This window comes from Lygodium microphyllum, chromosome 5 (assembly GCF_053477565.2).
Source record: "Lygodium microphyllum isolate KBCC chromosome 5, Lygodium_microphyllum_v1.1.10, whole genome shotgun sequence".
NCBI lineage: Eukaryota > Viridiplantae > Streptophyta > Polypodiopsida > Schizaeales > Lygodiaceae > Lygodium > Lygodium microphyllum.
This window is the reverse complement of record NC_141139.1, coordinates 80,525,647-80,597,735: the sequence shown is the minus strand read 5'-3', so window position 1 is coordinate 80,597,735 and position 72,089 is coordinate 80,525,647. Positions and strand designations below refer to the sequence as shown.

Below are 72,089 nucleotides of genomic sequence, written 5' to 3'. Positions count from 1 at the left end.
TATGTTTCTTTAGGTAGCTTCCATTGTTCCTCCCTTAACGGTCAGCGTCTTAGGTGGACGGGCAGGTCCCCCTTGGTGTGTCTAGTCTTGGGGGGTCGAGGTATTTCAGGATCACTATTTGAGTTGACTTCAGATTCAGAATCAAACTCTCCGTCTTCGCTAGAAAAGGGGCTCTCTCTTGGTGGTCGTAGCTCAGAAGGTGAGTCTGTTGACAGTAATGGTGTGTCACTCGATGGAGCTAGGCATGCATGCTCGTAGTCGATTTGCACCTATATGCTCCAACCAAGTTCAATCATAGTCCTTGTGTTGGACTCCTTTCGCTACTCTAAGGGCACTCTGCTTACATGGTTTGGGGTCTACTCGTATCTATTCTATCATATGTCCCCCAGTGTCATATTCTCGGTTATCGATTTTCCTTTTGCTCTCATCACTGAAGGAACAACAATCCTCATATTCATCATTAGATCTGTCTTTGTCCGGTTGCTTATCATTCTCTAGGTTTTGACATATCTTCTTACTGGTTGAGGATTAAGGCCCAATTGTATCTCAAGTTTAAATCGTGCACTTTCGACCATTGCCATTCATGCTCGTCTAAGAGATCCTCAGGGCACGCGATATACTTGTTGATAAAGGACCCCATAGGATCCCCTAGTCTGTCTATCGCCCTTCAGCATGGTGGAGATGGCATCCAGGTCGATAGGAGTAGTCTTCCATGTGTCCATCTCCACTCTTGCGGCCTCCATTCGATTGCCTAGGAAGATAAGATCGTTGCCCCAAGCCTCTACGACCCTCACATTGTGCATCCAGGGTCGATCTAGCAGGATGTCATAGTCTACTCCCTTCATGACTATGAAGTCAACAAAAAATTGGATTCCTACAATCTTCACTAGCCAAAATTTCAACACTCCAAACGGTTTCACCTTCATTCCGTTAGCCAATATGACATTTAACCTAGTAGTCTCGATTGGTGGGTTACCCCAAGTTTGGAGTACTGCATGGCTTATCACACTCACTTATGCCCCCATGTCCACGATCCCGATGGTCCCCAGTGCTAAGACTGGCAGGATTGCATGCATTTCTGTGCCTTTCCAAAAGGCATTAACATGCAAGGATTTAGGTATGGAGTGCAGCGTTAGACTCAATATTTGAGTTTCTACATCGTGCTCAGACAATTTTGTGGTAATTGGATCATTTGGTTCTTCAACCCACTGTTTAAGCCCTAGCCATAGCGTTGGATGTTGCCTAAGCAGGTTGCCTAAGCTTAGAGTTACAAGGGCGGTCACCACTGCATTGAGGAGGTTTCTAGTCACTTGTCTCTCTAAGTCTGCAATTCTTGGCCAATGGCCGTGATTGGCTTGCTAGCTTAGAGCATTTAGACTCTATCTAGGTGGCCCAACTTGTGGTGCCATAGCCTCTTGATCTTGGTCGTAGGAGAGAGATTGGTGTGCTTATGCTTGAGAGATCATCGATCTCGTCTTCTAGTATGGGCTCAACATCCTTTAGGTGCTCCTGGGCCTCCTTCACCCACTCTTTCACCTTCTTGATGTCTTCGAGTTGGCGCTTCGGGTTGAGGTACTCCCTGACCTTAGCACTTCCCTTTTCAACCGTCCGTAGGGCCGACATTTCTTCCTCTGCGTCAATGACTTTCCTTCCAACCGGTAGCGTTGTGGCACTTTCCTTCCAACCGGCAGTGTTGTGGCACTTTCTGCTTTGAGGGTGACCTTAGTGTCTGTTCTTTTCTTCCTTCGTCTTCACATCTTCTTTCCAAGTGAGGTTGCGTCAAGGTTGCTAGGCCCTAGCAATGATATGTTGGCATGCTTCGTCTACGTGTGGGCCATGACATGCAACAGGATAGGTGTGGCCTTGACACTGATGAACAACCCTAATGGAACCGATGGCTTGTTTGAAGAACCAAAAGATGGCCTCTGCCTAAGGAAATTGACAAAGAGATGAGTGATTCCACACTCAGTGCACGTCAGGTCAGCCTTATCTCTATTTGCTTGCTCCCTCTCGGGGCAACGCAAAGAAATCTGTCGTGGGTGATCGCAAGTCCAACACACTATTGGCTCTTGGATTTTTGCTCCTAGGCCTCTGCCTCTCCCTCTTCTTATACTAGTCGGTAGTTCATAAGGATTGTGTTGCCTTCTTCATCGTACGACATGTATGGGTTTACATAAGGCTCGTCACTGCTAGGCTCATCCACATAGTGAATTGGAGCGTCACTCGGTGGTGGGTGGGTCATGTAGAGTCCAGGTGGTCTAGGGATACGTGTAGGATTTATTTCTATCCTAGGGATGGATGGATTGGCATTATTAGGTGTTTAGAGAGACAATGGGGCTCCCCTTCCAAAGAGGTTCAGTGGCATGTTCGCAAGGTAGGGTTGACTGTAAGGCTACGGGTATGGGAGCTTCTATGGTAATCGACAATGCATGGTGTCATGGTCGAACCTACCACAATTAGTGCAAGGTTATGACCTAGGGTCGTCCTGACACTCAACTGGCAAGTGGTTTCCACCACAATGCACACATTAGACATGTGGGTGTGTTGGTCCTCTCATCATCTTCTATAATTTGGCTATGTCCCAAATTCGTGCCCTTCCCTTTGTCCTGCGCGCTTGGGTCTGCTCTCTCACTTGGTGTTGAGGCCCTCTCGGAACTCCTAGCACTGGACTCTTCTCAATCCAAGCCTCTGGTGCCTCTTGCTCTCTCACTCGGTGTTGAGGCCCTCTTGGAACTCCTAGCACTGGACTCTTCTTGATCCAAGCCTATGGAGCCTCTTTCCTTGAGCTGGTCATCCACTCTAATAGCTTCTTCAAAGACCCTTGCCAGTGTGTCTCGTTGTAAGCTTAAGTTGTCAACCAAGGCTTTGTAGAGCTCTTCACTTTGTATTCCATTGATGAATAATGTGGATACCACTCTCTCGGTTGGTCTCTCGCCCATGGGGATTCTCTTGAAGAGGGTCCTCACATGGGTTACATAATCTCGAATATCCTCTTTCTCTCTCTGCTTGACGTTCATGAGTCACACTAGCAAGTTATCGGAGTACTTAGGTTTGAAAAATCTCTTAATGAAGAGATTTTTCAAGCTATTAAAATTGGCACGCTCTGTAGCATCCAAACTCGTGTACCAAGTCTGGCCATTGTCACCTAAGCACAGTTCAAAAGCTCGTGAGCATTGAGTAGGATCGGTTAGGTTGTTGGCCTTGTAGACCTACTCAAATTGTTTCGCAAAGCTGTACAAGTCGTCGTTTGCTTGGTATTTGTCCAGTTACTTCACCACCACAAGATTTTTTGATTGGCTCTTAGAGTCTTGGTTAACTTCTAACCCCGCTAGTAATGATGTTGTTAACGTTGTAGTGCTTTGCTCTGCTACCATGTTATCTAGTAGCTGCTTCGTTAGAAGCTCGCTCAGTTTGAGGTCCCCTTCTAGCGCTCTCTCGCTCTCTAATCAATTCTTGCCTGCTAAGGCTAGCTCTCTCTGGATCTCTCACATTTCCAAGCTTTGGCACAAGCTTCCTCTCTTCCTCGAGGTCTACTATGATGTCCTCTATAGGTCTATCGTGGTGTTCTTGCTGGGTTTGAGCATCTTATTTGTTCATTCACCAACTATTGCTTGTTGACTTCTAGAGTTTTTCATTGCACAGTTCTATCTAGCTCAATCAGGGTCAGTCAAGGTCTTACAATCAACCCACAACACCGGATACAATTCTCACGTTTTGTCCAAAAATCTCACCTCTGATGTTGCCACTGCCTACAAAAACTTCCAGAAATCAAGCTGAGGTGTAGGCCAAGGGCATCCTGTACCTAAATCTCGTAGAATGCCCCGATACGCTCCGATTGATCTGACGTAGACTTGTGACCTACAAGCTCACACACACACACACACACACACACACACACACACACACACACACACACACACACACACACACACACACACATACAACTAGGACTGTAAATGGGGTTTTCCTTGGTCACCCAGGACCTTAAACCTTTGCTAGCCAACACCTTAGCCTTCCCGATCACTCCATCTATGACTCTGAGACATCTAAGCACTCTTTTTTTCCTATTTTTCCCAATTATTGCCCTATTCAGGACTATTTTACAGCAGTGAACCTTAAGCTTCCCACTCTGATTTCTCCCTCCCATCCTACTCTAAATGTGACAAAAATCAAAAGCAAAGTACTGAGTTGATTTCTCCTACTCAACTAATAATCAAAAACCAAAAATACTTACTTGTAGCATGGATTAAAAAACCCAAAACCTCCTATCTATCTCAAGCTTCAGTTTGGGGATGAAACCCTTACTTCAATGCTCGATTTGAAGCGTGCAAGCGCTCAAGCTTGAATTCGATGGTCCCGATAACAAAACCAAAATGTAGAGGTCAACTGCCAAGACCCATGGACTGCTTATTATTCAAGCATTTCAAGCAAGCACTAATGGCTATCTCTCACATAGTTGATGCACTATCCCTCTCTATGAGTGTACTGAGTTTACCTTAATGCTCGATTGAGTTGCTTTCTCTCTCAAGCACTCCAATAGCTCCATGATTCATTATGTACACTCTAGCATCCTCAAGCCTCTTCCTTCAAGCTCCATCCTCCATAGCCACGTGCGAGATGAGAGAAGAGAAGAGAAGAAGAAGAAGAAGAAGAAGAGAGGAGATGGTGGAGGGCTTCACCTCCAAGATCTCTCACCCTCATGCACTCACTCCCTCACTCACTCACACTCCCTCTCTCAAGCACTCCAAAGCAAGCAAGGAAAGAGAAAAGAAGAAGAGAAGAAGAAGAATCCACTTTGCCACACACCAAAGAATGAGCTTTCATTCACTTTTTGAACTTTATATACAAAACCCTAAATCCCTTTTGGGCGGTCATCCCCTTATCCCCTTTTTTACATGGCCCTGCCTAGGCCCTTTTTCCCATTTGTGCTCCTCTCTTCCTAGCTTAGTCCTCTTGCCCATTCATGATTACAAATTGCACATGAGGGAGCCTGGCACTCTTTTACAGAAGTTTTGGTTGCACCTTTATATTTAAATCTACACCTTCTTGCTTTTGGCTTCCATGGTTGCGTCTTGGACTCCTGGTGGTTGTTCCCATGCTTTTAGATTTCCTCAGGGCCCACTCTTTTGTAGGGCACCTTTCCTTTTTTTTGCCTTGCGTATTTCCTCTTGATGCCTTGTTTTTCACTTCCTTCACTGTAAAAAATGGGCTCATCGGCTGTCTTGATAGCTTTCTTGTATTCTTCCTCCTTGTCCGAGAATGGCAGATCAATGGTGGCTAGCACATGCATCTAATCTCACTCATCCTTAGGGCTAGGGATATATTTCATCATCGGCCCATAAGATTTTCTAGCTTGAGCATCACCCTTTAGCATAATGGAGATGGCGTTTAGGTCGATTGGCATTGTCTTCCAATTGTTTCTCTACTCTTACTACTTCTATTTGGTTGCTCAAGAAGATCAGACTATTGCCCCAATCTTTTATAACTCGTGCATTTCACATCTAGAGCCGGCCCAACAAGATGTCGTAGTAAACTCCCTTCATTACAATGAAGTCAACTGAGAACCAGATTCCTACGATCTTCAATAGCAACCAATTCTTCAACACTTCGAATGGCCTAACTTTTGTTCCATTGGCCAATGTGGCATTGAACCTAGTATTCTTGACAGGTGGGTTACCCTAAGCCTGGAGGACTGCGTGGCTAAGTACACTAACTCCAGCTCTCGTGTCCACTATCCCTTTCCTCGTGGTGTCTCCTAGTCCTAAGATTGGCAAGATTGCATGCATTTCTTTGTCCTCCCAAAAGGCATTAACATGTAAGGATTTGGGCATTGAGTGCAACGTTAGGCTAGGTATTTGAGTCACTGCATCATGGTCATGTAGGTCAATTGCCTCTTGCTTGGTTGGTTCTTCCACCCACTGCTTCGATTCTTGCCACAGCGTTGGGAGCTGCCTAAGCAAGTCTCCTAAGCACAAAGTCACAGGGGTTGTCACTAGTGTCGTAAGAAGGTTGTCATATATGCTTGCTACCCTTCTAATTTTGTGTTTCTTGGCTAATGGCCCTAACTAGTTTGGTGGCCCATGTCACTTAAGCTTTGTCTATGTAGTACTACTCAAGGTGTAGGTGCGTCTCTTGACTTCAATTGCATAGGCAAAATAAACGCGCTCACACTAGAGAGCTCATCGATTTCATCTTCTAGGATGGGATCAACATCCTTTAAGTGCTATTGGACTTCTCTCACCCACCCCTTGACCTTCTCTATGGCTTGGCACTTTGGGTTGACTTTGGCACTCCCATTTTCCATAATCTTTGGAGCAGATGTTTCTGCTTCTATGCCTATGACCTTTTTCTTTATGGTTAGCATCATGGCTCTGTCTGTTTTAAGTGTGATCTTCTCTTCAGTTCTCTTTCTCCTTCGCCTATGACTTCTTTTTCTGATTGAGACTACATCTAAGTTACTAGGCCCAGGCAGTGATATGTTGGCATGCTTTGTCTGTGCTCCAAGTCATAACATGCAACAGGATAGGCGCACCCTCTCCATCAAGTGTTTCAACTCTAAACAACCCCAATGGTACTGATGGCATGATTGCCGAGCTAGAGGGTGGTTTTCTTCTAGGGCAATCGGTAAATAGGTGGGTGATTCTGCACTCTAGGCATCTAAGGTCAGGGTAACTTCTCAATTGGGGATTTCTCTTCAATCACTGACTATTTTTTCTCCAATATGTGTGACCTACTATGATCTTCTCCAATGTCAAGATTTTCTAGATGCCTTATATGACCAAATGGTATTGTTATTATCTTCTTCTTCTCTAGGATAAAAAACAATCCATGAATAGAGAATATTAGCGACATTTGGACTTGAAACTCATTCAGACCCTATGGTGCACATGAAGGTAGGATTGCCTCCCTACACATCGTAGGGTTTGGATATAGAACAACAAACTTTCTCAAAATTTGACATATTGAACCATAACCACCACATACTAATATAATTATTGATGTGATAGATAAAGAAATATAACAATCTTAAGTAGCAAACATGAGAAATATAAACTACATATGCAAATTCATTGCGTCACTCCTCCATCAAACAAATTCGTACCTAATATTAATATTAAGTTGCATGTGCACTGGAACCTCTCATAAATGGATATTAATTTCAAAAGTATCTATCTCCTAATATCTCTAGAAAGTGTCTACTATACTCTAGTTAATGCTACAAAAATAGTATGAAAATGTGAAAAAACTTTGAAACTAGGAGTAGTTCTAGAGTATAAAAGCTAAAAATAAAATTCATATAACTCACACTTCTATTTATGGAATGAACAATCTAATGTTACTTTGAAATCTTCAAAAGCTTATGTAGACCCTTCTTTAGGACCCTCCTTTAGATGTTGACCCTTTCCTAAAATATATAGTGAATATTAGACTTACATGTTTGATAAGATGACATTTTTTGTATTGAATGCTACAATGAAGATTTTCATGGCATCGTTAAAGGAACAAGTTAGTCTACTTCTATGAAAGAACAAAAACAACTTACTAGTTGAAAATTCCTCTATGTTGACAAATTTTTCTACTATAATTGTCCTTTATGCTAGGGTCATTTGAGGCTTTTACACGGACTCTTAATTCCTCTTCAATATCTACATTTTTAAAGGGTTCTCTATAACTAAATGGCATGGTGGTTATCTTCTTCTTCTTCTTCTTTAAGACCTTCATTTGTACTTAATGAGTAAAACCATCAAAGGATAGGGTAAATTAGTAAAATGTGGATCCAAAATTGACTTAAACCCTACAACACTCTAGGAGACAATCCAAAACTATAAGGTTGCCTCATAGTGCATCAAAGGATCCAAGTGCAAAGTTATACCATTTCTTTATATTTTACATATTTGAAGTCTTGCTACTATATATTGATCTAATTTGAATAGTGTATACTAAAAGATGTGACGCTCTTAAGTAGAAACATAAAAATTTGAACAATGCAAGGTTAGCATTGATTTTTCAAATACTTTGGTAAGCATTAACTATTTTTTAAAAATGACTTTTTTGAGATAGTAATAATTACTTAAAGAAAATATAGTTTTTTGAGAAAAAATTTGAGATGCAGAGCATGGTAGAAAGATGATAGCTCCGATGAAAAAAAAAAATGGGTATGGATTTTGATCATTTTAATGCCATAGATGAGTTTGATTGTCCTTAGTACAAATATGATCCCATTCCAAGCTCTAGAGTGAAAATGATGGCCCTTTTTATGGTGCACTCTAAGAAAGATTCTATGGTGCACACATGATCAACCTAACCTAGTCAAATTAGTCATGTGTGTGACATTGGATCCTATATTGAATGCACCATAAAAAGGGTTAAAATTTTCACTCTAGAGCTCAAAATGGGGTCGTGTTTCTACTCAAAAATATCAAAATGGGCCATTTGAGCTCATCTATGGCCTTAAAACCATCAAGATCCCCACTCCAATATTTTTTACTTTAAGGACTATTATATGTCTAGTAGTATTTGCCTTTCATCTCAAATTTTGACTCATTAAACCATCTTTTTCTCTAGGTACTTAATATTAGTATCTCTCTCTCCATTAAAATAAGGAAAAGTGAAAAGAAAAATAATAAAATAATCCTCTTCTCTCTCCACTTTTGCAATCTTATTTTACATTTTTCATATTATCCATAAAAGATTTGCTCATATTTCTTTTCACTCCTCATTCAATAGCCCTTTTTCAACTAAATTTTATATTCAAGTAGAGCTTAGATGGGAGTGTGGTGCTTGGTTTTCAATGTAAAATGATTAGGAGATATGGATAATTTATTTTTTGATCAAAAAAAGAAAGAAAAAAATTAAAGGTACTTTTAAGACTTTTTGGGGATTTTTTATATTCTCAATTTTGGTCAAGAAACAATCTATTGGTTGACTTTTCCATTTTTTAGAAATGTTTTTAGAGGTAAAGTTAAATTTTCTAAAATTTGAAAACATTGGACATCTTTGATTCTATTATTATCTCATAGCTCTATTGTGACCTCTTCTTTTGTGGCTATCCAACCTACCTTGACATAGTGAACTAGCCTAACATCTCTCACTCACAATCAATCTATATGTGTCTGTCCACTCTTTCTTCACACTCAACTATTCCATTTCCATTGATATCTATGTGTGTCCTTCCATTCTTATCTTCACACATTAAGCTTCTTGCTTTCCTTTGACACCTTTGTTTGTTTATCCATGCCTCTCTAATCTACCTCCACATACATCAAATCTTCATATGTCTATCTATGCCTTTCCAATTGTAATGTCCCCATTACTTAGTTTATTTTAGTAAACAATGTGCGTATACATTCCAAAAATTGATTTATGTTGAAAAAAAATGATAGAGATTTCACATTTGAAGATAATTGATGAGGTATTATATGCCAGTTCATGGAAGGAAGGCTTGGGAAACCCTTCGAAGACAAGCTTATTAAAACTATGTTTCTAGTATAGAATAATAAAAAGAACTAGCCTAGTGGATAGTCACTTGGCAGTTAAGTGCACTTGAGTGACGACACTGCCGGGATGGGTGACCTCTTGGGAAGCTTTTCCTACAACTAGTGGGAGCTTCTCACGCATAGCTAACGATGCTAACAAAGCCTTCGTAGCCCATTGCCAAGTATGCTAAGGCCAAGATGCCAAGGTCTATGCCTTGGTCACCGCCTTAGTCGTGAGCCTTGGAGTGACACCCATTTGACGATGCAATGCACAGTGCTCACCCATATATTCATAAATTTTTATTTTCACGCTACAAAAATGAAGCCCCCCCTGACATCGTCGATGATGTTATAAAAAATGCTAGAAGCAAGCGTTCTCTCTTTATCATCAACGATGTCATCCAAAACACTGAAAAGCAAGCGTTCTCTCTTTATCTCTCCCCCCCCCCCCACCCGGGATTACTATATAAATAGGGGTAGAGTGTCACGTCAGAAAGAACAACCCATGCAAAAGTCTCTTTGTTGTTGATGCAACAAAGCTCTGCTGCAATTAGCCAAGCCTCTCTCTCTCCATACCTACGCGAAAGCGCTGCTCAAATCCATCAAGCTTCTTCCGTGGCTCCTAAGAGACGTCGAGATGATGAGCGAGGTCATGCTCGGAGAGCTTCCCAATGCAAGGAAGTAGTCACTATTGAGGGAACTCAACATGAAGCTCAAGTGCAAGTAGAAGTTACATTCGAATCCATTCAACCTAAAGGACTGGTTATTCCACAACAAACCGATATTGCGGTCCTAACTCGTAATCACGATGGATGGCCGAACGGAGATAATTAGATTTACTATATAAGAAAACGATTACTTTTAAGCTATCTACAACTTTCTTTTTTTATTGCTTTTTTGCATCTTACGATAAAATGAGGGATAAGTTAGTAATGTTAGAAAAGCCCATAGGATATTGAATAGTAAAGTTCCTTGGATTATCAACTATCATGATAAGCTCATAACTCACGCTCTTTGAGACTTTATATTTATGAAAAGTATTTACAAAGATATATTGATCATACTATGATCTACCAACACACCATCTCATGGATCCTTTTCTCATGAAATGTGTTCGGGTCAATACTCTCATATCTTGGTGGATTCTCATGTAGATGGCAAACAACATAATATGGTGGCTCTTAGGGGTAGCCAAAACATCTAGTGACAAAATAAGGCCTTCTTGGCACTACAACAACTCTCTCGTGTGGTACTATTTGTAGCACTTTCCGATATACCCACAAGGTTTCAGGTATAGGCTCATCCCCAATGTCTAGTAACCTTAGCATAGGCACTGAACAAAAGGCATATCTTAACTATCCTTAGTTATTCAGCCCATCGAATCCTCCATAGGTCGTAATGAAGAAGATGTTATGCCCACAATATATCCCCATATGTGACCTATTCCTTGGCTAGAAATCTCTCATGTACCATGAGTGAGGATAAGGTTGCAATACAATTAGATCATTTCCATTCTCTCAATTATAGACTTGCAACATGAGAAATTATTCGACCCTAAGGCTACTACTTAACCTTACACTAAAAGCTCTTTTGAAACCTAGGCTCTAATATCACATGTGAGGTGCCTCCTCCAATAGACATGAAGGAGTCCTCTTAGTAGTCGACTGAAATTCATATCCATGCACATCACCATCCAGTCTCCCCATGGGAAACTTAGGAATTAGTTGAACATGGGAATCTCAGTTCTACTTCATAAGGGAAGCGTGGACAAGTCACCCCTAACAGCAATCTAATACCCACCTAAGAAAGACCACTTTGTAATCAATCAAAGGTAGGAGTGAGTTTAACATCGCACTTGGTTCAAAGAGAGTGAGAGACAAGGGAGAGTATAACTCGATCCCCCTACCCATAAGGTAAAATCTTAGCTCCAGCCCCCTAAAATGGTGTTAAACCTAGTAATTAATCCTACCGATATTGGGAGGGTCATGATTTAATCAACTCTATCTAGTGTTGGAAAGTTACCTGATTTATTGGGTCCACCGAGCCATAGATGTTTGATCGTCAAGATCGAAGCCTCCCACTTTTCTCGATTGGGTTTGCTTTATTTTTCTAATTAGTAAAGCATACCACCACGTTGTTTAAACATATAAAAATAACTTCCTTTTATTACTTCGCTAAATTGGGTTCGTTAACCTCAATCTTTAGCACATAACAGACAATTCGAAAATCAAATACTTTATTTCGTAATAACAAGTAGAACCATCACTCTACAAAGTGGTACAAAATTCGTCTTTCCACAGAAAGACATTGTTGATAGGACCTTTCAATCCCTCGGGATTGGGTTGTATGTGATCGCACTTCGTTTGCAATCAATAGGGAATTTACTAGCTCAAAGCCCCTCTAAGCCTCCTTGAGCCTCAGGAATCGTCCTACATAACAAGGGCACTTATCACTCAGCCCTTTGCCCTCTCAAGTGCTTGAGTAATCAAAAACCAAAAACACCTACCTCCCTCGGGAGCATAGGACCCCCACTTGCATGTGAGTTTTTCCACACTTCACAGAATAATAGGGAGCATTGCGTTGGGGACCCCAACGTCCTAAACCACCTCAATCCACAACTTGTCCGCTATGTAAGCACGAAATCATGAGAGACATAATTCATCATTCACAAATCCAAAAGCAACCATAACCATAAAACATTTTTAACACACTTGTCAATATATGCGATATATAGAATCTATCCCCCTCATCAATTCCTGTGTTCTTTTCTAAAAAGAAATTGATAATACTAACTTGTTTTTGTAAATTTAAATATGTTCTAACTAATCGTAATCTGTGTAATATACTGTGCCATGTTTGGTGGCTTGCTACATTTGAAGTTCCTCAGAAGACATTTGAGGTGCTACAGCTCATGCACAAGCATTCCAAACATGGATTAATCTCAATAAGTTTGCTCCCTTACTTTGAAAAAATGGTATTTGATGATAAAGATGAGAAAGAGTCCATTGATCTTGGACATAGCTTCTATGAAAATATGATACATAGTTGGGATAAAAATTTATCACATATTATATGATATATACTAAGTTAATATTTGGAAAATATATAAATTATGTAAATAACTTTGGATATCTTTATAAAAGGGTGAGCATGAATGAGAGAGAAGAGTATAGAAAGCCAACAAGAGCTATGGAGGTTTGAACAAGAGAGAGCAAGACCAACGTGTAGGAACTTCCAATAGTCATGATGTGTGACATGCCTTCCCTTTATTATTCTATCATAGAAAATAATAAGGAATAATGATGATAGTGACAGGAAATTGGACATTTACAATGTACAAGTGTATGGCCACTAAGTACAAGGTAAATTTAAGTGGCTAGGCATAGAGATAGCCTTTAACCCCCCACAAACTCCCACTTAAAGAGAAATGTGCATGGGGTACAATTGGATGAGCGAATACATCATCTCATTTCCTACGATGATCAACTTCTTAAGAAAGGCATAATGTTCCATTATGAGACTTTTAGTAAGCGAATCGATAGGATTCTCATATATAGAGAGCTTGACAAGCTCTATGTGCTTATCCTCAATTACCTCTTTAATGAAGTGATAACACATCTCAATATGCTTGGTCTTTGCATGAAAGACCAGATTGGGATTGCATGCTAACTATATGATACTCATAGAATTTGAATGCAAGTTAGGAGTCATGGAAGCAATACCAAGGTCTCCAACTAGATGGCCCAAAGGGTCTCCTTGCAAGCCTTAATGACTACAATGTACTCAACCTTGGTAGCAGACAAGGTATTGCATTTTTGTAAGCCTTAGTGGGCTACAATGTACTCAACCTTAATAGTAGACAAGATAGTGCATTTTTGCACCCTAGGCATCCAAGAAACACAACCTCCAACAAAGATGAAGACATAGCCATGACTTCCTACTATATGCATGTTCTACATAATCTGAGTCAGTGTAATCTACGACTCTAGTACCTTGGCTACTATAGTAAAGACATAAATCTATGGTTCCCTTAATGTATCTTATGATTCTCTTCACAATGTCCCAATGTTGCTAGCTAGGTGTCGCCATATAAAACGAGCCACAAGCCCCACTGCAAATGCTATGTCAAGTCTAGTGGCTATCATGGCATACATTAAGCTACCTACTTTGGATGTATATAATATTGAGGGGAATATGTGTCAAGCCAAAACCACAAGGGTTTAGAAGAATCGACAATATAGAAGGGAGAATCAAGACAATAAAAAGTACTATGTATATTACTTTGTAAAGACTTTGTACGGTAGGCAAGTAGAAGTAGTAAGGAAGAAACCTTATATGAAAACCTTGAGTACAATCATATCTTGAACTTTCTTGCAACTTGATTTTGCTTTAACTTTTACATACGAACGTAGAGTAGTCACTAAGATACTCAAATTGAAAACAAGCATGATCTCCAAGTCATGCATGGATAGAATTGTGAAGATAGTCTTAGAATAGTAAAAAAAGTCACTTTTCATTAAATGCATTTCTTTTTTGTATTTTTGGGTCTAGATGCCTTGTAGCACTCACAAGATAACTCCTTGCATATGTTTTATCTGCCCAAAATTGTCATTAAATTAATAGAACGTAAGATATTCATACTATTTTGGAGACTAGTTCTAAACCTAAATAATCTGTCAAGAACATGAGTAAGTCGACATATATCTAAAATATTTATATGGATGTCTTTTTCTTGTTTTGCCTTTCTTGAATGTGTAATTATAAGACATCCACCCTCTCCAAACCTGCACATCCTTTGGATGGGCCAACTTATGTATTCATCTAGGATAAAAAAGCCATCTCATGTTCATCCAAGTCAAAGAGCTAGTAGACAAGATGAGAAAAGCACAACAATGGTGAAGAGTTTCACCTTCCCTCAGTCCCTCGGTTAACACACCTCACCCTTTCTCCCTCTTAGTCACTCTCTACACAATGGAAACAAGATGATCAACAATAAAGATTGAATAGAAAGCTTGAGTAGTCCCATTGATAGAGCTTCCATAGCATTGATGTGCTAAAAGGGTAAATGCAACCAAGACCTCCCACCCTTATATAGACCAATAATTATTTTTAAAGTGAGGGTTTGCACCCCTTTGGTGTTTAGGGTTTGCGCCCCTTTTGTATTTTGTGTTTAGGGTTTGCACCCTCTCTTGGGCATCCTACCCACTTTGTGGGTGCTAGGCTAGTCAATCATCATTGCATGCTTCAACCTTAGCCTAATTAGACTAAGGCTAAGATATTATAATTACAAATACATGTGCACAACCCATGCAACACTTGCAAGTGTGACAAATACAACTGCCGGTGGTGAATACAATGTGCACGGGAGTGAGCCAACAACTCTCACAAAGTAATACATCCATGATAATGTGATGATGTTCATAAAGTATAGATATAATCCAGGTGTCCAAAAAAGCTCCACAAAAATAATATCCACCAAAAAATAGAAGTTGGCACTTCAGCATTTGCAGTCTTCTCAAAACACTGGTAATATTATTTTCCCCCTAGACGAGTGTTAGTTCCATGGCACTTGTGCTGTAGGTAGCATCCTGGAGCTTGCATTGAAGATGCAAAATGTTGGGAACAATCAATTAAAGAAGTAGTCCTTATAAGGAGAAATGAGTGCTGCTAATGAAGAAGTTGTTACGGTTGAAGAGGATTATTTGTTTCCTACTGCGGGTACAGATGATGTTGCTCATACTATGGTAGATGGTGACTACTGTTGTGACTGGTGACAAATTCTATAGAAGTTGATTGTGTTGAAGATACACTTGACCAATAGTTCTTCTAATGGAGATATCTAGAATGGCCCTTGAAGTTGAATGGGAGATTGTAGAAGATGGGAGATTCAAGGTTGATGTAGAAGTGATGACTCATGATCCTTGGAATTGTTGTACTGCAAAGTAAACTTCATGTGCAATCACTTCCTAGGGGAAAGTGCGAGTTTGCTATTTGTGCACATGACATATGATGTTCTCGGTTTGGGAGATGGGTCGAACTCCAAGCAAGCTTGAAGTGTTGTCCCACAACACTTGAGGACCCAAAATCGTGAAAAGGTTATTGTGCAAATACTATAGTGAGTGCGCATGCATACATAGTCTAATGCATAGTTAGAAGTCTGCTTCATGGATTCTGTGAGTGATGATTGGTGCTTGATGAAGCAAGGGATCTTGATCTAATGAAGATGGGAATAATTGTGGGTGTTGAGGAAAAAGGTAGTTATTGATGAAGATGCTAGGGAGACACCGATGTGGGATGGATAGGAGCATGTGCTCAATCTAATAAGCCCTTGAAGAATGTGGGTCTCTACGGGACAAATCACACATGGTAGTTGATGCAATTGTTGGCTTTATGTTGAAGAACCTTTTCCATCTTTCTGATAAGAAAGGATTCATGAAACTAGGTGAATCAAATGAAGGGATGAAATATGCAAGTGACTTAGGGAGATAGGTCAACCAAGGCGAGCCAAGAATCCCTAGGTATGTCCTAACATTGATGTGCCCTAAGTAAGGATGTGGGAAAATAGGAAAAGGGTTAGGGGGTTAGAGATGGAGCCAACTGACTAGAGCCACTAGACGCATCCAACTTGAGGACCCCTAGGTGCGGTGCAATGCATGTGCATGCATATTTCTTTTTCTTTTTCTTTTTTCCTTTTTTTTCTTTTGTCAAGTCAAGTAACAATAGTGCATGTTGCCTTACAAGGAGAAATGGAAGTATGAGAGTAGAAGGCTGTCTGCAAATAATAAAACTTGGCGCATAAGATGATTGGTGCATTGAGGTGCATACAATGAAGATTTGAATATTGAGCCTAGACATTGAAGCACATTGCCACATTGTTGATGAAGTTGTTGTTGAATAAGAACCTAAAATTGTCGATGAAGACTTGTATGCTCATTGATGAAGCAATTTGCAACTGCTCCTAAGGAAGTAGATGACCATTAGATGTTGTAGTCAAGGTATGTTGTCACTAAAGAAAGTGGAACCTCATTGTTGATGGTTCTTTAAGTTCCGTGTTTCTTCAGTGAGACTCTAAGGTAAACTTATTGTCTTGATTGGCATTTAATGTCTTTACTTGATGCCTCTCAATCTTGAGATCTTCATAAAGGTTCTAATGCTAGTGTCAGCTTCAAGTCTTTAATGTTGTTACAACTTAGGATATTCATGGAAAGCTTGCTGATGATATTGTCTTCAAGCTATGACGTTGCATCACTTTGTCACTATTGTTTTCCTGCATTCACTTGGTGAAAGTTTAAGAGTACCATGTAGTGAATTCAAGGAAAAAAGATACAAAGAATTACGAACAACTTTCTTCTTCCTTGAATTTCATCATTACACGAGGAGTAAGTAATCAAATCACCAAGCAAAGAGGGTCATGCAAAAGTGACTAGCAATGTGCAATTTGTCTTCAGTCAGAATCTTATCAAGAAATGGGTGATATATCAACTTTCATGGTAAGGCAAGATTCTGAGCTAGGATGATAAAGCACAACTAAGTGGTCGCACAATAAGTTGGGTCAGCTTGAAGTGTGTTGATCGTATGGTGTTGCTCAATTATGGTCATAAGACGAATACCATGGCAAGCAATCTCAAGTCAATGAGAAAACCACTTATGCAAGAACGGACTCAAGGAATGACAACTCTGCTCAAGCTCATCAAGTACTGATTGGTCTTGGATTTTGGTCGCAGAAGCATAAGAAGGAATAGATCAGCATGATAGCAAGTGCTCCTGAGGGGAGATTCCTAACATATTCCTTCTCTGAATCAAGAGGCTTTTATCGAAAAGATGTTCATTGTCCTCCCAAGTGGAATGCCATTTAGAAGCAACCTAAACTGCCTCATCATTAGCAAGGCCTAGATCAATCATTGCAAGAAACTTGGCATAAGTAGTGAATATGACCTCAAATTAGAGAAGGCATTCTATTTTAGAGGAATTGAATTTCTTTGCCAAATGAGCAGCCATGGTACTCAATGGTCGACATAATAGCAAAGGCTTGATGCCAGATGGAGGATCAGGTTTAGTAGAGTTGATTTGGAGATGTGTCTTAGCAACGTCCTCTAGAGCATCTCAGGGTTCAATCGGCTCAATTGAAACTAACTGGTGGGGTGAGCTAGTACAAACATCAATGGCATAGTGCCTGGGATCTGGAGTTGCAAGCACACCTCTTCCAGCCACCACTATGTTTGGGTTAGTAGAAGGTTTATGTGCATCACTCTGCTTCACATCATTTGATGAAGATTCAATCATTGTAGTACTAGAAGCAGAGGTAAGATTCAGTGTTGTGGCACTCAACCTTGGAATAAACCACTCATAGAAATTAGGATTGTACTCTAGTGAATCATGGTCATCAAGAAGTTGTGGGTCATGGGTGAGACAAAAGATATTCTAGCGACATCAATCATCATGTCTTGTTGTCCTAATCAACTTGCAATGTGTACCTCTTCCTCTAAAAGAAGTTTGTCACACAAGGGATCAAGTTTAGCCAATTTAGAAACGTTGACACCACGAACAAGTGCAAGCACTCGGAGAGATGTAGAAGCAACATATGTAGGATCACGCACTAAAGTCCAAACTACCTGGAACATAGGAATTAAGTGATGATTCTCTTGCTCTACCTTGGTCATTTGCTTCATAACTTCTCCTACAACTGTTGGGTAAATTCAATAAATTTGTGATTGCTTTGACCATGTCAAAGGCTTTTCTAAGGGTTCTTGATGCTCAACAGTTTGAATTCCAAGGTCTACATGAACATATGCATGAGCAAGTGAAGTCAAGAATGTTTTAGCTTCTGATTGATCTTTGTGTTGCCCCCTCTTTTCTAACATCCCCATGATTGATTGTTTAGCTAGTTTCAAGTGTATTGGAGCTTTTGGTCGAGAAGAACATGACTTGTGAAGCAATGGATTCATTATGCTCTCTACACTAGATTCTATATCCTTGTGTGAGAGTGAAGTACTAGAGGCTTGTTCTTCAGCTGAAGTGATAGTCTTGGTCATAGCCAAGGGTTGTGATTGTATGGGTTCCATCTCAAAATTGAAAGTAGTAACTTTTAATTCAGTGGAGTCGTCAATTGTGATAGTTAAAGATGATTGTGCACTTGGATCCTTGGACTGAGTGGAAGTATTCTTGGTCTTGGTAGTTCCAGATTTGTTTGTGATAACACTCATAGAGGAAGGTTGTTGCTCTTTTGATGTTTTTGTAGCTATCCCTTGTGGATCCTTTTCCTTAGATTGAGCAACTACACTAGGTTATTTTTGCCAGATCTTCTATTTTGGTTTGGGCGACAAAGGTTCTTGGTTTCGAGGAGACTTTAGTTGTTTTGAAGAACTAGCAACAACCTCAGGTTGTTGCTTATCAACACTTGAGGGATTTATCTCATCTATCCTTGGACTTTTCATTTCAGCTTGAGCAGCCTCACATGGAAGTGGCTACTTTGGCTCTAGCTCTTCCTCCTTGCTCACACTCACAAGAACTAGCTCATCAATCACTAACTTATTTAGTGTTGTCTCCTCAAGTATCTTGGTCCATGACTTAGATTTGTGTGTGGGTCTCTTTTCCTTTCTCTTGGATTTGGATGGGACTTGGTCTATGGTCACTGGAGGTGGCTTTGCGGGTGGGTTTGGTAACCAAATCCAACAATTTTTTGTATAAAACCCTTGAGCATGGATCAACACTTTGGGCACCCATCATAGCCATATGTTAGCTCTCCATTGACGCTTTCAATTACTTGCCTAAATCTCTTCCCCCTTCTAGATACAGTTCTATTCCCAACAACTTGAGAAGCTGTGGTAGTGTTTCTAGTAGCTGTGGTCTTTCCTTTGGTTCTAGGAGGGTTCCTACTGAGCGGTTCTATTGTTGACCAAGTTGCCATAAGTATTAAGCACCCTTTGAATCATTTTGAACCCCATTCAAAGAAAGTGCCAAAGACCGCAACAATCAAGAGGAGAGGCCAACCGATTAGTCGATAATTTCACCACTCGCACTTCATGCAAGATCACAAGACCAATTGACCAACGAGAGGCAAATTTGAAGGATAGGAACCCAAGAAACAAAGTTGCAAAATCCAAGAAGAACCGACAAGACTAGAGAGTTGAATGAGAACACCCATACCAAGAACCACACAATACCATTGTAAGAAGAGTTGAAGAGTTTGCCATCTGTCTATTAGGAGTCTTACACTCTATTGACATGCCTCATAGTGGACTCGACCTTAGGTCTTGAAGTCCTAAAACTTGATGAGTCAACACAATCGAGTGAACATTCCCATCCATATATCCATTCACATATTGCTAGAGCTAGCAACACAAGAGCCTAGGCCATAGCTAGCAAACTAGATGATGATAGATAAATTTCCAAGGGCTGACCTTAGATGCATTGAGTGCAGCATCACTCACATGTATCATGACTGTCCAACACACAAGGTTTCATGTAGTACCCTAACTAGATCTACCATGCCTAATATTCGAAAGGTCCAAGCCACAAACACTAACCTAGAAGATGAAGAGCTAATGCTCCTATATATCTTAGGGTCAAACTAGCTGCGAAGCGAGAGCTCATTATTGACGCTCTCATAGACAAATGTTCAAATTACAACATCTTGATCTATGAGGTATGGACAACCTGAATTTGTCCCAATGGATAATGCAATTATCAAGCCATATGGAGGATCAACTTGAACTTGTCCCAATGGCCAATGCAATTATCAAGCCATATGGAGGATCAACTTGAACTTGTCCCAATGGCCAATGCAATTATCAAGCCATATGGAGGATCAGCCTATCCCCTCTTAGGATGCTACAAAATTCTCTTGATTGTTGAGATTGAAAGCATACCCACAGTGTTTTATGTGCTTCCACATCGAGAAGATATAGGAAAGGAAGTCTTGCTTGAAAGACCTTTCAACAAGCATGAAACCACATGCATTGTGGACTATGAAGCACACCATATACACCTAAGCTTACCAAACGTGGAGATAGTCACTACTTTTAGCAAAGGGGACCTTGTCTCTTCTCTAGAGAAGGGCAAGAAGCTTGTCTAAGATTTCCCCCCTAATGACTTGCAATGTGTCCTTTATGTAGATGTGAAAGTGACTGTTGTGGTTGTGCACTATGATCCTAAATGACCTAAGATAATGTTAGCCCAATATGTGTTGCTGAGGTTGTCTAGGTGCTATGTGCAATGTGTGCCAGGTCTTTGTGATATGATGAGGTGGTTGCTTTGTTTAACAAGCTCCTTGTCGAATTCTTAAGTCATTAAGGTATTTACTTTAAATTCTTAACTTCAAAATTGTTAATCCCAGCGTAAGACAGAGAAAAAGGAAGTAAAAGAAAATTTAAGAAAACTCAAAAATGCAGAGCAAGGTGGAAAAAGGCAGCTCAACTGAAGAATAAGAGAAGAAGAGGCCAAAAGTGCAAGGGCAGCCTTGAAAGTCAAGGTGAAGGCAAAGGGGCATTTTAAAACATAAAAGTGCCCCCAAATTTTTTTAAAAGAGCGTCAGGCTCCTTCCTGTGCAAGTTGTAAAGAGTAGACGGGCATAGGTGAAGGCATAATATAAGTAGAGGGGAATAGAAAAAGAGGACCTTGGCAAGATAGCCGATCATGTAAAAAAGGGGATGGGTGCCCAAGGGGATGAGGGCATGTATAAGAGCCAAAAAGTGAATAGAGAAACTTATTCTTGGTGTGTGGAAAAAGTGGCTCTTCTTCTTCTTCTTCTTCTTCTTCTTCTTGCTTGCTTGCTTGTGCTTGTGCTTGTGCTTGAGAGAGGGAGTGTGAGGGAGTGAGTGCGTAAGGGTGAGGGACCGTGGTGGAGAAGCTCTCCATCTTCTTCTCTCTTTTTCTCTTCTCTTCTCTTCTCTAGTCTCGCACACATGGCTATGAAGCATGGAGCTTGGAGATGAAGGATTGAGATTGCTTGAGCTTGCATCTTGAATCGTGGAGCTACTGGTGTGCTTAAGAGAGGAGGGTACTCGATCAGGTATTAAGGTAAGCTCACTACACTCGTAGGCTTGAGAGTGTGTACGACTATGTGAAGGGTAGCCATAAGCATTCGGCTTGAAACGCTCGAGCAATAAGTGATCCATGGGTCTTGCTGGTCGAGCAAAAGCTCCCACATTTTGGTTCCATTGGCGGGACCAATGGATTCAAGCCTTGAGTGCTTGCATGCTCCAAATGGAGCATTGGAGGAGATAGGTAGGAAGAAAGGGCATTTGATCTTCCATGCAAGTAAGTGTTTTGGATTTTTGAAGTTTGAATGAGTTGGTTTGATTAGCATTACTGTTTGCTTGCGATTTGTAGGGATTTATAGGCATTTAGCTAGGAAAAAGTAAGGGAAAAGGAAGAAAACCACAGTAGGGTTTTGTGTAACAGTAGGCCTAAATTGAAGGAAAGTGGGTTTATAATCCAGAAAAGAAGAGGAAAAGACATCCAAGGAGTGTTGGAGAGGAGTCCAAAACCTTGAGAAAGGGGGAAGTAAGCTCATATTCAGTTTTGGAGCTTTGAGAGAGAGAGAGAGAGAGAGAGAGAGTGTGTGTGTGTGTGTGTGTGTGTGTGTGCATGTGTGTGTGCGTGTGTGTGTGTGTGGGTTTGAGCTCTAGGACAAAGAAGAGATTGAGCACACTAATATGGAGGTTTTTGGCTATTCCAGGCATATACAAACCTTCATCTGCATCTAGGCATTGATTATGGGAGTTTCTAGCATTTGGTAGCAACCACAGGAGCTAGATGAATCAAAATCGTGCCTTGTGGGCCACTTTTGTCGCCGCCCAAATCAGACACTCGTTGCAAAGTCTAATACTTGGACTTGGATAGTCTGAGTCGGTCCACTTGACACCCATAATATTACATTCGATCTAACATAATTAGTCGGTTTGACTCAGACTTAGACTTAGACATGACAGGATCAAACTATCCAAGTCGAACATCCAACTTGGAAGACCAAACTTGAACATGGACCATCTAATTTTTGCACTCGGACAAGCTCAAAATTGGACCCGATTATGGATTCAAACATCTAAGAATTAGATTCACTAACCAAAACCTAAAAACCACTAATCCAACACTCCCTAGGCTAGGTGGAGCTCAGCCCAAGGCAAGGGAATGCCCCTATAGGCATCCAAACATGTCGAACTGCCCATAGAGCCAGATGTCAAGGTCTAGGAAGCGACCTTGAACAAGCCCACCCAGACCACCCATCCAAAATGCTTCAAAGGACCCAATCGAACCTATTAGAGTGAATGCCTAAGGGAGCAAACTAGAAACGTGCATTGCATCACATTGTTTTTTTCATGGTCACGCATTGCCTCGATAATCACTTGATGTGCACTCAGAAAGCAGAAAGCTTGATTTCGCATTGCGCACAAAAAGAAGCACCCCATGAACACTTGAGCACACTTAAATTTCAGGACTGGCTAAACCAATAAGGAACTCACACAAAATATAAGTGACTTGAATGAACCCACTAATAGTAGTAAACCCTCAAATTGTAAAAGAGTGAGAAGACTGGCGCGATTAGGGATTCAACCCTACCTAAGTCGACTAGTTTGATCAACAACCTATAGGACTAAGAGGCCGATAAGATGTCATGACCAAGCTCCCAGTCATGATAGTGAATAACTCAACTTGGGAGAATTTCCAGTCGACATCCAATAAATGGTCAATCGTTATGACTTACAAACCAAGATGGAGCATCATGGTAGACCAATAGAGGATATTATAGCTGACCTTGAGCAAGAGTAGAGAGATTGGCCACCAAGAGAGCGCTGCAATGCATAGTTGCTGACAACTAGGAGCAATGAGCTCAATGGTCGAGGCAAGAAATAGAAATGTGAGAGGTCCATTGGGTTTTAGCACTTGCCAATTGGAATAGGACATGACCCCATGCGAAGAGGGAAAGAGCACTAGAAGTCGATCTCACATTGAGCAAGCTTCTCACTAAGTGACTCATAGATGACATGGCTGCATAACAGAATGGAGTAGCTCTATTGCTAGAGCGGGACTAGGAATCACACCAAAACACGACGATCTACTAGAGATAGACATTCACCTGATAGATTTGGGCCCTCGATGCATTATGTCTTGGTTACAAATGTAGGAGAGCCTCTCACCTATGATGAGGCTATGTGCAGGGGTGACAATCACTCCTAGGAGAGTGCTATGCACTCTGAGATAGACTCCCTGCACAAGAATATGACTCACCTTTCACATTCAGTCTCCATTTCATAGCCATCTCAACAAGCCTAGAAATCTGAAATTCAAGATGTCCACACTTGCATTTTCACCTCTCATGCCAATCTCATCAACTAGGTGCCTCATTTCTCAAAGAAGTGTTGAACCTCCACATTGTCTATTTCAATAGAGTAGGCCGCCTCTTCTATTCACACATTACAGATCAGCCATCATTTATCCTGGAGCAATAGCCTTTCTGATGAAATGTACAATCCCCTCCTTTTACTCAATAGGCTACCCCAGATCTTCCACATGCTTCTACAAAAGGGCACTATGGCCCTCTATCTTGTAAGTTCAAGCTCTTTTTCATGGGCAAGAGCTACAATAATAAAAGGATTGTTATTACATTCCTCAAGGCCTGTTGTCTCCTTAATTGGGTATGCCTCGAGTAGGCCAAATCTTGCTGCATGTTCTAGTATTGAAGCCAAGTATACAAAGGCCCAAACCTTTCTATGAAAACCACTTGACTTCTAAGTATCACCTCCACCCCCAATTACAACCTCCAAAGATTCCCAACCCTCACTAGATGACTCAACTACTTTAGAGCCATCCATATAATTTGAAGATAACTTCATTTGTGAAAAGTGATTGCTCCTTCCTTGATGGATTTTCCATGGGTCTTTATACTAGTCTCATGCATTCCAAGTTCTTATTTGGTTCCCTGGTAGTATGGATAGCTACATCACTGGCAAACTCTAGCCCAATGTCTTCCAAGCTTCCATTCTACAACTTTCAAGAGTTTTTTTCTCTTTTAATCTATTTAAGAAAATTAGCAAGACCTACCCTAGTGCAAATTGTAGCCCGTGCTTCTTGAAGTTGTCCTTTTTTTGTCACATGCATGCCATGTCCCCTTTTTTCAATGTACCCTAGCACTTTGCAAGTGAGTCAGAGCCTCTTGTAGAAGATAGACTATGCCTTTTCACCATATTACCAACCTCCTCCAAACAGGTTGCATGATAGTCATCGAAGCCACTATCCCAGGCCAATAGAAGATTGTTTCAGATTCTACATCACCTATTGCCAATGCAAATACAACACGTCCAAGTGTATGCCTTATTGCTTATGCCATGGAGCCCCATATTGGAGTTCAATAGAAGTACAATAGTGGCCTCTAGACATGCAAATACAAAAACACCCTCTGATTCACTATGATTATCTCATCCTCTTCATGTTTACACAATTGTTACTCTCTACTTGTGGATGATAGGCTGCTATTATTTTAAACAACCTCCCTTATGGTAGAAACCAATACCTAGCATGTCAGGTTGTACAATGCATGAAAAGCCTCGGCTTGGTCTGCTGCACCACTTCTATTGATTATTTGCTACAATTATTGGTTTTGTTTACACTACCCATGGGTTTTGTCTAGGGAAGACAAGAGGTATGTAATTGACATGATATCATCACTCTACACACCTTCAAGTGCAATGCATTCTTTGAAGGGTTCCTTTACAAATTATGATAAAAATGATGAAGTTTTTCTAGATTGAAGTGCCACAATCTACACAAGGCCATGCAGGTAAGTTACTTACTAGATAAGGAAGGGTGATCTTACTAGGTTTCAAAAGAAAAATAAGGTAATAACTCATTTTTTTGGTTCATAATTCATGTGGATCTCTAGCAAGGAAATAGATGAGAATACCAGTGCCAAGGGTGCAAACTATAGAGATTATATATAGCCCTGAGAAACGCTTTCCCACATGTCTCATGTCTCATGAATATACAAACAATTCTATTAGTGAATGTAGTGGATGGGGTGGCCTTTTTTGGTACAATGTGATGCACAATAAGTGTTCTACTTAGAGTAATTCATGAAGACCTTGAAGGTGTTTATGAAACAAAGAGCTCATCTTGAGAGGAGGAGGGTAGAACAATCTGTCCAAGGAGTATGGGTCTATATCATAGAGTTCATGGACCATGTGGATCCTGATATACCTATACAATATCATGAAGGATGATCGCATGTTTTTGGGTAACATGGCACAAGGTAAGGGTATTCAATGATGCAAAACTAAGACAAGTTTTTGAGATACTATACAACTTACAATGTATTTGTGGATGTGTGTTACCTACATAGATGGACATACAGAAATAAAAAGAAAAACTACCTATCTTCTTTTGTCTTATCCTCCTCTAGCACTTTCTACTTGGAGAGAGAGAGAGAGAGAGAGAGAGGATTCTTGCATAAGTTCAAACTCATGTCCATCCATTGGGCCTGAACACACCCTTGGTAAAATACATATCAAAGGAGGTGTATTTGGAGGTTATTGTCTTTGCATTCATTCAATCACAATATTGTTTTGAAGTGGTGGATTGAGACTCGATTAAGTGGTATACTTTTTTTATGGTGGGTCAAGACTTGAGGAAGTGCATCTACATATATGTATGTATGTGCAGTCATGCAAAAATAAATTACTTGGTTTAGCTAAGGCCATGAGGATGGCTGAAAGACTAGTTGACCTAGAAGGGAGGAGGACATCCTAAGAGAGTCAAGCTAAATTCAACACCAGCCTTACCACAAACTCTTGGACTTCAAGACCCAATGCCCCCAACAGCCCCATCTCAAAGATTCAAGGTCAAATCTCAGGAATAACCCTAGCTACATCGTAATCAACCTTGGTGCTAAGAGGACCAGTTGGACAGTGGGGGAACAACCACTATAGACTAACCCCAAGTGCATCTTATGGGTCTATTGGATCAAATACATCATGGTGGAGGCCCCAAACCTCAACCATAGGGGTTAGATACTTCAAGTGCAGGGGACCCCACTATCAAAATAGATGCCCAATGGAAGATACAACCTCAACAAGCGGGTCTAAGGTAGCAATCACCAGTGCTTATGGAGGAGAGGAGTCACAACCCCTACACATTCTGGAAATCCCCAATGGAAGTGAAGAGAACCTAGATCACCCAAGGGTGGGGACAATGAGTGCCCGTCCCCAATGGATGGCGGCTCGAGTAGCAAGAGTACATCACTTGTACTAGGGGATCAAGCAATCATGGTAGACACAAGAGCTACCCACAACTTTATCACACTAGATTGTGCAACTAAACATGGACTCAAATTGTCTAAGGCTCTAGAAGGATTAACAATATCATTTGTGTAAGGAGAAGCCAAGGAGGTCAAACAAGTCTTTGTAGTGCGAGTGGATGCAGGTAAATGGAAGGCCAGACTCAACTTTCTAGTCAAACCCATGAATGATTTTGAAGTCATTTTAAGCCTAGAATTCTATGACAAATATGTCATTGCAATGTTTGGAAAATGAGTTAATGAAATGATGCTAGATATGCAAGGAGAGGGCGTTAGAGTACCCTGTGAAAGAATTCAACTCCCAAGCAGAACCCCAATCAAAGTGCAAATGAAGGAGATCATACCTAGAGTCTCATGCCAAACTATGAAGCCAACACCTACTAAACCAGGAGCACCAGCCCAAGTACCGCAACAACAAGTTCCCATGTACAGCCTCACACCATGATGCAGTGCAAATAAGTGGAGAAATTAGTGAAGTAGGGAGAAAGTAAAATTGTGTATGATTCGACCTATTAAGCAAGGGGGTTGCCAAGAAGCCCAAACCACAAGTTGGCACAACAAAGAAGTGGAATCAATACTTGAAGAATACGATGATGTGATGCCAATTGAATTACCCAAAGTTCTACCACCTGAAAGAGAGGTAGATTGTGAAATTGAGTTGATCCCAGAGGCTATTCCTCCAGCTAGAGCCCCATACCATATGAATCATACCAAACTCAGGAGTTGAAGAAGCAGTTACATGAATTAAAAGAGCAAGGATTCGCTTGACCTAGCAAGTCCCCATTTGGTGCCCTCGTGTTATTTGTCAAGAAGAAGGATAGGGGACACCAATTATGTGTAGACTATACGGCTCTTAATAAGATCACCGTCAAGAACAAGTATCCCATGCCCTTGGTTGAAGATCTATTAGATAGGCTACATGGACCCAAGTACTTTAGCCGTATAGATCTTAGGTCAGGATACCATCAAATCCGTATAGCAAAAGAAGACATTCCCAAAACATCCTTTCGTAGCCGTTATGGAAGCTTTTAGTGGCTCATCTTAGGGTTTGAATTGAGCAATGGGCCGAGTACCTTTTGTGGCCTAATGGATGGAGTATTCCAGCCTGAAATAGATGTCTTTATCATCATCTACATAGATGATATTCTAGTGTATTGTAAGACCCTAGAGAAACATAAGACACGCTTAAGATTAGTCTTTGAGAAGTTGAGATAACACAAACTATACGCCAAACCTGAGAAATGTGAGTTTGCAGTGGAGTTAGAATTCCTAGGATTCATCGTCGGCAAGCAAGGCATCAAGGTAGACCCAAGAAGGTAGAACTAGCGAGAAGAATTGGCATGTGCTAAAGACTATGAGGGAAGTTTGGGAATTCCTAGGGTTCACGGTGTTTTGTAGAAGATTTATCAAGGATTATAGCATGGTCACCAGTCCACTATCCCACCTCACCAAAGGAGATAGAAATTTCACATGGGGAAGTGAGCAACAAGTCGCCTTTGAGCCAATGAAAAAATGTATGAGTAAAACCCCCATACTCAAGGTGCCAAGCTTTACCAAACCCTTCGAAATCTCCATAAATGCATCAAATTATGGCATTGGGTAAGTGTTGGTGCTAGATGGGCACCGCATAGCTTATGAATCCAAGAAGTTCATAGATGCAAAAGCAAGATGGAGCACACATGAGAAGGAGATGCTAGCAATGATTCACTATCATAGAAAATGGAAGCATTATGTATAAGAAAAACACACAGTTGTATTCATTGATAACATATCAGTCAAATACTTCTAGTATTGGCCCAAGTCGTCCGCCAAGCAAGCCAAATGGCTTGACTTCCTAGTAGTTGAGTTCGACTTAGAGATTAAACACAAGCCAGGCTTCACAAACAAAATAGCAGATGACCTAAGTTACAAGACCGATTTGAAGGCCATCAATGTGGTCAATAGTAAATTTCTTGAGTTAGTGAAAGAGGCCTTGGGAATATGACCAAGAGATGCACAAGATTATAGAAGAAGTGAGAGCTAAAAGAATGCCTCGTGGCATGTATATGCAAGGAATTTTGTTTATAAGCAAGATATTATACATTCCCAAGTGTGGAGTTGAAAAAAGTCATCCTACATGAAGTGCATGATGGAAAATTAGGGGGGCATAAGGGACAAAGTAAGACACTTGAAGCCCTCTAGAGACAATTCTTTTGGCGGAACATGAAGGAAGAAGTCATAGACTACGTTAAGGCTTGTGCTACTTGCCAATTAACGAAGGCACCACGCTCCAAGCCAGTAGGATTACTTCAACCAATACTGGTACCTAGCCGGCCATGGGACATCATTAACATGGATCTTATTGTGGAACTCCCATAATCCCCTGGTTATACCATAATCTTTGTAGTGGTGGACTATTTCTCCAAGCAAGCCCACTTTATACCTGCCAAGCCACCATTGAATGCCAAGGAGGTAGCCCGCCTTTTCTTCATGCATATGTTCAAGCTACATGACTTACCCTTAGCCATTGTCTCAGATAGAGATGGCAGATTCATGTGTAACATGTGGAAGGAACTCTTTAAGTCTATGAAAACATAGTTGAGATTCTCATCATCATTCCACCCTAAGATTGATGGGCAAACAAAGAGAGTGAACCAATGCATTGAAGACTATCTCCAAAGCTATGCCTAGGTGGACCAAAAAGATTGGGCTTGTACCTTGATGTACTCGAGTTCCACTATAATAGCTCAATTCACTCAACAAACAGGTTAATACCCTTTGAGTTAGCCATTGTGAGGTTCCTCCAACCGACCCGGAGGAGTCCTCTAGTAGTCAACTGAAATTCATATCCATGCACATCACCATCCCGTCTCCCTATGGGAAACCTTGGACATAGTTGAACATGGGAATCTCAGTTCTACTTCACAAGGGAAGCATGGACAAGTTACCCCTAATAGCAATCTAATGCCCACCTAAGAAAGACCACTTTGTAATCAATCAAAGGTAGGAGTGAGGTTAACACCGCACTTGGTTAAAAGAGAGTGAGAGATGGGGGAGAGTGTAACTCGATCCACCTATCCATAAGGTAAAATCTCAGCTCTGGCCCCCCTAAAATGGTGTTAAACTTGATAACTAATCCTACCGATATTGGGAGAGTCACGATTTAATCACCTCTATCTAATGTTGGCCGACTTATTGAGTCCACCCAGCCACATGCGTCCAATCGTCAGGATTGAAGCCTCCCACTTTCCTCGATGGGTTTGCTTAGTTTTCTAATTAGCAAAGCATACTACCACGTTGTTTGGACATATAAAATCATCTTCGTTTTATTATTCCGTTAAACTGGGTTCGTTAAACTCTACCTTTAGCACCTAACAAACGATTCAAAAATGAGATACTTTATTTCACCATCACTCCGCAGAGTGATACAAAACTGTCTTTCCACAGAAAAACACTATCCATCCTAGGATAGGATCTTCTAATCCCTTGGGATTAGGCTGTATGTGATTGCACTCCGTTCGCAGTCAACAAGGAAATTTACTGGCTCAGAGCCCCTCTAAGCTTCCCTAAGCCTCAAGAGATGTCCTACATAACAGGGGCACTTACCACTCGGCCCTTTGCCCTCTCAGGTGCTCAAGTCATCAAAATCAAAAACACCTACCTCCCTCGGGAGCGTAGGATCCCCACCCACATGTGAGTTTTTCCACACTCTACAGAGTGTAAGGAAGCATTGGGTTGGAGACCCCAATGTCCTAAACCACCACAATCCACATATCATCCGTCTGTGCAAGAATGGAATCATAAGAGCCATAACTCATCATTCACAAACCCAAAAGCAATCATAACCATAAGACATTTTTACCAATTGTTAATGCGATGCATAGAATATATCCCCTTCATCAATTTCAGTGTTCCTTCTTAAAAAGCATTTGGTAATATTAACATGCTTTTACAAGTCTAAGTGAGTTCTAACCATTTGTGATCATTTTCTTATGTACTAACCTGATTATCTCCATTTAAAAATCCATCGTGCTTACGGTTTATAGCCGCGACCTCAATTTGTTGTGGGATGATTGGTTTTTCAGTTTGAATGGGTTCGAGATTGACTTTCGCTTGTGCTTCAGCATCGTGTTGAGTTTCCTCAGCAGCAGCGACGACCACTTCCTCGTGTTCGGGAGCTCTTTGAGTGTGACCTTGCTCAACATCTCGTCATCTCATAGGAGCCATGGGAGAAGCTTGATGGGTAGCGCTTCCACGTAGGGTTGGAGAGAGAGAGAGAGAGAGAGAGAGAGAGAGAGAGAGAGAGAGACTAGGCTGGTTGTAGCAGAGCATCATCGCGTCAATAGCAACAGAGAGACTTCTGCATGATTCGTTGTGTGTCTTTCACATGACGCTCTACCCCTGTTTATATAGTAGTGGAGGGGGGGGTAAAGAGAGGGCGCATGCTTTTTGGTTTTTTTGATGACATCATCGATGAGAAAGACTTTCGTTTATTTCTGCCTTGCAACTTGTTTGGATCATAACTTCGTCGTAAAAACTCCAAATATAGACGTTTGGGTACTTAAAACGATCAGAACACATCTGTTCGACAAGCTACCGCGGACAGAATAGCAAAAATCCATAAAAAATAGACAAAAATAATGATTTTTGTAAATCGCGTTATTTTTATCGATCTTTTGTCTTGGACAACTTATCCCCTTCAAAATAAGTCACAACATATATTTGGATCCATCTAAAGTGGAAATTAAGTCATCTAAACATGATATTAGAGATTTCAGACTATTCTAGTAAACCAATCCTGTTTCCTATAAATCCTGTAGAGATTCTGCAGTTTTTTCCATGTGTGGATATGCAACATAAATCAATTTTGTTTGGAATGTATACGCACATTGTTTATTAAAATAAACTAAGTAATGGGGACATTACATTCTCCCCTCCTTAGAGAAATCAAGATGTCCTCATCTCGAGAGAAACTGAGGAAATTCTTTCATAAGGGTTGCCTCGTCGACCCACGTGGCATCTTCTTTAGGATAATCCTTCCATTGTACTAGGTATTCTCTTAGAATTTGACTTCTTAGAGGTTTTTCCCTTGTATATAGAATCTTCTCGGGTTGCATTTCCAAAATCCCTTGGGTAGGCATGACTATTTGTTCGTCATTAAGCATGATCGGGGTTTGGCACATAAGGTTTCAATAGGCTTACATGAAATACATTGTGAATATTGAGATAGGGTGGCAATTTAAGCTTGTAGGCTTCCCTTCCCATTACTTTGATAACTTCATATGGTCCACAGTACCTTGGACTAAGCTTTTTGTATTTCTCCAAGGATAATGAGCTCTTTTTGGTTCTTACCCTTAGAAACACCATGTCACCTTCCTTGAATGTTCTTATGGATCTTTCAAGATTTGCATAGGATTTTTGCCGATCGTGAGCAACTTGGATGTCATGTCGAATCAATTTGATTTATTCGTCCATCTCTTCAAGCATAGCCTTAGAAGTTTCTACTTTGAGAGTGGGATCTCAGAAGTTTAGAGGTGTACGACATTATTGCCCATACAAGGTGACATCTTGATTGTTTATTGAAAGGCAGCGTTATAAGAAAACTCCACCAAAGGTAAATGTTCAATCCACCATTCCGGTTCTTTACCACAATAAGACCTTAGAATATCTTCAATGGTCTAGTTCACCCTCTCAGTTTGGTCATCAATTTGAGGATGATAAGCAGTATTGAAGCATAGCTGCGTTCCAATTGCTTGAAATAGGCAAGTCCAAAAACTTAGAGGTGAACCCGGAGTCTCGATCACAGACTAAGCTCTTTGGCAATCTATATAACCTAAATACTTCTTTGATAAAGACTCGAGCAATGTCAGATGACTTATAGGTTGTTTTGACTAGGATCAAGTGTGCAACTTTTGTCAATCTATCAATCACTACCATGATGGAGTCATATCCACTAGTAGTAGTAGGTAATCCAACAACAAAGTCCATACTTATTGACTTCCATTTCATTTGTGGAATGTCCAAGGGTTGTAACTCTCCAGGCATCTTGATCCTTTCTACCTTGACTCTTTGACAAGTCAAGCACTGAGCTATATACTTTAATACATCCCTTTTTAATCCTAGCTAGCGATAGCTCTTACGAACTACCTTGAGTGTCTTGGCATACCCCGGATGTGCTGCAATGGGGCTGTCATGGGCTTCTCATAAGATATTGGTCTTCACTTTTGGTCTTTTTGGGATACAAAGGCGATCATGGTAATATAGACAACCATTACTAGCATGATAATTCTTAATCTTAGACATTTCTTTGTCAGAAGTCCCCCCTTGAAGTACTTTAGCCATGAGTCCTTCGTATTCTTTATCTTGAGAAATAGCTTGGCATACAAGCTCAAGTATAGGGTTATCAAGTATGGATACGATTCTTAAGCTTCGAACTTCTACAACCGTATTAAGAAAGGCTTTTCGGCTTAATGCATCTGCAACAACATTGTCCTTCCCTGGATGAAATTTGATTTTAAAATCAAATTCTTGCAGTATCTCTATCCATCTTCTTTGTCTCATGTTTAGTTTAGCTTGGGTGAAGATCCACTTAAGACTTTTATGATCTGTCATTAAAGTGAATTCCCTTCCCAATAGATAGTGTCTCCATAGTTTCAAGGCATGAATTACTGCGAGTAACTCAAGGTCATGAGTAGCATAGTTGGATTTGTAGGGTTTTAATTTTCTGGAAGTATAGGCCATTGGTCTTCCTTCTTGTACTAGCACCCCACCAATTGCAAGTCCACTTGCATCAGTGATCACTTCAAATTGTTGATTGAAGTCGGGGAGTTTTAATACAGGTGCAGTGGTTACAGCTTCTTTAAGCTTATCAAAGCTTCCTTGATGCTCAATGGTCCAAAGGATTTCAGTAATTTTCTTCAAAAGATTTGTCAAGGGTGCATCAATGAGGAAATTATCCTTGATGAATATTCGATACCATCCTATCAGTCCCAAAAATCCTCAGATTTCTTTTAGTGTCTTAGGTATTGGCCATTCTAGGATATCTTTCACTTTGGTATGGTCTACAAAGATTCCATTAGCGAAAACAATGTAGCCAAGATGTTCAATCGTGTCAGTGAGAAATATGCATTTACTCATCTTGGCATAAAGCTGATTTTCACAAAGTGTCAATAGGGCGATCTTTAAGTGACCTTCATGTTCCTTTATTGATTTGGAGTATACTAGTATATCGTCAAAAAATACTAGCACAAAATCATCTAGATATGCTCGAAATATGTATTGCATTAGATGATTGAATGTAGCTAGGACATTAGTCAATCCGAATGGCATGACTAAAAATTCATAATGACCATACCTAGTGTTGAAGGCAGTCTTTGGGATATCTTGTTCCTTGATTCAATTTTGGTAGTATCCAGACCTTAGATCAATCTTGGAAAAAACCTTGGCTCCGTGTAAGTGATCTAAAAGTTTGTTTATCATGGGTATAAGGTACTTGTTTTTTTATCGTAACCTGGTTTAGTCATCTAAAGTCAATGCATAGTCTAAGTGTTCCATCCTTCTTTTTCTAAAAGAGGATAGGTGCTTCCCAAGGTGAATTAATTGGGTGGATAAATCCTTGCTCTATCAGTTGCCTCAGTTGTTCCTTAAGCTCAATAGCTTCAGGAATAGACATTTTGTACGGTCGTTTTGACACTGGCTCGGCTCCAGGAATCAATTTTATTTCATGATCAACCTCACGCTTTGGAGGCAGTTGAGTCAATTCTTCTGGGAAGACATCCTTGAAGTCATTAATCCACGAAGGTAGAGTGCCTTCATTAGTCTTTTTGACCTTATTCAATTGGATCATGTAGATTGGTTGACCTTTCTTCAATCCCTTCTTGAGTTGACTTGCCTTGGCTAGTTGGACTCTAGTTCTTCCAACTTTCCCATATGCCTTTATGGTTTCTCATTCCAAGTCTTGAAAGATTATTTCCTCTTCAGCACATAGAATATGGGCTTTGTTCTTCTTGAGCCAATCCATTCCCAGAATGCAATTGTAGCATCCTAGTAGTAGGATTCAAAATTATGTTTCAGTTATATGGCTGTCTAACTCAAATTGAAGATTTCCCATAGTTTCAGTTGAGGCGATTTCCTTCCCACTAGCCAATTCTACTATCATTTTCCTTGTCCCCTTGGATTCTAGATGCAATCTTTTAACTGTCTTGGGTGCAAGAAAGGAATGTGTGCTACCACAATCAATTAAGATCATAAACGACATACCCTTATAAGTAGTTGGAGATTGAATTAATGAGCATTGGTGGTCCGCTCCTTTCTTTTCCATGGTAGTATGAATGGATCCTTTTTCAAATTCTTCACCTAACGTGCATTCCTCGGGCCATCCAATCATGGTATTTACCCAGGCACCAATTGTTCTTCCACATCCACGGCCTGGGTTATTTTTGTGGTTTCCTTGGCCTCTTTCACCAACCTGGTTTGGGCTATGATTTTGAGGATGGTTAGGACAATTAGCCCTTAGGTGTCTAGTCCTTCCGCACTCCTAGCATTGCCTGATTCCTATTCCATTTGATCCTTGGGTGATTGCATTAGCTCTACCATTTTCTTTGGCATTGGTCATGTCGATACCACGGTTTGGGTAGCCCCTTCCATAGTTGTTTATTGGATGGTTTCTTTGGCCATTTCGAGCGATTTCTTTGGCCATAGGTTTTGCTCGCATAAGAGCATATTTGAGAGTCATTGGTCTCATTGATTCAAGGTAAGCGTCCCAATATGGATTTAGTCCTTGGCAGAACCTTGCAATTTGTTGAGATGTTGTCATTGGGAGTGCATATTTGCGTAGTCTCACAAACTTGGAATAGTATCCTTCCAAGGTTAGGCTTAATTGTCATAAGTTGTAGAATTCATTCATCTTGATTGATTCAAAAGATGGGGGAAGATAACATCCTTTCACAGCTTCTTTGATCTCCTCCCAAGTTTGGGAAGCTTATGTTACTTCTTTATCTCGGCAAAACTGTTTCCACTAAAGCTTAACTTTGTCAGTAAGACGAAGACGAGCAATCATGGATTGATTTGCAGCAGTAGTTTCAGTGGCTAGGAAATAGTCATCCAAAGTCTCAATCCACATTTCTGCATCTTACTCCACGTTGGGTCTAGCTTCACCACTAAACTTAGGTGTTGGTGTCTGCTTGAGGAGAAACTTATTCTCTTAGAGTTCCTTGTATGTTTCATCAATTCGCACTAGTTTGGTGATTCTGATTATCTCCATAACTTCTTTGTTACAAAACGAGGTGTCTCTAGGAATCGATAAGACTTTGGGAGATTGGGATACTCTGGAAGCTCATAAATTTTTGACTTTACACTCCTGCGTAAGGTTATCCTATCGGGAGAAATAACTTTTATATATTGGTCATACACCCAATGATGTAGGGTTATTGGCTATCCATTAATTATCACAGTATCATTAACCCTATGTTCTTCAAATAAGAAACATTGAACTAGTTTTAGTTTTTCAAGCCATTTCAACAACTTGAGATGGACTTTCACATCTTCGCATAGAGTATAGGTAAGGGTCGTTCCTTCCCTAGATTTGGGCTCTAGTTTTAGCCCCTTCATAAGCTTAAATAATTCCATAGACGAGTCCTTTCTAAGATAGCCATTATGCTTTCTCTTAATTCCAACATGTTTGACTAGCACACAAGCAGTGGAGTACATGATCTCAAAAATAACTCGCATAAAGTGTACTTCATCATTAACTTGTCAAAACAACTCAATGATCATCATAAGCTCATAAGCTCATAACTCACGCTCTTCAAAAGTAATAATGAGACTTTATATTTATGAAAAGTACTTACAAAGATGTATTTGATCATACTATGATCTACCAATACATCATCTCATGGATCATTTCCTCATGAAAAGTATTAGGGTCTATATCTCATATCTTGAGGGATTCTCATGTACATGGCAAACAACATAATGTGGTGGCTCTTGGGGATAACCAAAACATCCAGTACCAAAATAAGGCCTTCTTTGCACTACAACAACTCTCTCGAGTGGTATTATTTGTAACACTTTCCCGTATACCCACAAGGTTTCAGATACAGGCTGATCCCCAATGTCTAGTAACCATTTAGGAAAGGCCCTGAACAAAAGATATATCTTAACTATCCCTAGTTGTTTAGCCCATCGAATCCTCCATAGTTCATAATGAAGAAGAATGTTATGCTCACAATATATCTCCATATGTGACCCATTCCTCGGCCATAAATCTTTAATGTACCATGAGTTAGGATAAGGTTGCAATACAATTGGAGGAATAAAGATAATCTCCATTATCTCAAATATAGCCTCGCGGAATGAGAATTTATTCGACCCTAAGGCTACTTGATACATGATGGGAAAAATATCCCGCAAACGTGTATCTTCCTCATCACTAAGTTCCTGATGAACACAATACGTATGCTAGTCTTATGGCAAGATAATCAACAACAATTTTCTTCAAACAAGTGTGCCTATTTTTTAAATTCTTTTTATACGTTGACTAAACCTTACACTAAAAGCTATTTTGAAACCTAGGCTCTGATACCACGTGTGAGGTTCCTTCTCCAACAGACCTAGAGGAGTCCTCTAGTAGTCGATTGAAATTTATATCCATGTACATCACCATCCCGTCTCCCCAACGGTGTTAAACCTGATAACTAATCCTACCGATATTGGGAGGGTCACGATTTAATTAGCTCTATCTAATGTTGGAAAGTTACCCGACTTATCGGGTCCACCCAGCCATAGGCGTCCAATCGTCATGATCGAAGCCTCCCACTTTCCTTGATGGGTTTGCTTAGTTTTCTAATTAGCAAAGCATACTACCACATTACTTGGACATATAAAATCATATTCGTTTTATTACTCCATTAAACTGGGTTCGTTAAACTCGACCTTTAGCACATAACAAACAATTCGGAAATCAAATACTTTATTTCACCATCACTCCGCAAAGTGATACAAAACTGTCTTTTCACAGAAAGACACCCTCCAGCCTAGGATAGGATCTTCCAATCTCTCGAGATTAGGCTGTATGTGATCGCACTCCGTCCGCGGTCAATTGGAAAATTTACTGGCTCAGATCCCCTCTAAGCTTCCCTAAGCCTCAGGAGCCATCCTACATAACAGGGGCACTTACCACTTGGCCCTTTGCCCTCTCAGGTACTCGAGTGATCAAAATCAAAAACACTTACCTCCCTCGGGAGCGTAGGACCCCCACCCACATGTGAGTTTTTCCACACTCTGCAGTGTGTGAGGAAGCATTGGGTTGGGGATCCCAATGTCCTAAACCACCATAATCCACATCTCATCCGTCTGTATAAGAACGGAATCATAAGAGCCATAACTCATCATTCACAAACCCAAAAGCAGTCATAACCATAAGACATTTTTATCAATTGTTAATGTAATGCATAGAATATATCCCCTTCATCGATTTCAGTGTTCCTTCTTAAAAAGCATTTGGTAATATTAACATGCTTTTACAAGTCTAAGTGAGTTCTAACCAATTGTGATAATTTTCTTATGTACTAACCTGATTATCTCCGTTTAACCATCCATCGTGCTTACGGTTTATAGCCGCGACCTCGATTTATTGTGGGATGGCTGGTTCTTTAGTTTGAATGGGTTCAGGGTTAACTTCCGCTTGTGCTTTAGCATCGTGTTGAGTTCCCTCAGCAACAACGGCGATCACTTCCTCGTGTTGGGAAGCTCTCTGAGCATGATCTTGCTCAGCATCTTGTTGTCTCTTAGGAGCCATGGGAGAAGCTTGATGGGTAGCACTTCCACGTAGGGTTGGAGAGAGAGAGAAAGAGAGAGAGAGACTAGGCTGGTTGCAGCAGAGCTTTGTCGTGTCAATAGCAACAGAGAGACTTCTGTATGATTCGTTGTGTGTCTTTTACATAACGCTCTACCCCTGTTTATATAGTAGTGAGGGGGGGGGGGTTTAAAGAGAGGACACCTGCTTTTTGGTTTTTTTTATGACATCATCGATGACAAAGATTTTCATTTATTTTTGCCTTGCAACTTGTTTGGATCATAACTTCGTCGTATAAACTCTAAATATAGACGTTTGGGTACTTAAAACGATCGGAACACATCTGTTTGACAAGCCTAAAGCGGGCAGAAGTGCAAAAATCCATAAAAATAGATAAAAATAATAAATTTTATAAATCATGTTATTTTTTTTGATCTTTTGTCTTGGAGGACTTATCCCCTTCAAAATAAGTCACTGTATATATTTGGATCCATCTAAAGTGGAAAATAAGTCATCTAAACATGATACTAGAGATTTCAGACTATTCTAGTAAACCAATCCTGCTTCCTGTAAATCCTGTAGAGATTTTGCAGTTTTTTTAATGTGTGGATGTGCAACATAAATCAATTTTCTTTGGAATGTATAGGCACATTGTTCATTAAAATAAACTAAGTAATGGGGACATTACAGCCACAGGGAAAGAAGTCATCATGCCCCTTGTCTTTGCCTTAGGAACCTAGAGCTGAAGAGCGGGATATAGAAGAATTCTTGAAGAAATGCAGAGACTGCAATGAAGCCTCTAAGTAGAGTTTGGAAAAGAGCAAAATCACCATGACCAAACAGGCCAACAAGAAATGAAAGGTAGTCCCCTTCACTAAAGGAGACATGGTCCTAGTCAGCTTCAAACAAATGTTCCTTCCAAAGAATGTGAGTCCAAGTTCAATCATTGTTACTATGGACCCTACCGCATCACTCAAGTCCTGAATGAGGTGACATATAAGCTCAACCTGCTAGAAAGCATTTGTGTCCACAATGCATTTCATGCTTACCTTCTGCATAGGTTCTACCTCGACACCCAATGGGGGCAGCATGTTTCATTGCTTCATTCCAACAACCCCTTTGAAGTAAAAGCAATCCTTTGGCGCCAGGAACACAAAGGATACCCCAAGTACCTCACCAAGTGGAAAGGGTGCCCTCTCAAAGAAGTCACTTAGATTTCGAAAGTGGAGGACCGTGAACGTGGCTACGAGGCCTTCGCCACCTGGCTCAAGGAGAATCCCACCAATTCTTCCAATGCACCTTGAGTCATCACTTACGTTGCCATAGGCATGGCAACAACTCCACTCCTCAAATGTGATTGAGTGGAGGGTAGATTGGCATGGTAGTAAGAATAAAATAGTAAACAAAGGAGTCTAGATGGGCAGAGACACTGACCAGCTTAATAGAAAAAGCTGTGATAAGATCCCCAAGTTGTAGTTGAGTAATCTGATAGTAAAGGTTGCCCAACTTATTAGAAGAAGCAGTGTTAAGACCCTGGAATAAGTCAAATAAGCTCTACCCTTAGATTGCTGAGGACAATAATCCATTATGTGGGGGTGAGTGTAAGAGCTTTGTAGCTATACCATGGCATTGTTGCCTGAAATATCTACATAGGGAGTAGTAGTGACTCTAAATCCTGCTTGGTTTTCACTCTATGTGGGATTCCCTATACCTAGTGGTGAACCCTCACATGTGCAGCATCACAAGGGTATAGTCCTAGGATGTGCCTATGTTGTACTGTTTCTTTCATGGAATAATATAAGAGTGTACCTTGCTCTCACATATCATGTTACCTTTCTGTGCCGTGTTGAGTTTGAGTGATTGAGTGCAAGTGCATCACCTGCCCCCCTCCCCCCTGTCGCTCCGTGCCTTGTAAATTAAACATTTTTTGAAACCTATCTTTCCCTCCTTTTTAATTACATGCTTTTAAAATTAAACATGTTTTAAATAAATATTTTTAAAATAAACATTTTTACATTTAAATGCCCTTTGTTTTAATAAAATATTATTAAAAACATTTTTTATTTAAAGTTTTTAAAAATTTTCTTTTTCCTTTTATAAAGCAAGTATTTTTAAATTAAAAAATTTAATTTAAATATCTATTTAAATAAACCTTTTCTTGATTTTGTTTATATATGTATATATATTGAGAGAGAGAGAGAGAGAGAGAGAGAAGGGGGAGAGAGAGGGGGAAGGGAGGGAGAGAAAAAATTAAAAAGACAGAAGAAAACAAATTCTAGAGAGATGAAAAATCTATATGAGAGAGAGAGAGAGGAAAAAAATGTAAAGAGATGATGAAGAGGATAAAATCAGAGAGAGAAATTCAGAGAGATGAAAAATCTATATGAGAGAGAGGAAAAAAAAAAGAGACGATGAAAATAGGAAAAAAATTAGAGAGAGGAAAAACATAGAGAGAGAGGGGGGGGGGGGTGTGTAAGAATTTAGAGAAAGAGAGAAGATTAAGTTTATAGAGAGAGAACAAGACAACAAAGTAGGGAGAGAGAAAGGAAAGGAAAACGACATATAATGTGTGAGAAAGAAGTCAGGACATGTTGCGAAGCTACCTCGAAACGATCTGGTATTTATACTTTGTGCGTGAAAAATGCTAAGTGGTTGTTAACCCAAAGTCAAAACCGTCAAAAACCCAGGCTTGCTAAGCTGGGGTTCTTTTTCTGCCTGCAAGTTAAGCTCGAGGCTATGGCGGAGCCTCTCCGGGATTTGCAGCAGCTGAATTTGGACACTCACGCTTCTACTGCAGACGCTGAAGCTAGTCCAGCTCCGGCTTCTTCTTCTCCATCGCCTCCTGTCATTGGCGCTCCTCGAGAGTATGCCGGTTTTTCCCGATCGTTCGTAACCTCCGTTTCCCTCTTCTGTTATTTTTCTTCCCTTACAAGTTCCTTTATACTTCAGGCTCACGCTTGATGAGAAATTCATGCTCGTTCGGAGCATCGGCGAGGAGTGCATCCAGGACGATGAACTCCGTAATCTGTTGGACAAGAAGAGGGATCCAGTCTGCTACGATGGATTTGAGCCTTCTGGAAGGATGCACATTGCTCAGGTAGTCGACTGCTTCTTCGCAAATACACGTTCAAGCCTTTTTGGACAGAACAGTATCATTGCTTCTTCTGACACTTTGTATGTACAATTTCATTTGGTAAGATATATTTGGATGTCAATGCTGTTTCAATGTAGACATATGTTAATGATGTTTCAATGTAGACTTTTAGCCAGTCCATAATGTCTGTGTGTGGAGATTTGTACATCTATAATCTTCAGCTAGAATGCAACAGTTATTCAGTTGCTTTGTAGCGTGTACATATGGTCTGTCTGCAGATATGCTGATTCACAAAGTTCAGCCTTGAATGCAAGAGGTACCCTTGCTTTGTACACCTGCTGCTGGTGTTGCAAGCTTTCTGCTAATAGGCAGATAGTGATAACTGGCTTGCAAACTCAACAAACTGTCCAATGTTATGTAGTTTCACTTTGTATGACATGGTTGCCTACATGCCTGGACTATCAACAGAACGCAATGGCCCATGCCTGTCTGTGGGCATGGATCTACAAGAAAGATACATTGTATAACTTGCCTAATGTCATACATGTATTCAGAATACATACATGCAAATCATGATAACAATTTCATGTATATGTCTTTTGCTGTAGAAATGGTTTTTGCAAGCAGATTCATTCCTTGCTACGTATTGAATTATAGTAAAAATCTAGCACGATAAAGTTGTTTATTTTTTCTGCAGGGTGCTATGAAGGCCCTGAGTGTGAACAAGCTCACAGAGGCAGGCTGTATTGTCAAGATATGGGTAGCTGACTGGTTTGCACAACTAAACAACAAGATGGATGGTGATTTAAATAAAATCAAGGTCGTAGGTGAATATATGATAGAGGTCTGGAAGGCTGTAGGTATGCGGCATGACAGGGTTCAGTTTTTGTGGTCATCAGAAGAAATCAATGCCCATGCCCATGAATATTGGCCACTTGTTATGGACATAGCCCGCCAAAATAATCTGAAAAGAATAATCAGGTGCCAGGCTTCACCAGCTGTTTTATGCATGTGCAAGCTAGGATGTGGAGTTCAAATGGTTGATGTGCATCTGAGAATTTGCCCACATGGTTTAAGAGATTGTAATGAAGTATTCACAAGTTTGGATCATTTCTTAAGTCAGTTGATTAAGCTATGAATTGAAATGTTGGTTGGGATCTGTAGTTTATGGACTATGCTATAAACCATGGATCATACACATTGCCATATTAAGATGTGAAGACAGATTTTTAGTAGGCTGTATGAAGGTATGTGCCATGACAGGTGCAGTTCTTTTGTGGTCCTTGAAGGAATCAATGCCCAAGTCAAGATGTGCTGGTTTGACACTGATCATGTACATCTAAAATTTGATTTGCATAAGTGAAGGGGCTGCAATGAAGCTTGATTGCACAAGTTTGGACCATCTTCTGAATTTTTGGATGCTTAAGTGTAGATCAAAGGAAGTTTGTATGATTTTTCAATGTCAACTAAAACCTTAAGTGAGCTCCTCCCTTCTTACTTTTCCAATAGAAGTTCAAAGAAGTGGAAGTTAGGACTGTGGTTTATACAGGTTAGAATTAGAACGATCATATATTAGTTGAACAATCCTAATCTTAAGCATTGGCCAAGCATGTATGATTAATCTAAATAACAATACCAGATCATAGCACATGTCATATGTGCATGTTTTGTTTGAAATTTTTTATGAATTCTATACTGTGTCTTGCGAAGGTAGGGCTAAGACAAGTCATGTAGTTTTGTGTGTGACACATGCATAATTAAAAAACATATTAGAGGGGTCATGAAGGACGATGTGATTTCTGAGTTCTCTAATGTGTGGCTCAAGAACATACACACGTAAAGACTTAAACATCTACCATCTTTGATGTATCCATCATAAACAGTTTGGAGTCTAGACCTAAAGAGAAGTGCGATGATTTAAGCTGGTAGAGCATTTATTGAGCCTTAAGGACCATCTCTACTTTCACCATCCATGTACAGTGTATTGACAAATTGTACTTTGAGCCATTAGTATTGGGGCTTGCACTCAGAAATAATTAGGGCACATTAATTCCTAACTTAGTTGTTAAATAAAAAAAGGAGCATGTCACCTTAAATCTCACTTAGCTCATTTAAACAGCCCCAAAACTCTAACTTGAATTCTAAAAAACAGTTTCTATGTCCCATAAACAAACACTCATAGTTTGGTTGGTTCCTAATCAAAAAATAGATCGTGTGCTCACTCACTTAGCACCCCAATTATTGAGTTCCAGTGCTCATTACTCAATCTACTCCTTTGAAGTGGCCCTCCAGCCTATCTAGCGACTACTGCTACCTTCTCCAACACTTCACGCGTTGTTCAGCTGTCGCCCAGCCATCTGGAGGCCTACCCATGCTTTGTTCTGCTGTCTACTGCTGACGCTAGGCTCTAGCATCTTGCCTTGCTTCATTCTGCCATCCAGCCTCTCCAGCGACTGCTGCCTCCTTCTCAATCACTTGGTGCCCTGAGTTCAGCTCCCACCCAGCCATTTGGAGGCTTGGCCATGCTTCGTTTTGCTGTGTATCGCTGATGCTAGCATCTTGTCCTGCTTCATGATCAGTTGTTCACCCTGTGCACTGCTCCAGACAGACTCCATGTCCTTGGTAGCCCATGTTCTGCCCTTCCTAGCTGCCACCCTGATTAGATTTGGTGCAAGACAGCTGTTCTTTTGTCCAGCCAGGTCATACTGTTGCTGTCCTGTTTTTGAAGGTCTTTGTCAGCCTTCGTTATGCTGCCTGCCTGCTCTGAATGGTGGTTATAGCACTTCGGATTTATCTCTGGTGGACATCATACTCTTGACTACTCTCTCAACCTGCTCCCATGAGAGTCATCAACTGGTGAACAGCTCTATTTTTGAGCATTCTGTGCACACATTCATTTACTTATAACATTCCTTCATTTACTTCAGAGTTATCTTTCTTCCATGTTTGTGTTTTTGCGATTTGTTTTAGTTGTGTTTGTACATTTGTGTTCTCCTTGCAAACCCCTGCATATCTTCACATGCTATTAGAACCGAAACTCTTCTAAAGAGTATCTTGTAGCTGTTGTGGAGGCTTGGTTTGTGCGAGATACATGAATGATATGTAACCAATTCACAATGGCTGAGATTCCTTCCTTTTGGAAAGCTACATTACCTTTCTAGGATTCTTCATCATTGGAGGCCTTGAGGAGACATTATAACCTCAATGACAAGGACAACATATCATCTTCTTCATGTTCTTTATCAGGCGTAGAGCGAATGATGGACGAGGAGTTCAAAGAATTCATGCATATCAAATATCCCTACTACATTTTGTTAGCAGATTAGTCAGTACATGTATGAGTTTGCATTGTGTTTGAGTGGGATATTATATTCTTTTTCAGTGTGGATTGGTGGCACCAATTTATTTTCTGCCTAGGATGTGGCCAACTGGCCTACCACCCCCCTTGGCTCACTCAACCAATCCACGGCCAACTAGGAGGCTGCGAGTCCTAACCGCCATGCACCACAGTGACAAGTGGTGGATGGGGGGGGGAGACACCACCACTCCACCTTCTCTTCCCCACATCGTAAGGGGATAGGTCTTGACGCCCTGGCACACTGTATATATATATATATATATATATATATATATATATATATATATATATATATATATATATATATATATATGTATGTATGTATCTATGTATGTATGTATGTATGTATGTACACACACACACACACACACACACACACACACACACACAGAACCTTTGAGTAGGTTCTCCCCTTTTTCCCTCCTAAGAGGGTGGCCACATGCACCTATCCTTTTTCCTTCCCCGCGAGATTATCCTCCACTTTGCAAGCTCAATTTTTATCCCAAATGGCCCCGCTATTTGAGGAGGAGGTTGTAGAAATCCTATGGAAATTGCATGTGGGAGAAAGGACGATCGTGAATGGCTCCTAAGCGAAGACTTTCGAGTGCATGTGGCAATTCCACAATCTGCAACGAAGCCTCGGGCAAGGGCACATTGTCAATCCAATTGCGGCACCGGTCGTAAGTAATGTATTTCCAAATTAATAGATGTTTGCTTTGAGTCCCGCGTGAGATACGTTAGGCCTCGTACTATGCCACACGAGAATAGGTCATCGAAAGGAATGGGGTTTATGTCACGTATTCAAAAGATGGAGTTTGTAAAGCACAGGTATCAAGAGAAGGTAAATTGCATTTAGTTGCTATGCGACAAATTCGTAAATAGCATAAATAGCATATAAGATTCCAAGGTATTGGCGACTCCCCTTTTCTTGTAAATAATAGATATGTTTTTTCCACCACATTGAAGGTATATTGTAGCTTGCACACTTGACGGATGGTATGGTAAGCGATCTAGCCTAAGGAAATTCATCCTAGAAACTCTAGATCTTTGTCCAAGCTCTTACTAATAACATGAACCGATAACTCATATTTAATGGATTGGGATCTTGATGATGTGCGTAATTAGTACAAACAATGATCATAAGGATTAAAACCAAGAAGCCTTGAGATCCGTCCGATAGCTACTATGTTTATCAATCCTATTCGAGGTTGGGCTAGATGCAAACAACAACTCTAGGTCTCAAAGGCAAGTAAGATAGCTTAAGAAATAGGAAACCCTAAGCCAAAGAAAAGGCCGATATTGTTATACTTGTTGGAAAGAATATTGGGTTGTTGATCAATTTAAGAGATCAATAGGACTTACATTTTTGCATAGTTGTATGAGCCCTTTACCTATGCCTTAGCCGAGGGAAGGAAGCGTTAAGAAACATTTTGCATAGGTTCGCTCTTAGATCCCAAGGGGGAGAGCGAATATGTGATGAAATTGTTATTGCGTCTATTCTTGGATTGTTTGGAAAAATATAATTGGTTTTGTTGGATTGATTAAACAATGTCTTAAATGCTTTTACATTCAACTGATTGTTGTATTGTTGTCTGGATGATTATTCCAAGTGCTTGTGATTGATGGTAAATTCATGGCAGGGGTCTGTGATGACAAGTTGCTATGGGGATGAATGAATGTTTTTTGAAAGATGATATTAGAGCTGAATGCCTTGTTTGTGCTTGATTCTTAACTGGTCTAATTAAGGAAGGATATTTTGCACGGATGGATCATCTCCAAGAATGCTTTGCGGATCAACCCAAGAAGGGCACTGCTCGATTCACGGGCCGAAGGTTGAGTGGTGAAAAGGCTAACCACGGAAATGGTATTTCACTCCTAGGTTGCTTGAGGGTCAGGTGGAGCTCTGGACACCCCTTGCCAAGTCCGGAACGTTGTTGAGGGCCTTTGTGGCCCCAACGTCTATGGCGTTGGAAGATTCTATTCTAGATAAATGATGGAAATTGTGGTGCCATGTGATTTGAACCAGTTACTTTTGCTGGGCAGAAGGGATATATACTTTCTCTTGTATGGGCATGAGGCAAAGATTAACTTGAAGATAAGTTAAGGAACTTGTTTGTCAAAAGGACTGCTTGCACTTTTTTCGTGTCTGTGCTACTATAAGTTACGCGAATCAACCCTGTTCCCTAAAAGGCTTAATTAAGAAAGCTGATTTTAAATGTCACATATAAATGTGATAGAACCCAATTAAATAACTAAAGAACGCCTACTAAGGGAAGCAAGTGGGCAGAACCCCTCACATGGGTCTGTCCTACGGTAGGGTGGTCCCAGAGAATTGGAAGGCTTTTCACAAGGTTTTACTGACGCCCGACCCTTAGGGATTGTTAGGTTAAAACTCCAATTAATACCGTTTTAGGGGACCAAAATGGGACTATGCCCTATGGGTAGAGAGATCGAGCGGCGCATCCTTCTCGTTTCCCATTCTCTTTGAACCAAGTGCGGCATGGATCTGCTTCAGATTGGGTATCTCTGTGTAAAGTAGGATGTCCAAGACACAATGCTAGAATGCTATCAGGAGACCTTGACTACTAGGAACCCGGATTTCAGGTCGATCCCAGTGGGTTCGGCTGCGAACATTCCGTTGTGAGGCGGACTCGAGAGACCCTAGGCGACAAACATTGTAACATTCCATGGGAGTGCCGGGCGGCATTGCTTAGATTCGTCTCTCGATGGACCGCTAAAAATGTGCTTGGACAGGTGATAGGCGGGCACGTTACATTTCTGATTAGACCAACTTTATTTTGGCTATTTTTAGTTGGTTGACTATTCCTTGATTCTTGGCTATTTATTGCCAAGCTCCTTGCTCCTTTGACATTGTGAGCACACTCTATTACTTGTAGGTTCTCTTGGAGAGAGGGATGTTATCAATGCCCACTTGGCTCAGTGACTCGTTGTTTGTAATTGATTGTCTCGTCTTGATATATGGATTCCATTTCACGAGCATTTCTTCTAAGTTCTCTTTGTAGTCTTCTTCTTTTCTTCAAACCATAGTCACAAGTGATTGGGTACAAGGACGGCCAAAAATAAGGAATGGGGGATTGAGACGACATTTAAAAAAATCAAAATATACTTCATAATTTACAAAATCGGTACTCAACTTTCTTATAATGAGAATATGCATCATCAAAGTAAAGTACAAAGGTGTAATGTCTGGCTCTAGTAGAGTGTCTCAAGGCAAGCTGAGGAGCTTGCACATTCTGTCTAATATCATAGTCATGGGCCACTGGAGCATTAGTGTTACTGCAGGTTGTCTAGCTGGCTGTATGGGAGTAGGAGGCTCCTCCTGAAATATAATCCTACGCATCTCGACTATCCGCTTAGGTTGCTTATGTATCTTTTCCTTATGGAAAACTACATCATGGCTGCGAATGACTTTCCGAGCCTATGGGTCCCATAGGCGATAGCCCATCTCACCTGCATCCTCATAACCAAGAAAGATGTATTTCACGAACTTAGGATCAAGCTTTGTGCACTTTTTCCTGGGTACATGGCAGAAAGCCTTAACCAAAGATACGCAAATGATCATATGAGTGAGGTTTTCCAGACCACACCTCCTGTGCAACCTGAAAGTTAGTAGAATTGCAAGGAGATCGATTGATCAAGTGTATGGCAATAGTCATTGCCTCAGTCCAAAACTGTTGTGGTAAGCTTGCTTGGCTAAGCATACTATGGACCCTTTCTTGTATTGTCCTATTCATGGGCTCAGCCATACCATTTTGGGGTGGGGTGTACAAGGCGGTCAACTGAGGCTTAATACCCCTCTCATTGCAAAATTGATCAAAGGCTTTAGCAACACTCACCCCCGTTATGTGACCATAGGCATTTGAGTCTATACTGAGATTGGTTCTCAACCAATGCAAGCCAATGCTGAAAGGTAGCCAAAACATCAGATTTCAACTTTATGGGATATGCCTAAACCTTATGTGAGTAATCATCAATGAATGTGACAAATTACTTCGCACCTTCTAACGACTAATAGGACATGGGTCCATAAACATTAGAATGAATAAGAGCCAAAGGCTCACCCATGCATAGAGTTCTAGACTTCTTATGTGTACTTCATGTTTGTGTGCCATACAAACAATGATCACATGACTCAAAACACTTATAGTCAAGGGGCGGAAGATATTGCAAACGAGTAAGCATTTTCATTTCCTTTAAGGACATGTGTCCAGGGCGACGATGCCAAAGAGATACATGTGAAACTGCAACCATAGACAAAACATGATCTACGGATCCAGATATAATCAAGGGATATAAAGTGCTAGACTTGGCACCACGTGTAAAAAAAAACCCTAACACAAAAGCATAAACAGAAACTGTACGACAAAGCAAAGACTGATAAAAGAACACAGTTAGGGTTAGGGTAACTCAGACACAATGAACACAATGAATAAATGAAATGATATGACTACTAATAATACAATGCTCATGAAGCAAACACACTATGCAGTGAATGAATACTGTATCTCGAACTCCTGTATCTCAAGGATCAGAGCATGGGTAATGAGTTGGAGAGTGTGTCGTACTCTGAACGGATTCCGAATCGCAGCAAGGCAGCCTCCGGATGTCAAATACCAGCAAAAGCAGCAGTGAGAAGCTGGATCTGATGTAGACAGCAGTGAGGAGAGAGAAAAACTAAAAACGTAGGCAGCAGGTGAGAAAAATACTAAAAACGCAGGTTGGACAGCTTGTAGGAGAGAGAAAGACTAAAAACAGAGCCTACAGGAGAGAGAAAGACTAAAAACGCAGGTAGGACAGCTTGCAGGAAGCAAACTCAAGGCTGTGATGACGTGGCAGACTATACGGCAGCAGGTTTGTGTAGGAACAGCAGCCGCCTGGCTGGAATCAGCTCCAAATTGCGTGAAGAGGGCTGGAAATCAGGCGCCAATTGATGGAGACAACAATGGACAGCTTCGGTTGAGATGTCCTCCGCGAATGGGGTGTAGGCAACAAGCTGAAACACCTAAAATCTGCAAAAACGAGATTCAGGGAAGAGTGGAGGGCTAGCTGCGAGTATATAGAAAATTAGGGTTCTAGATCCTCTCCCACTTAACTCTCTCGATCCGCTCCCCGTTTTAGGGTTTTGGCTAAAATAAGCCTAAAATAAGCATGTTTTGGGGCTGTTTAAGTGGCTAAGAGCAATTCTTAGCACAACACCCCCTCTTAGGCCCAAAATAGGGTGAGAAAAGTAGGCCAGCCTAAATTTTGATTTACCCCAAGGCGTCCCATCCCAAAGCAGCCAGGGCATCGGACAAAGGGTGCACTTCGGCAGTCTAGTGGCTTACCAAGATTACAAAGGTGATGGTTATCTTGCCAAAGGAGCCCAAGTGATCACCCCAGAGAGGCCAAGGGATCGGAACAAGGGTGCTCGGCGGCTGCCCAAGGGCCTACCAAGTCCTACAATGGCGGATAGAATCGATGGACTTTTGAAAATAAATAAATAAATGTTTTGAAAATGCATAAGTAATATAGGGGCAGCGTGTTAGCAGAGTATTTGTCAGCTCATGTGTGAGTCTGAGCTTGATCTGGGTTGGGCATTTTTATTAGGTATTTTAGGTTTTTTTCTGGTGTGGCATTTTATGCCAGTGGAGCATTTTATGCACCAGTCGGCCAGCTTTAATGCTGTCCGACCAGCATTATTGCTCCCCACTTTTTCAGCCTATTTATACTCAGTGGCTCCTCCTCAGTCAATCACTTCATTTCACCATCTGTAGACTCTGTAGAGAGAGGAGCCAGTGCTAGTGCCCACGCAGCCAGTGACTCACTGTTGTATGCGACTGTCTCGTGTTCAGATATATGGATTCCATTTCCCGTGCATACATCTGAGTTCTCATCTGTATCGTGTTCTTTTCTTTTCTCTTTTTGTCTTGTGTTTCAGTAGTTTATTTCAGCACATGTTTATGCTTCCACTGCTGCTCCACTTCTGACATGGTATCAGTTTTCAGGATTTGTGTTTCTGCTGTGTTTTCTTGCTGATTTCAGGACTGTTTTGTACCCCTGCTGATCAGACAACTGCTGTCGCAGCCAAGCGACCTGTTTTGGGGTTGTTTTCAGCCTGCGTTTTTTGCAGTTTTGCCATCGCTTGCTGCCTACCCACCCTCTGCTGCCTGCATTTTTCATCAGCAGCTGCTGGCGACAGTTTTCTACCTGCTTTTCTCCGGTTTACAGCCTACGTTTTGCTGATTCAGCGTCTCTCGTGGCTGAGTGACTGTTACTTCAGGCCGTTTTCTCTGTTTTTGGCAGTTTTTGACTGATTTTTTGACTTTCTGCAGCAGATTTTGTCTTCTATTGATCAGATTTTGGGTTATATTGCATGTGAACTCTCATTTTCTGCAGTCTGTGCTTGTGTTTTGGCTGTGTTTCCTCTCTAAATTCCATCTCTTCTCTACTTCTCTTCTTATCCTCTCCTTATGGCTCCTCCATGCACTTCCACTGATGATAAGTTACATGGACCTGATTATCTCACATGGAGTGTTGTCATGAAAGCTTGGTTTGTGCAGAAGCGGTTATGGTACATCGTCTGTGGAGCTACTCCTCGTCCTCTCCATCCTTTTCCTCTTCCTGAAGACTTTGATGAGGACAACCATGAGACATCCTTGAGATTACAGGGGCGGCTTCCAGCACATTATGGAGGTGAGGCTTATGTAGCTTCAGAGAGGGGTAATGGGAAGGCGAAGTCGAAGGCCCAGTGTTACCACTGTGGCAAGAAGGGACATTTGCGGAAGGACTGCAAGAAGTTAGTGGCTTCCAGGAAGGAGCAGAAGACGAAGCGGGATGCTGACTCTACCGATGAGTCCTCTCCTTCATTAGACTCCGACTCTGATCCTCCGACCAAGGTGAAGTCCAAGGCGCGGAAGGGATCCTCTTCTTCGGATCTCGGGAAGGGCTTGGTGGCCCCTTCCTCGGCTGCTTTCTAGTGGTGGTGATGAGGTCATCCCTCACGACTCTCTTGTGCCAGAGAGGGAGTGTGAGCGGGTGTTCAGATGGGGCAGCCGCGCCTCATCTATACTTTTATACAGATGCACAGGTTCCAAAGAGGGACGTCCCTGACGCATCGACTTCAGTCTGGCGGAATCAAATCCTGGAGCTGGGATTGACATCCAGGTTCATGCTGAGCTGGTTATCGGACAGAGAGCGGGAGGCTTTCGTTTGGAGCTCACATGAGGGGACACTTTGGCGGTCTGGCCGAAGGCGGGGAATCCATGGTCACCTATGTTCAGAGGCATTTTTGACAGGATGGTCTTGTATGCTACTGCGAGACATTGATGATGGACACAGAGACATGCTATGATCTTCTCTATTTTCAGGTGTTTGGTACGATCGACATCGACATCAGGTTCTCTCCGAGGCACCTTGGTGGTGGCTTGATCACCCACTGCTTGGGTATCCATGGTTCTAGTTGGTGGTTCTATGTTGTATAGTTTCTGATCCCTTTTCATTGTACTATTGTATTGTATCAGATCACTCATGATCTGAGAGAGGGTGTTAGCAGAGTATTTGTCAACTCATGTGTGAGTCTGAGCTTGATCTGGGCTGGGCATTTTTATTAGGTATTTTAGGTTTTTTTTTGGTGTGGCATTTTATGCCAGTGGAGCATTTTATGCACCAGTCGGCCAGCTTTAATGCTGTCCGACCAGCATTATTGCTCCCCACTTTTTCAGCCTATTTATACTCAGTGGCTCCTCCTCAGTCAGTCACTTCATTTCACCATCTGCAGACTCTGTAGAGAGAGGAGCCAGTGCCAGTGCCCACGCAGCCAGTGACTCACTGTTGTATGCGACTGTCTCGTGTTCAGATATATGGATTCCATTTCCCGTGCATACATCTGAGTTCTCATCTGTATCGTGTTCTTTTCTTTTCTCTTTTTGTCTTGTGTTTCAGTAGTTTATTTCAACACATGTTTATGCTTCCACCGCTGCTCCACTTCTAACACAGCGGCCGATTAAGTGATAGATAGGAAAAGATAAAGAGAGTTTTAAACCCAAGTCAAGCACAAAACTAGCAGACCAATCCCTAGCATTGACTAGGATAAGTGTCTAAGGATGAGAACAAGTGTATGTATGTGCCAATCATGGGGTGAATATGTGGAAAGGCCAAAAAAAAGGATGGTGGGCTTAGCAAGACAAGCAAAATAAGCAAGCAAGCAAGGATAGGGAAACTGCCATTAGGAGAAATGCCATGTGTTATGCCATGAATATGGTGGAACCTAGAGTCGACCACTCCAAAAGACCGTAAAGAGATAAATGCGCACAGATGCATGTTTACATGAACAAAATTTCAATGCATGGGATAATGCAAAGGGAGATGCAAGATGTGATACTCATGCAATATGCTATGCAACGGTGCCACTAGGACAGTGCCCTTGTAGGGGAATTGTTTACTTGTCCAAGTGTCCTTTTACAATTAGGTCATCCTGACAGTGTGGATGAAGTTACAAATGCCCATAATACAATACAAAGGAATAAGTGAATGCAATGTCTAAAAATTGTAAGTATAATCACTGTCACGATCAAGAGTAGAAACCACCCCCTCTCAAATTGGAAGGGAAAGCAAGAGGAAAGCATCCTTTCCCCGTCAAGCTAAAGAAGTAGGGGAGGGTGTACCCAAGCCGATCTTGGGTAGCAGATACTGAAGAACCGGCCGGTTGATGGCATTGGTCAATATATCTGCAAAATTATCTGATGATGGCACAAAATCTAGGTGAATAGTGCTTAGCTCAACTTGCTCTCTAGAAAAGTGGAAGTGGACTCCTACATGTCGTGTCCGGGATGTGACGATTAAATTGCCTGCGAGGGCAATGGCACTCTGGTTGTCGCAGTTGACAATTGTGGGAGAGTCACATGGAAAATGAAGCGCCGCCAGTAAACTCCTAAGATAGATGGCCTCGGTGGTGCCATTGAAGAGAGCCCGGTACGCAGCCTCGGCCATGGAAGCCGCCACCGTCTCTCGCTTACAACTGGACCAAGAAATGGGAGCTATGCCCAAGGTAAAGAGGTAGCCTCCATGGAAACGCCGGGTGTCAGGATCTCCTACCGAATTGGAATCAGTGTACCCCTGCAAACATAAACCAGAATCATATGTCAAGCCATAAGAAAAAGTACATGGCAAATAACGCAACACACGAAGACATGCAATCCAATGTGACATTCTAGGTGCTGTGAAATGAATACTGACTGAGTAAGCTAACTGAGTAAGCTAAATCTGGCCTAGTGGGAATTAACCAAAGAAGTTTTCCTACAACAGAATGATAGGTGTGTGCATTGAAGGGTTGTCCTAGGGTATCCGTCGACAATTGGACAGTAGGATCAAGAGGCATGGCCACTGGCCGTGTCTGATCCGAAGTGTACTGTTCCACAAGCTGAAGTGTGTACTTCTGCTGTAACACAAAAATACATCGTCTAGAACGAACTACCTCCATCCCCAAAAAATAGGACAACAAAGCAAGGTTTGTCATTTCAAATGTAGCTTTAAGCTTGGCCTTAATTTCCGCTATGGCAGTAGAATCTGAACCTGTGATGAGTAAGCTATCAACGTATAGTAGGATATAGCTAACCCCCTGTGGTGTGGATCGAACATATAAGTTTGGGTCATAAGGGGTAGAATGGAATCCATGAGTCTGTAAAAACTCATCCATTCTATGGAACCAAGACCGCGGCGCTTGCTTCAGCCCATCAAGAGCTTTTTGCAAGCGGAATACCTTATCCCTAGGGTTCCCTAAAGGAAAGCCCGGTGGTTGCTTCACATAGACTTCCTCATCCAAGCATCTGTTCAGGAAGGCACTCTTGACATCCATTTGATGTATCGGCCAGTTGTGGTGAGCGGCGAACGCGAGTAGCAACCGAAAGGAAGTGAACCGTGCAGTAGGGGCAAAGGTCTCTTCATAATCAATGCCTTGCTTCTGTCGAAACCCTTGCACTACAAGGCGAGCCTTGTACTTGTCTAAAGTCCCATTAACTTTTAGCTTTGTCCTAAAAATCCACTTTGTCCCGACGACTTTCTTGTGGCTTGGATGATCCACCAATGTCCAAGTCTCATTTTGGTCAATACTCTCTAGCTCCTTTTCCATGGCCTCTCGCCATTGAGGATACTGAAGAGCCTCCTGTCATGTATCCGGCTCAGAATGCGCTACATAATCAGTTGTAAACAGCGATGCAAATGATGCTTGAGGAGCAAGCCAGTCAGAACTTCTAGGTCCCTCTGGATTGAAATCCGGTGGTAGGATCCCCAAATCCCGCATGGTGTGCTGGTACCAGTGAGGTAATGGGTCTCGCAAAGGGGGCTTGGGAGCTGAAGAAACTGCAGGAATGTTAGGAGCGGGAAGTAGACCAGGCTCAGTAGGCACGATCTCAAATGATGTGGAAGAAGGAAACAGATTGGAATTTGGTGCAGAAAACTGCACAATATCCCTCTCGTAAAAAACATCTCGCCTAACGATCACCTTGTTTGTCCGAGGATCAAATAAACGATAGGCTTTTGCTTCAGAGGAATATCTCACAAAAATAAGGAGATCAGCTCGGGGAGTAAGCTTACCTATCTTGTCATCAGGCATGTGTGTACGCACGACACTTGAAGACTCTGAAATGGAAAATAATAGGCCAAGAGCCAAAAAATGCCTCATACGGGGTCTTTTGAGAAAGAGCCGTAGTCGGGCATTGGTTGAGGATATACACCAAAGTGGTAACAGCCTCGACCCAAAAGCGCTCAGGAAGCTTTGCTGCGAATAGCATAGAGCGTACCATTTCCATGACTGTGCGGTTTCTACGCTCTACAACTTCATTCTGAGAGGGGGAGTTGGTAGAAGTGAGCTAGTGAGAAATGCCATGCTTTTGTAGAAACTTGGAAAAATCGTGGGAGATAAACTCACCACCGCTATCACTCCTTATGCATCCGACACGACGACCAGTCTGGTTATGAACCAACAGCACCCAAGCATAAAAATATGTGAAAGCATCTGACTTATGCTTGAGGAAGTATATCCACATGTATTAAGAATGATCATCCACTATAAAAAAGAAGTATTGCGCGCTGTTCAAAGCGGTAGTGGATGTCGGCCCGCAAAGATCAACGTGAATCAATCCAAGAGGCTCCTCAGCTCTACGTGTAGACCGTTGAGGAAATGGGGTACGGTGCGGCTTCCCAAGCTGACAGGCTTTACAGACATCTTGAGCTAGCTTCAAGCGTGGAAGGCCCTCAACTAGCTCACAGTGTGACAACTCATAAAGTGAGTCATAACCAAGATGCCCCAAGTAAAAATGCCAAAGACGCTCATTGTGTGTAGGCTCCCAAGATGTAGCTAAGGCTTGGAAGCTATGGAACACGGAGCCCTCGGCGGTCAGCTCGGTGAGAAAGTGAGTCATGTGGTATAGGCCATTAGGCTGTGCCTCACTGCGAGCAATCACTAAACCAGTCTGAGAGTCAAGTACCTCGACTGTGGTCGCTGTAAAGAAAATTGCTTGCCCCAATTGGCAAAGCTACTGAAGAGATAACAAGTTCACCCCAAGCTGAGGGACATGATATACATTGTCGAGTGAAGCCAAGTCCGGACCCTGTTCAGTGGCAAAACTGACGCAACCTTGAGCCTAAATCTTGATCGAGGAGTTGTTTTCTACACAGACCCGCCTGGCTGGAGGGGCTCGGGTACGAAAATGTCCTCTATAGGAGTCATGTGATGTGTAGCTCCACTGTCCGCAATCCAAACTAGAGCTGAAGTGCTTGGCTGTGACAAGTGGGCCTTTGTAGAAACCTTGTCAGGAGGCAACTCACAGATGTGAACGAGACTCGCATCGGATGTCTCTACGGAGACAATGTGGGCCTCTGCAGACCAGTCAGACAAGCCCTCTGGAGTTGAGAACGTTGTCGACTGAGATGTTTGTGCAGTGGCAGTGTGAGTCTGATCTTTAAACTGCCCCTTGCCATCACCCTGCCACCCCTGCTGGGGGTTGCCCAATTGTTGAGCGGGGGTCTGAGACTTAGGTTTTGGTGCTGTGCCTCGTGCCTTTGATTGACACTCGTCGTCAAAATGGCCAGCCTTTTGACAATGTTGATAATACCTATTCTTTTTAGGTACATTCTACCACCCTGGTTTAAGTTGTGACTTGGAGTTTCCTTGAGAATCCCCAAATTGATTGAGCTTTTGATGTTGATTTTGATTTTGAGTGGAGGTTTGGTTTGGTTTGCCTTTCCCTTGTTGCCCTTTTTGAGAATGAGCAAGAAGAGCCCCCTCTGAAGAGGAATTCATATGAAACTGATTGAATAATTGTGCGTAACGCAACAATTGACACTCAAATTCATAGAATGTAGGCATGGTAGTGTTAGCCTGCTCTTTTATCATTCTGTCTGTCATCTCCTGGTTATGAGCTCCTGTCAGAGTCTGACAGGAGACAGAGGAGCTCTGTCAGCTTAGTAGTTGCTGTTCTTGTCTGTATTCAGCCTTCGGGAGTCACACAGCCCACACTGGGCTTCCCACACTGGGCTTTTTCATGTGCAGTCAGCCCAGATTTCTGGGCAGGTCGGCCAGATCTGGCCAAGTCGGCCAGATTTGGCAGGTCGGCCAGTTTTCTGGCCTGGGGCTATATATAGCAGCCCCCCAGTCATTCCCAGCATTGTATTTTGCAGGTTCAGCACTCTCTCCGTCCTCTCCCGCTCCGGCATTGGTGCTGCCATTGCTTTCAGTCTGTTCTGGTGCCCTCAGACGCTCCGGGCTGCGTGCAGGGACTGCTCCGTCCATTTCAGTGTATTCAGCATTCATCTCAGTCAGTGCAGACTCTCTTCCTTCATTCCCTGCTTTCTCTCTCCTCTCCTCTGTGTTCGTGTTCTTCTTCCGTTGCGCACTCTCACATGGTATCATCGCCTGACTGAGAGCACGGAGGACATAACCGCTGGAGAGATACCTCACTGCTGCTGTCATCTCATCTGCAACTACCCAGGCGGCCCCTGTAGGAGGCTCTTCTTCCTGCGTTTGCTGTAAACGCTGTCTTCTGACGCTGCCACGTCATCCAGCGACACATCTTCCCTGCGTTTTCCATCAGGCTGTCCCTCCTGCTGGGCGACTCATCCACAGCTTGCGTTTTGCAGTTCTGCTGGTCGCTACCACTCCTTGCGGCACATTTCCTGCTGGCGACTCATTTTCTGGGTGTGTCCTGGTGCTGGTGGTCTCTTTTCTGGTGATCGTCATCAGTTATCTTTGCGTTTTGCAGATCCAGGTGTTTGTAGGCTTTCTCAGCCTGCGTCTTGGTGGTTGGTGACCAGACTGCTGGTCATATTTCGACATTGGCACAATTTTCTTTGGTATTTTGTAGATTGGAAGATGTCTTACCAGTTTTCAGGCTTTGACGACTTAGAGGATGAACTCCTTTCTCATCATTCCTCTGAGCGGAGGCGGGATTATCAGGAGATTCGACGTCGGGAAGAACCTCCTCGCACTCGTCATTCTTCAGTCCATGCATCTCAGAGGGTTCCATCTACCGTGAAGGTATCTTCCGTGAAGATTGCTTGAGATGTGCGGATGCCTTCCTTGATTCCCTCCATTCAGGTGCCGATTCTCCCTTCCTTTCCAAAGGAAGATAAGTTGGATGGTTCCAACTACTCCCTCTGGTCTTGCAAGGTGGCATGCATCCTCGATACATTTGACCTTTGGGAGCTTGTTTCTTCGCCCATCGACCGTCCCCCCGCGGATTCGTCCGATGGCACCTCTATGGACCGTGCAGCCTTGTGGGATAGGCTCAACTCTCGAGCCCATTCCTTTCTTTTTATGAGTCTACATGATTCCGTTCTTGTACATGTTCATAGGTTACAGACCGCAGCGGAAGTGTGGAAGAAGCTTGCGTCTTTGTATCAGTACAAGACGTTTGCCCACAAGATTTCCTTGGAGAAGAAGTTGCGGATGCTCAGTCTTGATGATTCTCTTTCCATGAAGGAGCACATCACGAAGATGGAGGATATGCGAGGCGAGTTAGCCTCTCTTGGTCGTATGATATCGTCTGAGGATATGGCGATGATTCTGTTGACTCAGCTGCCATCACCCCGTTATGATGTCTTCTATACCAGCCTCATCACCTGGAGGACCCGTGAGACACTTCTATGGGAGGAGCTTTCCCCGCTTGTCTTGGAGCATGACGAGTGACTCAAAGAGGTGGGAGCCAGTGGCTCCACCAAGGCATTTACGGCAGGCACAGGTGGCGGCAAGAAGAAGAAACAAAAGAAGGAGAAGGCCAAGGACAAGAAGGAGGAGGACAAGAAGGATGCGAAGGAGAAGAAGCCCAAATGTCCCCACTGTGGGAAGGGCACTTATCCCGAGGAGAAGTGTTGGCAGAAGTATCCCCATTTGAAGCCTAAGGAGAAGGACTCGAAGGCGGCCCCAGCCACAACAGAATCTGCGTTTGTGCATGTCTTTGTTGAGGAGGATACAGCCCTAGCTTCTACCACACTGGAGAAGCCTTGGCTCGTCGACAGTGGAGCATCTTCACATATGACCTTCCGCCAGGATTGGCTTCAGGATCTTCGTTCTTGAGGGGGTACAGTCACCATTGGTGACAATTCTACAGTCCCTGTTCGAGGCGTGGGGACTTTACCTATGTTTTTTGACAGGCGGTCTTCCTCCGCCAAAGTTCTCTATGTCCCTGATTTGGGTTTTAACGTATTGTCTATGCATGGCCTTACTCAGCTAGGTACCCGAGTCATTTTTACTCAGGATGCAGTCACAGTGGAGGATGCTTCTACAGGTGATGCTCTTTGGACAGGTACACAGGAGGGTGGGCTTTATACGCTCACAGCCTTGGCTGCGAGGACTTCCCATGAGCTTGGGCTGCTTTGGCATGCTCGGTATGATCATTTGAACCTCGATTCTCTTCGGCGGGTTTCTCGGAGGAAGATGGTGGAGGGACTTCCAGATTTCCCTCCTCTTCACACTTTATGCCCTAGTTGCTTGAGGGGCAAGCAGCATAGGCAGCCTCACCCTCAGGTTGCTTCTAGGAGGGCTACTTCTCCGCTTGAGTTGGTTCACACCGACCTTTGCGGACCTATGGGCACGGCCTCCCTTGGGAAGGCCAGGTATTTGATGCTGATTGTGGACGACTTTAGTCGTTATGTGTGGCCTTATTTCTTGGAGTACAAGAGCGAGGCGTACTCCCGTTTCTGTGAGTGGCAGGTGTTTGTGGAGACCCAAACAACTTCTAAGGTTCGTGGCGTTCGAGCTGATTACGGTGGCGAGTTCACTTCTCACCTTTTCTCTAAGTTTTGCAGGGATCATGGTATTCGGGTGGAGTATTCACATTCGAACACACCATCTGAGAATGGTGTGGTGGAGCGTGCGAATCGGACCATGGTGGAGATGGCCCGATCTATGCTGGAGCATAGGAGTCTTCCTCATTTCCTTTGGGGTGAGGCGGTGGCTACAGCGGTGCATATTTGCAACCGCTCTCCGACTTCGGCTTTACAGGACATGACTCCTTATGAGGCTTTCTTTGGGAAGAAGCCTTCCGTGTCCCATTTTCGCATCTTTGGGTGCGATGCTTTTGTCCATGTGGACAAGAAGAAGAGGAAGACGAAGTTCGACTCTAAGTCGAGAAAGCTTATCTTCGTGGGCTATAGTACGACCACGAAGGGATATCGGCTCTACGACCCCACGATGCGGAAGGTTGAGGTGAGCAGGGATGTGATCTTTGATGAGGCTTCGGCCTCTGAGGATCCGATCGATGGTTCCATTACAGGTGCTTCTTCGTCATCGACGGACCCCCCCCCCCCCCCGAAACCTTCTCTACCTTCTCTTCCTTCCAGGATACCTCTTAGCACCCCCCCTATTCCTCCGCATGCTCTTATGTCACAGATTCTTCAGGATTCCCAGCCTTCCATTGTGGAGGAGGCTCTTGCACAGGATATTTGGAGATAGGCTATGCAGGCCGAGCTCGATTCCATCGAGCGAAACCATACTTGGGAGCTTGTTCCGCGTCCCGAGAAACGGCAGTTGATAGGTGTGAAATGGGTCTTTAAGACCAAGTATCTTGCAGATGGCTCCTTGGACAAGCATAAGGCTAGGCTTGTTGCCAAGGGTTTTGCACGGCGTGCCGGCTTGGACTACTTCGAGACTTTTGCTCCTACAGCTAGGATGTCCACCATTCGAGTTCTTTTGGCTCTTTCCGCTCACCACCGTTGGCCTGTTTATTAGATGGACGTCAAGTTTGCTTTTCTAAATGGCGTCCTTGGGAAGGAGATTTATGTTACACAGCCTCTTGGTTTTCTTGTGCAGGGGAAGGAGGATCATGTCTACAGGCTACGGAAGGCTCTTTATGGCCTGAAGCAGGCTTCTCATGCTTGGTACCAGAGGATTGACCGCTTCTTTCTACAGAGTGGCTTTGCGCGCTCCGCTCATGATCCCAATCTCTACTTACGGGTTGTGGATTCCCTTTCTGTTTTCCTTATCTTGTATGTCGATGATCTTATCATTACAAGGAGCGACACTCAGCAGGTGGAGCATACTCGGTCCATTCTTCAGGAGGAGTTTGACATGACGGATCTAGGGATCCTTCACTTCTTTCTAAAACTGGAGATCTATCAAATGACACATGGCATCTTTATCTCGCAGCACCGGTACATCTCCGAGCTTCTTTCGGAGTTTGATATGGTCGCGTGTCGGCCTATCTCATGCCCCATGGACCCTGAGTCCAAGCTTTTGACAGCTGGAGTCCCCCTTACAGATGCCACTCATTACAGGTGCCTTGTCGGCTCTCTCATCTGGCTGCTTCACACTCGGCCGGATATCTCTTTTGTGGTGGCTTTATTGTCTTCTTTTATGAAGACTCCTACACAGGCTCACTGGCAGGCAACCTTGCGTGTTCTTTGCTATTTACAGGGGACTCGATCCTCCGGGATCATGTATGGAGATGGGATTACCCTTTCTGGATGGAGTGATTCTAATTGGGCAGGTGATGTGGATTCGAGACGATCCACTACAGGTTATGCTTTCACCCTTGGATCCGGTGCTGTCTCTTGGAGCAGCAAGAAGCAGCCTACTGTGGCACTTTCTTCTACAGAGGCTGAGTATCGGGCCCTATGTTCGACCGCTATGGAGGCAATTTGGCTCCGTTGCTTACTGGCGGAGATTGGCTTTTCCCAGACCGGACCTACGGAGCTGCGCGTGGACAACCAGAGTGCTCTTGCTCTGGCCAAGAACCCGGTGTTTCATGCTCGCACGAAGCACATTGAGGTTCAGTATCACTATGTTCGAGAGCGGATCGTGGATTCAGAGCTGGTGGTGGTCTATTGTCCTATGGCGGCCAATGCAACTGATCTCTTTACGAAGCCTTTGCCTCAGGCTTCTTTGCTTCATCACATGCGGTTCTTAGGTCTTCAGACCCTCCCAGGATCTGAGAGGGGGTGTTAGCCTGCTCTTTTATCATTCTCAGTTTGTCATCTCCTGGTTGTGAGCTCCTGTCAGAGTCTGACAGGAGGCAGAGGAGCTCTGTCAGCTTAGTAGTTGCTGTTCTTGTCTGTATTCAGCCTTCGGGAGTCACACAGCCCACATTGGGCTTTTTCATGTGTAGTCGGCCCAGATTTCTGGGCAGGTCGGCCAGATCTGGCCAAGTCGGCCAGTTTTCTGGCCTGGGGCTATATATAGCAGCCCCCCAGTCATTCCCAGCATTGTATTCTGCAGGTTCAGCACTCTCTCCGTCCTCTCCCGCTCCGGCATTGGTGCTGCCATTGCTTTCAGTTTGTTCTGGTGCCCTCATTGACGCTCCGGGCTGCGTGCAGGGACTGCTCTGTCCATTTTAGTGTATTCAGCATTCATCTCAGTCAGTGCAGACTTTCTTCCTTCATTCCCTGCTTTCTCTCTCCTCTCCTCTGTGTTCGTGTTCTTCTTCCGTTGCGCACTCTCACAGGTAGATGTTGAAACTATTCCTTGCACAAAATTGAAGTATTTCTTGGGGAGTTTATTGAGGAACAATGTGACCTGATTGTCAGAGGATTTGGAGTCCCCGTAGTGGACAATTCAGCGAGGAGACGTTGATACTCAGCCAACTTGACTTTAAGTCATCCCGGTTAGTGATTTTGAAAAGTTGAAGCTCATGGTCAAGATTAATACGATGGGTCCTATCTTGAGCCGCATAGCAGTGAGTCAAGTGTGCCCATCGCTCTAACGCTAAGTCAAAATGCTGGAGTTGAGAATGAAACTCAGGTAATAAGCCCTGCATCAGCTTGACAATAGCGGAGACATTCCTAGCCTTCTATGAGCGGACAATCTCGTATGGAACAAATGCGGGATTACGCTGGGGTTCCAACCCTTACACAAGATCCCATAGGTTCTGTGAGTCAAGGACGTGTCTCATCAAAATCGACCAAGTAGTAAAATTTGACCCGTTAAAACGAGTCTTGTCATTAAATGCATTCTTGGCAAAAGATGAGCTAGAACCATGGTGTGTTGGGTAGGTGGTGTAAGATGATGGTGGAGGTGGATGTGTCTGATAAGAGAGAGGGAGGGGAAAAAGGTGGGTAGGCAGAAGGAGGATGTGTGTCCAATGAGTGCCGATTGATGCGGAGGCATTGGAACATGAATGTTTCCATAAGGTGCCGGTGTAGGTGGAGACACTTGGACACGGTAGCCTTGTCCAAAGTGAGGTTGGGACACAGCAGAATGACCAGAAGGTCCACTCAACAATGCTATGGAGGCAAACTGTGGAGGCAATTGATCCACACTCGGGAGAGACTGAGTGGGATATGCAGGCTGCAATGATGCCAAAAGTGTGTATAAGGTAGGTGGAATACCACTTGGCTGAGGGAAGGATGAGATCCTAAAGGATGCGCCTATGTTTCCATAACCCCCCAGTGTGATGTGCAGTGCGACATGAGGTGTTTGAAATGGAAATGTAAATGGTGTAAATGGAAGTGGTGAAGCAGCGGAAGAATATGGTGGGATGGATGGGTTTTGAAAGTGAGGTGTATGAGGTGCAGATTCTTTTTGTTCAATTTTATCATTTAAAGACTGAAAATGAAACTATGAAGATAATGATGCACCATGTAATGAAGTGAAAGGAACACAAAATTCATTTTGATTATGTGAAGTAGACGGAAAAGAAGGAAGGGCAGAAGAAAAATTGGCTTTTTCTTATAATCCCCTTGACGTGTGTTAGATACAAGAATTGGTTCTCAAGAGGACCTTTTCCATAGTCAATAGATTGGACTCTTTCTTCCACATGATCTCTACCAGTATATTGCAAAACAAAAGAGGTAAAAGAAGAAGGCATAAAAGACGAATCGAAAGTATCTTGCACCGGAGAGGACGGAAAAGTCATAAAAAATGGAAAATGCTCCGGAGCTTGCTCCCCAAGAGGAGGCCCATTCTTGATGGAGGTCTCGACGGCCCTGCAACATCATTAGACTTATGCGCAACATCTGAAGAGTGAAAATCATGGATGCCTTCATTCCGAAGCTTTTCTTGAAGGGCAATCCTTTGATCGAACTCCTCAATCTTCTTTCGTCGATAGGCTATGATCAGTTTATATTCTTTAGAGGTTAGCTTGCCTATCTTTTTTTCCATGTACTCGGATGTGTCTTCCACTATGTCGGAACTTTGTGGAGCAAGCTGATCGGCCCACTTTCGCTCGATTCTCGGTATAGGTTGTTCAGGAGACTGAATCGGTGTTGATGTGTTCAAAGTCATTTGAACCTACTGTTGTTCTTGCTTCTTGCGAAGAGCTTTTAGATCAAAGACCTAGGTTTCTCAGAGTGTACCAGGCCTTGATACCATGTAGAGAAAATACCCTAACACAGAATCATAAACAGAAATCGTACAAGAAAGCACAGACTGATAAAAGAACACAGCTAGGGTTAGGGTAACTTAGAGACAATGAATAAATGAAATGATATGACTACTAATAATATGATGCTCATGCAGCAAACACACTATGCAGTGAATGAATATTGTACCTCGAACTCCTGTATCTCAAGGATCAAGGCAGGGGTAATGAGTTGGAGAGTGTGTCGTACTCCGAACGGATTCCAAATCGCAGAAAGGCAGCCTCCGGATGTCAAACACTAGCAAACGCAGCAGTGAGAAGTTGGATCTGATGTAGACAACAGTGAGGAGAGAGAAAAACTAAAAACGTAGGTAGCAGGTGAGAGAAAGACTAAAAACGCAGGTTGGACAGCCTGCAAGAGAGAGAAAGACTAAGAACGCAGGCATGACAGCTTGCAGGAAGCAAACTTAGGATTGTGATGACGTGGCAGGTTGTACAGCAGCAGGTTTGCTCAGGAACAACAGTCGCTTGGCTGGAATCAGCTCCAAATTGCGTGAAGAGAGCTGAAAATCCATCGCCAACTGATGGAGACAGCAATGGACAGCTTCGGTTGAGATGTCCTCCGCGAACGGGGTGTGGGCAGCAAGTTGAAACACTTGAAATCTGCAAAAACGAGATTCAGGGAAGAGTGGAGGGTTGGCTGCCAATTTATAGAAAAATTCCCAAAGGAAACAATGTAAATGGCATCATCCAGTGTGCGAGCAAAGATAAGACTCTTTGTGAGAGCTAGTAGCCGGTACATGTCGAATATTATGCAAAGTAAACATACTACCTGAACCAAACTGCATCCGAATATCACCAATACCAACTATTTGCTATGCAAAGTCATCTCCCAAATGGATAGATTCGGTTATATTGCGATAGGAGTGGAACCACTCTCTATGAGGGGTCACATGAAAGGAAGCCCCTGAATCCATCAACCAATACTAAGTAAAACCAGGCAAGGCATTAGACATTTGTGACAAATGAAAGAATAAGTTGCAGGTATATAATCATCATTAGAGTCAAGTTGTTGCACTACATTGATCTCTTTGATCTTAACATTGAACTTAGCAAGGACAACGTTGCGATCATCAAACTTGTCCTGTGCTTTCCCTTTGCTCTTTTCCTTGTACTTGTCATTGCGCATTTTATGGCACAATGGCTTGATAGGTCTTGCTTTCCCACAATAATGGCATGTCAAATCGAACTTATGTCCACGGGACTTATTGCGAGACTGTCCACGGAACCTAGATTGAGACTTCTGCGAGTCTTTACCATGGCAGCCTTTCCCACTCTTGCCATCATGGCGACCTTGAATAGTCAAAGTATGCGAAGCATCCACATTCTTCCTATTGATCTCCTTTGTCAGGAGTGCACCCTCTGCATTAGATAATTTCAGTCCATTCTCATGTATATTTGCACAGATAGTAGTATGGAATGTGTCCAAAGACTCGGGCAATGTGACCAACAAGAACAAAGGTGGAAGATTGTTCTTAAAGTCAATACCTTGCGTTGACAGCTGGCTAGTGATAGCATGAAATTCGCTCAAATGCTAAGAAACATTGGTATCTTCTTTCATATGAAGATCCATAAGCTACTTTAGCCAATACATCTGAGAAGCAGAGCTCTGATTATCATAGAGATTACGGATTTTCTCCCAAAGATCCCATGCAAACTGCACATCTGTGACAACATTATAATAAACCTTCTTGTTGAGGGATAGGATAATCAAGGACCTGCAAAGCTCATCTAAGTCATCCCATACATCCTAATCGTGACCTTTAGGCTTAATTCTTTTATGTTTGATCGGCCTAATCTGAGATTTCTGCATCAAAACGTGCCAAATTTGGGTCTTCCAATAGCCATAATTGCTGCCATCCAACTTTTCAATGTTGAAGATAGCACTGTCATTTGAATGACCAGCCATACTGCAAGTAAAAGAGGCACAGTACAGACCAAACAAGCTGCTGTAATACTTGCAAACAGCCCCAAAACCACTACCAAAACAAGTTGAAAACAAGAGTTATGGACCAAATAATGAGTTGTCCACAAACTATGACCAAAATAGTATCAAATGGAGGAGACTATTCTCATAAATAATACAATAGACTACAATTACAGCATGCTAAAAATGAGGTATAGCATACTCAAGTTCACTGCAAATAAAATCCAAAGCTCAATGCAATATCCAAGTGTCAAGTAAGCGGCGCCCCACTGGAACAAAAGTCAGATGCCAGACAAGCAAACAAAGTTCAAATCCTTATGTGAGTGGCATCTAAGCATCTAAGATACATCAAGTACATAGCCGGGAGTATAAGACCTAAAAAAAACTTAAAGCACGTAAAGTCATAGACCTTTGAAGCATCCAATGAAGTAATTGACAACAGATGTCAAATGTTGTAAGCTCAAATGCATTCAATAGCATAACCAAGCATAGAGCTTCAATGTCATGCACCAATACATGCGATAGAATACCCGAATAGCATGAAAGAGCATTAGGTATAGACTATTCCTATTAAAAGCTTGTTATCCACTGTATGTACAGCAGTAAAATGATAGTTAAGACTGAGCAAAAGTGATTTCAATCAAAGCCCAAAAGCATTCCAGGAGCATGTCCAAGCATGTGGCATCAACCATAGACATCAATGTATGTATCATCCCAAGTACCCGGGAAGCATCAACAAGCAATAGGCATATGCTTTCACTGATAAAATAACCTTCAGCTTTGCTTATTAAGTACTAAGAATGATAGTAAAAATGAGCCAAATATGGGCTCAAATCAGTCCAAAAGCATTCCAATACATTGGCCAAACATTCCCCAAGTGTCCAGCATCAAATAAGCATCTCGGAAGCATCACATAAGCCAAGAGCATGATAGGCAACTTCCACTCCCGAGTTTCTCTGCGCCATCTTTGACCATTAGATTGGCGTTAGGTACTATTAAATGCCACTTCTGTAGTGTCACCAATTGACACTTATGGCCAAATGAATGACCTATGCTAACAACTGGCACTAGATATCACCAAGTACTTGTGCGGCATAACTTATAGCAACTTTTGCCTTTGGCATCCCGTGAATTCCTCAGGTCCCGGGCTCGTAAATTTACTTTGACCCTAGTTGCACATCACATGTGTAACATTTACTTAAGCATGTGATTAAAAATTAATCCACATGTTAAGTGAGGTTTCAAAAATACATGTCCCCATGACACCTGTAGTGTGTAGGTGCGGATATTGTTAGTGTAGTAATATAGGGGCGGCTAGGCACAGGCGCATTTACCCCCAACAAAGTTCAAGTCGTTTTCAATTTCAGTTATGACTACGATTGATAATCATCACCCTTGTCACCTTTAATTAGTAAAATAAAAGCGATGAATATCTTATGGCTCAAAATCGACTATGCTTGTGGCTCATTAAGTGAGTCACCCTCCATTCTTGTCCGTCACTTTCGGCATCACATATAAGTAAGTGCCGTCCCGATTGGCAACTTGACATCACATTCAGATGTGACATGCCCCTTCACCTATCTACCGTCACCTATCTATCTCAAGGATGGTGTTGCGGTGTCCCACAAGTTTGACTTGCTTGTTTAATTGTGCTTCACAATGCTTCCCTTCTCTCTTGTATTTGTGTAGGTAGTCTATCACAATAGATTTCCATGCTTCCATCGCTGCACCCGCTTCTGACACCCTTCTATTTCTTTAATTGCAAGCATTAATTAAATGTGATGGTGAGGATAGCCATCTCTCCACTTAGGGGAGGACATATTGCATTTGGGATGATTGGTGACATGTCTTCTCCATCACAACCAGGCTCAATGTCAGGTTTGCATAATCCCTTTGAGTCAGATGAACTCTTTGTGGTGTGCAGGATCCAGATCATGACCTTTTTGAGTATGTTAATTCAGATAGAGGCAGCTCTAGAAGCAAATGTATGTCCATAGGCATACCTAGCATTGTACCTTGTGTTTCATATGAGCATGGTGTCAGTGTTAATCTTTTGGAAATCCCTCCCATCCTGTCCCTTCCTCTTTTGTTTTTTAATTTAGACTCTTTCTTTTGCTTTTAATAGCGTAGATGTAAATTCTAGATTCTTTTCGCATGTGAGCTACCCACAAGTGAATACCACTCTATGACCTGGAACATCGGCTGCCCCCTTCTATTGGGTAGAGGGGAACCCAAATGTGCAAGATTCATATTTTTGTTTCTGTATGCGTGTTTTATAAATTCATCAACATGCCTTTGACTCCTAGTTGTATTGCCCTTTTTTTCCAAGCCTTCAACTTGCTTTCTTCTTGTTTCTAGCTTTGTTCTTTGCCCTATCCACTGCTGTTCTTCTTCCTTACAGCCTGTTTTTCAGCCATTCAGCCAGGTGCTGCAAGAGACAATGCATGGAGTCACACCAAAATTTGGAGTCTAACTGAGTAACTTGTACTGCAAATTAAAACCCGTTTCTGTTTCACCATTTTTGAAGCTCTATTCAAGTGTGAAGATATCCAATCCCACGTCCTTGCTTATAACATAGAGACACACATTCCGAGTTCGTACTTTTTATTTCAGTAGAAGCAAAGAATGCGGTGGCAGATTGCTAAAGGTTCTTGCTGTGGCAGACCTAATAGTTGTGAAATTTACATGATAGATGAAGATTTCATACAGGACTAGGAGAATTGGCAATGTGGAGATCCCATGCCACGGCTTACTACTTGGATTGGTCCAACGACTTTCAACACCTAAAAAGGATTGTTTTGAAGATGCCAAATGGGAACGATGAGGCTCAATAGTATGGATAATTTAGTTTTAGTCTATAGGAAAATGTCATCAAGATATCCAGAGACAGGTTCATGTCCAATTGGAAGATTGGCCAGTCAAATCAGCAGTCTATGCCAAAATCAAACAGATGAAAAATTACCTAGTAGTTGGAACCAAAGTCATGGATGGGGAAGCGCTTAGCAAGTTCAAAGTGTAGCACTGTAGTCTTGATAGATGTTGTGCGATGCCCTGTTTGGTGTGCATGTTACATATTTGGTGCTTTTGGACACAAGTTTCTTCAAATAACTCAAAAGTATTGGGCATTCTGAAAAATGCCTCGTGCACGTTGTCTTAAATGAACTGCTAATTATTGCTTTTCCTTTTTTCACATGTAAATGGTGCTTATTATATAGAAGGGTTATGTATCTCAATGATTGTAGTGTAACGCCCATTGATCACTTTGTCTTGGGTTTTACAGTGGTGAATTGCTTTAATCTAAAATATAGAGCAAACTCATGGCCTTTTGGACCTTCTGCGACTTCTTTTTTATGTCTATCTAAATGCAGGTGCTGCCAAATCATGGGGCGGAATGAGACAGATGAGCTCACAGCTGCACAAATAATGTATCCATGCATGCAATGTGCTGATATTTTCTTCCTGAGGGTCGGTTCTGTGCATAACTTCATGGATGCAGTAACGCTTTTGTGGCTAGTATCAATTGGTCACTCGTACGATTTTGCAGGCTGATATTTGCCAACTGGGGCTGGACCAACGTAAAGTGAACATGTTGGCTCGCGAGTACTGTGAAATCAAAAAGTGGAAGAACAAGCCTATTATATTGTCACACCGTATCCTTTTGATCAATACAAGTACTAAGCAGTCCCGCTCAAAGATTTGAAGTATTATTTCCAGTTGCTTCTTGACTGGTCAGACATGCTTTCTGGGCTCACGGGTCAGGGGAAAATGTCCAAGAGTGACCCGAACTCAGCAATTTACATGGAAGATGAAGAGGTTAGTGAAAGCTAACTAGAATGAAGATTGGGGTCAAGAGATACCATCAATTCTGTAATTTTTGTGGTGGCCATATTTGGGGGTCAAAGTTTTCTCGAAGTAATTTTTTCTTGGGTGTTTTTGAAGTCTGAAGTGAACATCAAAATCAAGAGGGCATTTTGCCCTCCTAAAGTCGTAGATGGAAATCCCTGTATAGAGTATGTTCAGCACATAGTTCTCCCATGGTTTGGTAGCTTTGAGGTGATGCGCAAGGAAGAAAACGGAGGGAACAAGTCAGTACATTTTTATCTCGGAAGCTTTACTTTTGTGCATTGTTGTTTTTTTACAGCTAAGTGCCCTTACCCTCACATCAAAGAGCACTACAGAATGACTGATGGATATGCCTTCTTTAATATCAGAGTGTACAAGTCCATGGAAGAGCTAATTCAAGATTACGAATCTGAGGCATTACACCCTTCTGATCTGAAAAGCAATCTTAGTAAAGCATTGAATCAGATATTGCAGGTATAGCAACACAGACGAACCCCTATGCAAGGTAAGTGTTCTCTTTATCAGTCAGTTCCGGCTGATTTTTTGTGTTGTCTTTTTTTTCCCTGCAGCCAGTAAGGGATCATTTTAAGAAGGATCCTAAGGCTAGCAGTCTCTTGAAACGGGTCAAGGTAAAAGGCATCTCAAGACTTGACTAAATACTGGTATATTTTTGTTTCTGCTCCAATCATATGGTTATTGCACGCAGGCATACAGGGTGACAAAATGACTTGCGTTAATCCAGTTCAACCAGACTGAGCTGGAATTCAGCAAAAAAAAAGAACAGTTACAGAGGCAGTGTCTGATATTTAATTTATAATTTTGGGGCATTCTGGGTCACTGTGGCGAGGTTTTCCACTATCTAATGGAGGAGTTTGTTAGCATTGCCCATATGAGGATATGCTAAAGTGATGCCTAGCAGATCCTAACAGTTTTGAGAAAAGTCACATCAGTTTAACTGGCAGATATGCCCGTCTCTTTACTGTAATAGGAGCCAGTTTGCTTATCACAAGATTTTTGCAGTGTAAACAGTCAAATACAAAGTTTTGGTGCTAATGAGGGTCCTTATGATACGCATGTAATGATGCGAGGCATCCATGGGTTTTCCTGCCATTGTGCCGTTGCTTGTTAGAAATTAGTACTGGCATATGCACGCTCTCCTTTTTCTATTTTGGGTCCTCTCTCTCTCTCTCTCTCTCTCTCTCAGAGGCAGAACTTAAGAAGATCGAATTTGGCACAATTAGCATGTTCTTGTTCTGATGGAGGAGTGCATGCTGCTTTGTGCTTTCGGTATGAGTTTTGCTTCACGAGCTTTGGTTATATGCTACCAAAGCTTATAATGAATGCTAAAAACAGATCGTGAACGATGATTGACATGGCATACTGTTACTCAAATCTAAGCCGCGATAAAAGAAAGAAGGAATGAAACAAAGACGTATTTGTCACCAAAATGGCCTATTTGACAAAGAAATGACTACATCTGG

The 72,089-nt window shown here is 42.2% G+C and overlaps 1 protein-coding gene across 1 annotated transcript; it reads left to right on the top strand.

Annotated features, from left to right (window-relative positions):
* Positions 1-41,187: 41,187 nt before the first annotated feature.
* Positions 41,188-71,774, top strand: LOC148036045 (Tyrosyl-tRNA synthetase, class Ib, bacterial/mitochondrial). The gene is made up of 10 exons (XM_087678056.1): positions 41,188-41,403; positions 41,489-41,636; positions 42,331-42,614; positions 70,134-70,230; positions 70,310-70,415; positions 70,499-70,578; positions 70,705-70,850; positions 70,977-71,082; positions 71,178-71,237; positions 71,315-71,774. Exons 1-10 carry the CDS (start codon positions 41,276-41,278, stop codon positions 71,333-71,335), a joined length of 1,176 nt encoding a protein of 391 aa, XP_087534182.1. The 5' UTR covers positions 41,188-41,275; the 3' UTR covers positions 71,336-71,774.
* Positions 71,775-72,089: the final 315 nt, after the last annotated feature.

Bases quoted from the DNA above. Each gene is read 5' to 3' on its own strand.
- LOC148036045 (XM_087678056.1), top strand. From the start codon at position 41,276: ATGGCGGAGCCTCTCCGGGATTTGCAGCAGCTGAATTTGGACACTCAC. The intron at 70,416-70,498 runs GTATCCTTTTGA...TTGACTGGTCAG, and splicing joins GCCTATTATATTGTCACACC to ACATGCTTTCTGGGCTCACG. The intron at 70,851-70,976 runs GTCAGTACATTT...CTTTAATATCAG, and splicing joins GAAGAAAACGGAGGGAACAA to AGTGTACAAGTCCATGGAAG.